This window comes from Triticum urartu, chromosome 2 (genome assembly GCF_003073215.2).
Source record: "Triticum urartu cultivar G1812 chromosome 2, Tu2.1, whole genome shotgun sequence".
NCBI classification, from domain to species: Eukaryota; Viridiplantae; Streptophyta; class Magnoliopsida; order Poales; family Poaceae; genus Triticum; species Triticum urartu.
The window spans coordinates 560,473,001-560,544,109 of NC_053023.1; the positions used below are offsets into that span (position 1 = coordinate 560,473,001).

The 71,109-nt window shown below is 47.5% G+C and overlaps 4 protein-coding genes across 4 annotated transcripts; 1 reads left to right on the forward strand and 3 right to left on the reverse strand.

Moving 5' to 3' along the window:
- Positions 1-6,579: 6,579 nt before the first annotated feature.
- On the forward strand, positions 6,580-8,086 carry LOC125533651. Its single transcript, XM_048697027.1, has 2 exons — positions 6,580-7,299; positions 7,479-8,086. Exons 1-2 carry the CDS (start codon positions 7,271-7,273, stop codon positions 7,897-7,899), a joined length of 450 nt encoding a protein of 149 aa, XP_048552984.1. The 5' UTR covers positions 6,580-7,270; the 3' UTR covers positions 7,900-8,086.
- Positions 8,087-20,414: 12,328 nt separating this feature from the next.
- On the reverse strand, positions 20,415-21,863 carry LOC125538746. Its single transcript, XM_048702023.1, has 3 exons — positions 21,392-21,863; positions 21,120-21,288; positions 20,415-21,009 (listed from the first exon to the last, which is right to left on the reverse strand). Exons 2-3 carry the CDS (start codon positions 21,205-21,207, stop codon positions 20,885-20,887), a joined length of 213 nt encoding a protein of 70 aa, XP_048557980.1. The 5' UTR covers positions 21,208-21,288; positions 21,392-21,863; the 3' UTR covers positions 20,415-20,884.
- A 1,141-nt stretch (positions 21,864-23,004) lies between these two features.
- LOC125538745 (mitochondrial inner membrane protease ATP23-like) lies at positions 23,005-27,600 on the reverse strand. Its single transcript, XM_048702022.1, has 5 exons — positions 27,361-27,600; positions 27,139-27,254; positions 24,015-24,152; positions 23,812-23,895; positions 23,005-23,453 (listed from the first exon to the last, which is right to left on the reverse strand). The coding sequence occupies exons 1-5, from the start codon at positions 27,500-27,502 to the stop codon at positions 23,319-23,321; spliced, it is 615 nt and encodes a 204-aa protein (XP_048557979.1). The 5' UTR covers positions 27,503-27,600; the 3' UTR covers positions 23,005-23,318.
- A 1,785-nt stretch (positions 27,601-29,385) lies between these two features.
- Positions 29,386-46,050, reverse strand: LOC125538747 (mitochondrial inner membrane protease atp23-like). The gene is made up of 5 exons (XM_048702024.1): positions 45,805-46,050; positions 45,603-45,718; positions 30,289-30,426; positions 30,091-30,174; positions 29,386-29,824 (listed from the first exon to the last, which is right to left on the reverse strand). The coding sequence occupies exons 1-5, from the start codon at positions 45,944-45,946 to the stop codon at positions 29,690-29,692; spliced, it is 615 nt and encodes a 204-aa protein (XP_048557981.1). The 5' UTR covers positions 45,947-46,050; the 3' UTR covers positions 29,386-29,689.
- Positions 46,051-71,109: the final 25,059 nt, after the last annotated feature.

Sequence of the window (71,109 nt, forward strand, 5' to 3'; positions counted from 1 at the left end):
TTCTTCAAGGTTGCAACATTTATATTGAAGCAAGTCTTAAGATGTTACTACGCTCCCTTCTTAAGACTTGGGGGCTACAAGTGATATGCATATAAGAGGTAAATTTTCAAGCTAGATGTTAGCAGCAATTATGACCCGGTGCCATCAATATTTTAAAAAAAGTAGCAATGATAAACCGACAAGTTCTACATCTTCAAGCCGGCTAAAAATCAGATGAGTATTTCAAGACCAATATTTTTGTTAAGCAATGGGAGCTGAATCAAATGAATTATTCTTCACAATATTTTTCTGTGAGAAACCAATGTCAACAAAATGATTATGAAGCTGTGCAAGTGCATCTAGTGCCACCCCTAGTTGGTTTTGGAGTATTGACGACAAACCTAGTTGAGGGACTAATGTGTTTGTGAGAATTGCAGGATAACACAGGTAGAAGTCCCTCATTGATTCGGTTTTCCTACCAGAGATGACCCCTAAAAATGTATGAAGACATTGAAGTCAAAGGTGGTATATGAAGATATTCACATTGAAGACTATGACAAGAGAAGACACCGCATGAAGCCTATGGAGCTCGAAGACTTAGATCTTTCGTAGTTCTTTTTCTTCTGTGTTGAGTCATAGGAACCACCATACTATTAAGTGGGGTCCAAGAGAACCAGTCAGAATGACTGAAGTGATGCTTAAACAAAACCTATGTCTTCGAGTGAAGACTTTGAGAGCGAATCTTGTCCAGAGTCGACAAGTCAGCTTTGCTTGTAGCCCAAGTAAAGTTGCCGTGTGAGTTTGAAATCTGACCGTTGGAACACGTGTCAGTTCCTTAGTGACCTAGGGTCATTTCGGACAAATCAGGTTGGGTTGCCAAGTGGCTATAAATAGCCCACCCCCTACAACCATAAACGGTTGGCTGCTCCGATTCAGAGTATGGCTTTTGTCGTTTGAGAGCAACCCACCTCGAAGCCTTTGAGAGAGAATTCCTTGCGAGGATAAAGCCCTAACCACCCAGAGCCAAAGAGAATTAGGCATCACTTAAGTCTTCTTGTCTGTGTGATCTGAAGACTTATTACACTTGAGGACTGTGCATCCTCCAGCCGGTTAGGCGTCGCGTTCTGAGCATCCAAGAGACATTGTGGATTGCCGGTGAACGAAGTCTGTGAAGGTTTGGGAGTCTACCTTGAAGACTTACCAGAGTGATTGGGCGAGGTCTGTGTGACCTTAGCTCAAGGGGAATACGGTGAGGACTGGGTGTCCTGAGCTGCGTGTTCAGGACTGGGTGTCCGGGACTGTGTGTCCTAAGGTTTAAATACCTAGCCGCCCTAACCAGACGTACAGTTGTCACAGCAACTGGAACTGGTCCAACAAATCATTGTCTTCAGCAAGTCACTGGTTTCATCTTCCCTTCCCTTTACTTACTGTTACTCCTTGTGAAGTCATTGTATGTTCGCACTATCTTTTGTCTTCACTGAGTGACTGTGTGTTCTGTGTGGATTCACAATATCTTCCTACCTGATCCTTACTACATTGCTGCTATTAGTCATTGTGCTTTCACTCTATTGAATACTTGACTATGGCTTGCCTAGTGTAGTCTACCTTCCGCTACAGGGTAATAGGTTTATTTCTATCGTTTGTCTTCATAACTTCCACGTTTTGAAGACTTTCATAAAAATCGCCTATTCACCCCCCCCCCTCTAGTCGATATAATGCACTTTCAAGCTGGCCTATTGACCCGGACTTTCCAGGAGAAGGAAATGACAAGGACTTAAGGATGATCAGGTGCCGACTCAGAATTTTTTTTAACCTAGAGCACAACCTGTCAAATTTGTTCTTGTGTTTATTTTGCAGGATCAGTTTAACATGGATAAATCCAAATTAAACCGGGGGTTAATGTCGGGGATATACCCCGCCATATGACCCGGCCGGAAGTATGACCCGGTCGAACTTGGCGATTCACTAGTGACCCGCCCTGAATTGGCGACTCACTAAGTGACCCGCCGAGATCTCTCCACTCACTGATGACCCGGCCGGACCTGGTGACTCATTGGTGACCCGGCCGGACCTGGTGACTCATTGGTGACCCGGCAGGCGGGTTAGAGGAACGACAAGACCCGGTGGCCCAGAAGGCGGCTCGTGGGAAGGCCGCTTATGTTATTGTGGGCCGGCTTAAGAGAAAAGGCATAAGGAATATTCCCTTACAAAGGAAGCAAGACTAGGACTCCACTTGTAATAGAGTAATCCTAATCCTATTAGGACTAGTCATGTAAGCCGCCCCTTCAACTCATATAAGGAAGGGCAGGGCACCCCAAGAGGGACAAGTTTCACAAATTGAGACAGACAAATCAATACCTCTCGAGATAGAGGTAATGAGATAGCACCCTTGTAATCGTGAGCATCACCATGATCAATATCAATGAAGCAGGATGTAGGCTTTTACCTCCACCGTGAGGGGGCAAACCTGGGTAAAACCTCGTGTCTCTCGATTTCGACCAACCCCTTCAAGATACTACATAGATGCGTTGGCCTCACGACTAAGTCCTGACACAAAGGCCATCTGCCGTGCCAAATCCACGACACTGAGCGAGGTGATCGAGAACCCTGGCGTAATTTTTTTCCAACTTTGGTGACTGAGAGTCTTGAGCCAAATCTTTGATGGTGGCGACGAGGTGTGTGACGGGCGGGATATAAATTTCCCTATTATCGGGTTTAAGCCCAACCTGATCCTAGACCAAGGACCGACCGTCAGAGAGTCCCATGGCCCGGATCTGGTCTAGTAGATTATTCAATGATGAGAGGTCTGTCGGGTCCAAACTTTCCGAGTATTCAGGGTCGACCTGCAATATGGCCGTTTTGGGGATGCTCGAAGTCGGGCCCAAACGGTATTCGGCCAGAAACAATTCGGATGAACTGACAAGGTTGGGCTCTAGGGTCGGGCCCCGCATGATGTTAGTCCCTGTTAGGCTGGCCGATCCCGAAGTTAAAGCATCGGGGTCAGCAAGCTTTTCGGCGGGAGCTGAAGATATTATCAGAGTAATATCTCCACGGGAATCATCGACGAACTCTAGGCTCCGGAAACCGATCTCCTAATCGGGGGCGAAGCTTCTAACCTAACCGAGGTGGCCTGTTAAGTCGGCGCAGTATGGCACTTCCAAAGGTGAAATTCCAGTGGAACTCTCAATGAAAGCACCAATGTCGGAGTCAAAACCGGCGGATCTCGGGTAGGGGGTCCCGAGCTGTGGATCTTGGATCAATGGGAACAAGGGGCGAAGGACACGATGTTTACCCAAGTTCGGGCCCTCTCTAAGAGGTAAAACCCTTCATCATGCTTGATTATATTTAAGTGTATAGGATGATTACAGAGTCGATCTACCATGAGATCAGATGAACTAAACCCTAGATGAGTAGGATGATGGTTGTTGTTCTAGGCTCTACCGACTAAACCCTCTGGTTTATATAGACACCAAGGGTACTGGGGGTACACATAGTCGGTTACAAGGAAAGAATAAATACGTTGAATCATCCATCTCAACTTGGAGTACACACTAAGGCACCAAAGATCTCCTGCCCGGATACGAAGCCGCCTCATAGTCCGTCCTTCCAACAGTTGTAGTGCGGCCCACCTGTCCGGCCAATGAGAGATAAGTCAGCAGCTCATGGACCCCCTAATCCAGGTCTCCCTCAATGACCCCTTCCATGAACTGGCGATTCAGCTCAAACTATTCTATCCTTCCTGCCATGTATCTAGGCGGTTGTTGAGCGCTGGCACCACGGCCACGGCCAGCGGGTCTAACCATCCTGCTAGAATGCAACATGGGGTAGTTTGGCATTGAGAAATTGTAGAGGCAAAGAATCATTCATGATGCAACATGAGCAAAGAAAAAGCGCAAACAATACATCATAGTAGTCAATCACGACATACTGATCCATGCGCGGAGTTGGATACAAATGGGCAACATGAGTTCGGAAACTCACACAGCTAGACAACTAGGTGGCACATAGGCACGCAGTGGAGGGATACAACAACGAGACATAGCAAAGGCTACATCAACATCAGAGAAAACCACTGGAACGAGGAATCTGCAGGGGACGATGCAGGGTGTCCTTGATAAAAGGATCATGTGGTCCGTGAACACTGTGAAGCAAATCCTGGCACCCAATTCGAAAAAGGGGTAAGGCAAACCTCCGAGTGGATGTGATCACGAGATCCTAATGTTAGAGTTAGCAAAATCATTTAACCCGAGTAGAAGAGAGATCAGAGTCCCAGAGTAAAGATCGAGCAGTAAAAGATCCTAATACCACCCAATTGTGATGTGGGCCTGTAAGCCACACAACAATGTTAGTAAAAGTTTTCCAAAGACTAGAGTCAACTTCGGCCAAGGAGTTGCAAATGGGGTATCCTACAAGCAGTCGGCTCTGATACCAACTTGTGATACCCCGACTTAATCATGCACTAATCATACACGCAAATGTGCATGATCAAGATCAGAGACTCACGGGAAGATATCACAACACAACTATAGACACAAATTAAAGTCATACACGCTTTGTATTACAAGCCACGTGCCTCGAGGGCTTGAATACATAATCTCGAATACAAACGAGTCAGCGGAAGCAACAATATCTGAGTACAGACATAAAGTAAACAAGTCTGCCTTAAGAAGGCTAGCACAAACGATAGCAACGATCGAAAAGGCAAGGCCTCCTGCCTGGGAGCCTCCTAACTACTCCTGGTCGTCGGCGGCCTCCACGTAGTAGTAGGCACCCTCGGGGTAGTAGTAGTCGTCGGTGGTGGCATCTGGCTCCTAGGACCCGTTATCTAATCGCAGCAATCGGGTATAGGGGAAAAGAAGTAGCAAAGCAAGCATGAGTACTCATCCAAAGTACTTGCAATACTTACATCAAAACTATCCTAAGTATGCATCGATATCAAAGGAATGGGGCTATATCTTTTGGACTGAACTGTAGAATGCCAGAAGAGAAGGGAAAGCCTAGCCTATCGAAGACTAGCATCTTGATGCATCTTGCGGCATTAGAAGAGTGCAGATTAGCATATTATAAAATATTAGTATGTTATAACAACGCCCAGACGTCCTTTCTCGATACCCTGCGATAAAGCAATCCCGGAGCCACATATCTGTTTCATATCTCCAGTCTCCAGTTCTAGTTGTATCGATCGGGATACAACTCTAAGCGTCTGTTACCGTGGATACGGCTATTTAAATATATATACTTCCCTGTAGGGGTGCACAAACTTACCCAACACGCTTGATTAACTCCGGTCGGGCACACCATTAGGTCATATCTGGCCACGGCTGATCGATACACCGTAGTCCTACTGATGAAGACCGAACCTTGTGGCGAGATTCGATCCGTTGTTGCGGCCCGACCTTTCACGACACTCCAACTTCAGCAGCAGTAGCCTCTCACCCGCGCACGTGATGTACACGGAAAAGAGGGTTTGAACCTTGCGGCTCCGCGTGAGAAAACCAATCTCGACGGTGGTACTCACACGCAAAAATAATTTCTACAAAGAAATCGCAACATAGAGATTTTCTAAAAATCCCTCTAAAACTTGATAGGGGTGTCCACCCTTGAAAACACATCGTGTCCAGTTTATAAAATAACCTCTTTTACATGGCGCACGTACATGACCTTATATAGTGGCCGACCCATCTAACTTAACCAGCAAGCTCAACAAGTCTATCTCTAATACAATCTTGACCTTCTACTAATTTAAATTGCATCTACCTTTTATAACTCAACCAGTACCAAATATAACTAAACCGACTCAAAATAAACTTCAGATAAAAAGGTATCTATCTAGACTTGTGTGCCATCTTCAAGAGCTTCCTGTGCTGCGGGTGGGCCCCATCCATGTCCTTTAATGAGAAGAAATCACGTATCAGGCTCCAAGAGTTGCCACGTTGAGAAACTTTCCTTTTACATGGAAGTGGCAAGAATAGAAATAAATCTCTCTCCTTTATATTGTTGGCTGAATTGAATATATCACAGCTCGCATGCTCCCTTTCATCAGCGTACAATCCCATCTCTTTCCAAGTATTAATACACGCTGGTTTTTCCTTGCCAAAACGAGCCTGGTTAATTTTGCATGCATATTTCCTACCTTGATCATCTATGTAATTATTTTTATCTTTATCTTTATCTTTATCTTTATCTTTATCTTTACCTACTAATAAAGCACGGAGTGCTTTCATCGGGTTCACCGTCACAATACACTTCTTTACGTAAATTTACGCTTTTACTTTGAATTTAAAACGTATATGCGAGGTGGTACTAATAAAAACGTCACACGCTAGGCTCGCTCGCCCTATTGATCCTTTTATTACGGGCCTTCTCTTACATTGATCATTTTATTATGCCTTCTCTTATGGGCCGTCCAGTATTGAAAAGAAAAATTCCTGAAAGCGCACGCATACCCGGATATCTCCTCCTCCTTCCTCTCAACACGCACGAACTCCTATTGACCAGCGTTGGCCGCCGCCGATCTGGACTCTCCGGCTCCCGTGCTCCCCTCCCCCCCCCCCCCCCCCCCCCCCCCCCCCCCCCCCCCCCCCCCCCCATCTCGCGCTGCTAAGGAAGGAAGGGCATGGCCCTGCGAGCAGCCACGACGAGGCTCGCGTCCTCCAGCCGCCGCCTCTGCCACGGCCACCTCCCAATGTTCGAGTTGCTGCTCCCGTGTCGTGATTGGAGACCGTGTCCTTCTCCAACTGCAATCAATGGATTTCCCTACCCGGATTTGAGTCGCCTGGTATAAGAAGGAAGGGTCCTCGGCCGGAATCTCCATCAGGTTGCGTCCTTGGACCAGAAGCTCCATCAAATCAATCCCATCGAAATTGCAATTTTCGTCGAAACATCCAATGTCGCCGCCGAGTTCGCTGGAGGAAGAAAACCTCCCTGCGCTCGTCAAGACGCCCTCGCCCTCGCCTACGTCATCTCCACATCGTACTTGCTTTCCCTGGCTCTGCTTGACCTCCTCCTCCTTGCTCACGTTGCCGCCGTGGCGCGCCGCTTCGGCCTTCCATCCATGTCTGCCGCCACGCGCCTTCTACGAGGTATGCTGCGTCGTTGCTAACCGTTGGAGAAGCTGCCCACTCCATGTGTAGTTACGTCAAGGCAACGGCCCTGTTGCACAACGACGTCGGGGAGCACGACCCAAAGCACAAGCTCGACGACCTTAGGGAGCAAAGGAGTGGGTACGCGGCGTCCAGAACGAGCACCCTGTCCACGGCGTCTTGTATGTCGGCCTTGGTCGCCGTTGTCAATGGCGAAGAGCACGGGCTATGCGCAGAGGTAATGCTCGAGCTCCATTTAAAGCCTCATGGCGTTTCGCTGCTTCTCCGTGAGCGGCAAGTACTTGTTCATGCCGAGGGCACAAGGACCCATCATGACCCCTCGAGGGCAGGGCCTGCGATTGCAGCCATGAGCCCATGACAGAGGATGAGTTTACCTCCTACCTGCCACGTGTGCAGACCTGAAGGCATGTGGAGGATAGAGCAGCGGGTAGCGGCGCCGCTCCTGGAGTCCTGGTTGCCGTGCAGTGCAGGAAGAAGAAGATCGAGTCAAGAAGAAGAGCGGCAGCGGGTCGCAATTTCTGTTCTATGCACGACGGATGTTCAATTTCTTCTCTGCCCGAGATGCCATCGGGAATGCCCAGATATGGCCAAGGTGCCGCCGGAGGCCGCGCCCACCTTGCACATATGCCCGGCGTCGCCACCGTTTTGGTCTGTCCTGTCAGCGTCGCCATTTATTTTCTTGGCTGAGATGTTGCTGACGCCGCCCAGTTTTGATCGGGAAGTCGTCGCCGGCGCGTTGGACAGATGCAGCTACCGAGTTAAGGATGATGTTTCTTTCCTTGAAGCTATATCTTCGTTGGTGTTCAGAAACCAGTGAACTACCAAGCGTGAAAAAAATCCCACAGCAACAGCGCTAACAAGATACTACATTGTTCAGAAACCAGTGTACCATTGATCCTACTACAATATGTACTGCCTGTTTAGATCGGTTAAGGGCCAATTTCAATCAAGCATATACTGTAACAGTTAACTGCAGCAGTAAATAATCATCTTCAGTTGGTGTTTAGAAAGTCAGAGTTTTCATTTGTTTTGCAAGATAAAATTAATACATTTTTTTGCACTTTCAGTTTAAAATTAATTAAGACATTCACCTCATAATCATGCCAAAAATATGGGTGTGAAACTAATTCCAAAATGAGTACATGCATCGTTTGGCTAGGAAGACTTCACATAGTGTGCCACCTCCTGAAAGTTGTTTAACAAAAAGGTTCTCGGTGGCCATGAACCGATGGCAATGCCCCTGATGGCCATCGATAAAATCATCTTTTCAACTGTCTCTTGATAGACAGTTAATGGTCAACTAAATAGCCGTGAAATTTTTGAGAGAGGGGAATTTTGAGTGGCATATATGGTTGAAATCTGAGTAGTAATACTCGACAAACAATAACAAACAAAATGTTCATGCTTTAAAAAATGTTTGCAAATAGTATAAAATGTTTATGAATTCAAAAAACATTCTTGATTTTAGAAAATGTCCAAAAAGTTTGTAAATGTGTTCATAAATTTGAAAAATGTTCACGATTTCACATATGTGCATGAGTTCAAAAAATGTTCATGATTTCATTTTTTTCATGATTTCAGGAAAAAATTGAGAGTGATAGTCTATCTCGGTGATGCAGCAAAATATGGTCATGCCATTAGAGATTATGGTTATTTTTTCTCCCGTTGCAACGCACGGGCCCTTTTACTAGTTCTTATTGAATACATATACATCCACGGACTTTTCTTCCTTTAAACAATTGACTTGAAGCTATATTTTGTGAATGTCGAGAACACTAGCTTTAGACATGGTTGTATCACCAGCAACAACCATCGTATCTAAATTACTCATGGTCGTATCATCCTCTTCTCCTTGAAGCAAAACCGTCCTCTGTTTTGGGTGATCTTCTTCAGCAATATTCCCATCTACAAACTGTATGGCGACCACAGAAATTTCAGTAGCTTCGACCATGTTCTTTTTTGCATCTTCCACTTCTCTTATCCTTTTCTGATGGTCTTTCCTCCAAGCAATAAAACACTCCTCACCCATGGGCACGAGGCTGCACAACTTTCCCTACTTGACGGTATATGTATGTGTGGAAAAATCATACACAACATTGTGTTTTTTGTACCATGGCACGCCCAACAACAAGTGACATGAAATTATCGGTGCCGGAATCACATCGCACAAAACCTCACAAAAGTAATTACCCAACAAAAATAGTACCTTGATTTGGTGCATAACAGTGAGCTCGTCATGACCCCAACGAAACAAATATGGTTGTGGATGTGGTGTCATTGGTAGATTCAACTTCTCCACCATCTCGATGCTTGCTGCGTTCATCAAACTCATGTGGTCGATTGTCATGGCGCATGATCTCTCTTGTACCACAACACGGGTATGAAAAATCCCAACCCATCGACCTTCCTCCTTTAATTGAAATCCATAACTTAGCTTCCATGATAATACAATCATCTCTTGCATAGTGCCGTGAACAACCTGGCTCTGATACCACCTGATGAAGACTGAACCTTCTGGCGAGATTCGATCCGTTGTTGTGACCCGACCTTTCACGACACTCCAACTTCAGCAACAGTAGCCTCTCACCCGCGCACGCGATGTACACGGAAAAGAGGGTTTGAACCTTCCGGCTCAGCACGAGAAAACCAATCTCAACGCGCGCAAAAACAATTTCTACAAAGAAATCGCAACACTAAGGTTTTCTAAAGATCCCTTTAAAATTTGATACAGGTGTCTACCCTTGAAAACACATCGTGTCTATTTTGTAAAATAACCACTTTTACATGGCGCACGTACATGACCTTATATAATGGTCGACCCATCTAACTTAGCCGGCAAGCTCAACAAGTCTATCTCTAATACAATCTTAACCTTCTACTAATTTAAATTGCATCTGCCTTTTATAACTCAACCAGTACGAAATATAACTAAACCGACTCAAAATAAACTTCAGATAAAAAGGTATCTATCTGGACTTGTGTGCCATCTTCAAAAGCTTCCTGTGCTGCGGGTGGGCCCCATCCCGTGTCCTTTAATGACAAGAAATCACGTATCAGGCTCCAAGAGTTGCCATGTTGAGAAACTTTCCTTTTACATGGAAGTGGCAAGAATAGAAATAAATCTCTCTCCTTTATATTGTTGGCTGAATTGAATATATCACAGCTCGCATGCTCCCTTTCATCAGCGTACAATCCCATCTCTTTCCAAGTATTAATACACGCTAATTTTTCCTTGCCAAAACGAGCCTGGTTAATTTTGCACGCATATTTCCTGCCTTCATTGTCCATGTAATTATTCTCATTGAATACATATACATCCAGAGACTTTTCTTCCTTTAAACAATTGACTTGCAACTGTATTTTGTGATCGTCGAGAACACTAGCTTTACACATGGCCGTATCACCAGCAGCAACCATCGTATCTAAATTACTCATGGTCGTATCACCTACCTAGGCTGAACAGAGAGGACAACAGCCGTTCTACACCCTAAGCGCGCAGGGGTCTTGGGCCCATCTACCTTTGCACTCCTGCACATTGCGTGGACGGCCCGGATCAGTCCTGGCTACCTCCTTATATAAGGCAGGTGCTTACGTGGAGCACCTGGGTGCGTGCCGCTCAATTGCTGACGTCCGAAGAGCTTTCGGAGAAACGTACGACGCAGAGTGCCCATACTTATTCCTGCAGGGTGGTCAGTGCGAAAAGGTGAGAGGTCTACTCGGGTCACATATCCAAACCATTAGTGTCTTGGGAGCGCACGGTAACGATCAATGATCCACGATATGTGGTCCCGTCGCCCCTTCTCACAGACTTACGGCAAGGGCTAAGAATGTCCGGTCGTGCCGCGTAGAAATTTTGTCGGTACCCTCTAGGTCAACCCAACTCCACATCACTCGCGGGTACACTCACAGTCAACCCAACTTCACATTTCTCTCGCGGGTACCCCTTGGGGCCGACTCGACTTCAGCATGGTTTTGTGGTAAAGTCAAAGTAATCGTGTGTCCAACAGCAAGGGGAAAACCTTAGGAATCACCCTTGATGGATCCCACTCGATGTAACCGTCAAGGTGAACTTGGAGAAATCACCCTCGAAGGGTTCACACTTGAGGTGTTGCACGATAGAGTCGTCACGGGAGTGGTGAAGGAGGAATAATCACCTTCCGTAGACCACGACCGATTAGCTACACTACAGAGATCTCATCAAAAGTGCTATACGAGGTATCACCCTCGGCACTTGATAGTAACTCTGCAGAGTCGTACAACTAAGGGGGTGTGATGTGATGTTTCGGGCTTAGGACATCGATCACGTTGATCAAGTCACCGAAGATAAAGCGGGGAAAATAGGGACAAGGTGAGGGGTCACTGATGGATCACTACCCAACCTATACTAAGCAGTTTAGGGTAAGCGGGTAGGGTAACAACTGCAAGTTACAAAAGCAGGCTATGCATCTGAATAGGAGAAATCAAATACAGTAGAAAAATTTAATGCAAGCATGAGGGAGAAGAGGTTGTGTGATATAGGAAAGATCAAGGGGGGTTTGCTTGCCTGGAAGCTCTGCTGAAAAGGTCTGGTCGTCAGGGGTGTAGTCGACGTCAGGAGCAGTGGCAGTCTCGGTGTCTACAGGAGAGAAGAGAGGGAAGAAATAATAAATATAAAGCAAACAGATGCCTCACTATGCAACACATGGCATTATGCAGTGCTAGGGGTGGCCTAACGTGGTACTACACGATACAGAAGAAGAGGGAAAACATCTGGGAATGTTTCCCGGAGTTTGACACTTTTCGGACAGATGAATCTTGGGAAAGGATCCATGTTCATCATGCTAGACGCATGTGACAGATGAACGGATTGCATATTCAGATTTGTTGCATTTTTCTGAGCAACTTTCATATATAAATTATTTTCATCCGAGTTATAGATTATTTTATATTATTTTTTAAAGTTATAAACATTTTCTTAATTTATTTTAATTACTAAATTCAAATTATCCAAAATAATAAATGCTAAGTGCATCCAGAGTTGTACCCAGTCAGCACACACAGGTGGCTGACTGGTGGGCCCTATTGACTGGGTCAACAGAGGCTGTCTTGTGGGGCCAGAGGATCCGCCCAGTCGGCCTTGACCGCTGACTAGTCAAACATACAGGTGGGGTCCAGATGTCATACACAGGGTAATCAGTGTTAATTTTAACAAGGATTAATTAGAGAGGTTGAACCTACATGTCAGGGATCCATTAGTTTAGTTAAATAGGTTTTAAATAAACCTGAGGTTAATGGGGGGAGGGGGTAGAGGCTAAACTCACGGGGCCCATGGGTCAGTGGCGTGGGGCTAATGTTAACAGTCATGTTTGCTACTAGTAGTACCCCAAAAAGATCATCTTTTCTAAAAATAACTGCTTCAAACCAATGTCAGATCGTGAGTTTGAGGTTATAAGAGCAACTCTAGCAAACCCTACAAAAAGTGTTGATCCGTAAAATAACCGCCAAAATGCAGGTCGGCAGGGAAAATCCCGTTTGAACAGACCCCGCAAAGGCGGCCGACCCGCAAAATTTTTCGAGAAGCGTGGCAAAATCTCGGCCTCAATCCGCGAATACGCAGGTTTCCCCCTTGCCGCTGCGATGCCCTGCATATAAGCAGAAGCGGTTAGTGGGAGGGGGGCATTTCAGCCCGCGCTTTCCCCACCAACCACCTCCCCTCTCCCCCTCGCCCCGCCGCCGGGCCGCCGCCCAAGATTCCGGCAAAAGCAGCCGGCGGGAGCATGCCGAAAGGCCGTCACACGCACGAGGCCTCTCCCCTCTCCCCCCTCCTGCGTCGGCGGGCCGAAAAGTTGCGGATCTGCGGCCCTTCATCGCGGGCCGCCGGTGGCTGCGCCAAGTGATGGAATGGTCGGGGAGCATCTCCCGCGGCCCTGGCAAGGTCGCATCGCCGCATGCAGGTACGGGTTCGTCCTCCCGCCGCCACCGACGATTTGCGGGTATGAATTTGTCCGGCCGTCCACCAGGCTCGGCGCTCGCGCGGCGGCTCTATGGCTCGCCGATGCCGCTCGTACAATGCGACGAATGTACGCGGACAGTGCTGCGGCTAACTTCGGGCACGCCGAAGCACCCCGGATGGGTGTTATTCAAATGCGAAAACGATGGGGTACGTGTTGTTTTCGTTCGGCTCATTTTTGATAGCTCATTCTTGGGTTCAATTGCGGTAGCTCATGTCGAACATCATCATGTGTGTAGGAAGATGGATGTTCATTTTGATTTTGGGAAGGCGAATACATTGATTTATTGATAGGAAGAAACTTAATAGACGTTGACGCACTTCTTAAAAAAATCGAAGGTAATGATACGGCTGCATGTGCAACTAAAGAGCAAGCAACGTCTTCTTTCGAACCAAAGATGAGGAAAGAACAATGTAAAATCAAGAATCCACAGATCAACAACGAATGCATGGAGAAAATATTATTCCAACTAATGAGAGCAGTTATGGAAGTTGAAAATCTTTTAAAATGCATACTTGTGGTTCTTGTTTTCTTTGGTCTTGCTATTCTAGCAAAGATTTGAAGATGTCTTATGTATCCAATGTTGTTGAAAAAGCAAAGAAATACATTATGTTGAATCAAATTAAGTTGCAAATTTAGGTTTTTCGAGTCGAGAGGAGCTGCGCCAGATCAGACCCCGCAAAGCCGACACGTAAAAAGGCATATTCCGCGAATATCTTTTTTATGGATCCGTTATGCGGGGTCTGCATTCGCGGATGTCTGCGCTAGCCCGCAAAGCGGTTTTTCCGCGAACTGCAAACACATTTTACGGACCAACCGGATGCGAATCTGCTAAAAATGCTCTAAGGTGAGAACCCTGTAAAGTCGGGTCCCTAACTACTGACGGCTGTGAGCATGCCCAATATTTCAACTTGGCAATGCCATACATCCAGGCCACGGATAAAAGCCTTTTTTCCTGCTATATTTTTCCAAAAAGGAGGTTATCGTTCGGCTTCTGTATCAGAATGATGCATGTGGTCATTTTATTAAAAAGCAAACAGTTTAACAAACAAAGTCTTAAAAAGTAAAAGAGCTCTCAAAAAGCAAAAAGAAAAAAATAGGATAGTCACGACCGACGGAATAAAGATAGATAGAAAACTAAGTATCTATTTTATTACATGACCGTCATTCGATTGAAGATAACTTATGCTACCATTTCCTAACAAATAGATTCAGTACTCATACGTTCTCTAACATCCGTCAAAGTGAATAGCGACCACATATACTCAGCGTGTACACGGGCCGAAGTGAACAACCGGAGACCGGCAGGCAGCATCAGCATCTATCGGACGTATCCACGGGAGGGGAAGGAGATACGTACCGGCCGGCGTCGGCGAGCGGCAGGCCTCGTGTCCAGGGCGCGAACTGGCTCTCCAACCGAACCACGGCCACACTCACGCCGCCACCTCGGTCTCCACGGCGACAGCGCGCGCGACACCAAACCTACATGCACGCGCGCCTTCCTCGATCCGGCCGGCGAACCATCACGGTCCTGCACGCGTACGTGCGTGCGTCTCCACCGACTCCCGCCGTCCGGTTCTCTCTTTTTTAACCGCGGCACCGCTGTACGGACCTAGGCGAGGCGACACGGCCGCGTGCGCCGTGCCGCGCCGTCCTCGGGTGAAAGAACGGCGGTGGGGGAGGTACGTGTCCCCATGGGCGATCGACATGCATGCCTCCGCCCTCAAACCGCGTCCCGGAGACGAGAAGCTTTAGTCCGAGCGGCGAATCGCCGGGCTAGCTCTAGGTGCAAGGCGCTTGCCAACGGAAAATGTGTGTGCTACGCCGCGCCATGAACCATGGTGGCCTTTTTCACTATGTAGCCCGAACATTGCTATACACACGACTCCATGTGCACGATTTATGGACGACACTGTTAATCAAGCCGTTGGTGCTAGTTTCGAACTTCAGTACATCGGCAGATTTTGCATCGTCCCTGAATCGGCCACGCATCTGTCATTCTCAAAGTAGTTTCGATGTAGCACGGCACCCTTTTTCGGCACTACTACTAATCGCCTAACTGGTACTTACTCCTTCCTAAAAAAACTTGTCCCAAATTTGTCTCTCAAATAAATGTATCTAGCATTATCTAACATCAGAAGTTAGATACATTCATTTGAGGGACAAACTTTTTCGGACGGAGAAAGTACTTGAGAGACTAATAATAACTCCAAGATGAAGAAAATCTATTTTTTCAATTAGATGCACACAATATTAGACTCTTAGTTGCTTCCTCAATCTATGGGTTGTGATGGATTGTGAGTGTTCCTCTCTTCAGATCCGATGACTGTTGTTGGCGGCTCATACTGGCACGATTGCGGGATGTAGCCAAAAGACTCGTGTGAGTTTTAACTGCTCTCACTCTTCCTAGTTCATCTTCAACAGTAAGATGCAATCTATGCACGATGGCTTAAGGCATAGGGTATAGTTGTGCAACGGTGCGGTGGAACTTTTGACCCATCGCATTTAGCTGCTAGGATTGAGTAAAGTGACAGCGACAACATTTGATTGCCTTTGATTTGATGATGCTTCTCGAGTACCCAGTCTGGAGCTCCGCGATGAAAACCCTAGGCATGAACCGAGTTTGTTTTGCCTGGCAATGGGAATGTTTTTGGGTGAAAATCTTGAATCTTCCCTTTGATAGTTGGATCTGGTGATGACAATGCTTGAGCGTTGCTTCATTCATGATGTTATTGTTGTTGAAGAACCTTTTTGAATCATACTTGGTGTCAAAAAATTATTAGTGCGGATATGATCATTGATACACCTTATTGATCGTTGTTTTTGTTGCTTCTCATTTTTGTTCACGCTTAGACATAACTTTGATCTAATATATGATTTTGTGATTTGCCAATGTGTTTATATGTATATGCTTTGATGTTGGTTGCGTGTATTTTAGCTATTTAGAGGCCAGATATACACTCATTGTATTTGTATTCCTTAATTGCTTCACTTTAAGTTAATAAAATTTGCTCCCGCAAAAAGAAAGTTAATAAAATTCATTCAATGTGGAACAAAAAGATGTGAGGGCACTTCGCCTGGAAGGTGTAAGAACATCTTCAGCCGCGTACATCAAATTTAGCCCCTCAAACATCCGCAGACAGCGATCGGTTACCCTTAAAATTTTGTTTCCATAGCCATGTTTCCCACTTTTTCCCCTGTATATCCAGTTTCATGCATGTGATTGATGGAGATGTAGAAAGAAAGACGAGAAAGAATAAACAAAGAGAACAAATGATCCGTGATGGGTCAAATGCTATGTGTGAAGGAAATATGCCCTAGAGGCAATAATAAAGTTATTATTTATTCCTTTATATCATGATAAATGTTTATTATTCATGCTAGAATTCTATTAACCGGAAACATAATACATGTGTGAATACATAGACAAACAGAGTGTCACTAGTATGCCTCTACTTGACTAGCTCGTTGATCAAAGATGGTTATGTTTCCTAGCCATTGACATGGGTTGTCATTTGATTAACGGGATCACATCATTACGATAATGATGTGATTGACTTGACCCATTCCGTTAGCTTAGCACTTGATCGTTTAGTTTGTTGCTATTGCTTTCTTCATAACTTATACATGTTCCTATGACTATGAGATTATGCAACTCCCGTTTACCGGAGGAACACTTTGTGTGCTACCAAACGTCACAACGTAACTAGGTGATTATAAAGGTGCTCTACAGGTGTCTCCAAAGGTACTTTTTGGGTTGGCGTATTTCGAGATTAGGATTTGTCACTCCGATTGTCGGAGAGGTATCTCTGGGCCCTCTCGGTAATGCACATCACTTAAGCCTTGCAAGCATTGCAACTAATGAGTTAGTTGCGGGATGATGTATTACGGAACGAGTAAAGAGACTTGCCGGTAACGAGATTGAACTAGGTATTGAGATACCGACGATCGAATCTCGGGCAAGTAACATACCGATGACAAAGGGAACAACGTATGTTGTTATGCAGTCTGACCGATAAAGATCTTCGTAAAATATGTGGGAGCCAATATGAGCATCTAGGTTCCGCTATTGGTTATTGACCGGAGACGTGTCTCGATCATGTCTACATAGTTCTCAAACCCGTAGGGTCCGCACGCTTAACGTTTCGATGACGGTTATATTATGAGTTTATGAGTTTTGATGTACCGAAAGTTGTTCGGAGTCCCGAATGTGATCACGGACATGACGAGGAGTCTCGAAATGGTCGAGACATGAAGATTGATATATTGGACGACTATATTCGGATATCGGAATGGTTCCGGGGGTTATCGGATATATACCGGAGTACCGGGGGTTACCAGAACCCCCGGGGGTTATTGGGCCTCATGGGCCCAAAGTGGTGGGAGAGGAGAGGCAGCAGGAGGTGGCGCGCGGCCCCCTTGCCCCAATCCGAATTTGGAAAGGGAAGGGGGCGCGGCCCCCCTTCTCCTTCCTTCTCTCCACCTCCTCCTTCCCCCTTCTCCTAGTTGGAATAGGAAAGGGGGCAAAACCTACTTGGAGTAGGATTGCCCCCCCTTGGGCGCGCCTCCTCCTCTTGGCCGGCCTCCTCCTCCTCCCCCCCTTTATATACAGAGGAGGGGGGCACCCCATAGACACAACAATTGATCGTTTGATCTTTTAGCCGTGTGCGGTGCCCCCCTCCACCATAGTCCACCTCGATAATACTGTAGCGGTGCTTAGGCGAAGCCCTGCGTCGGTAGAACATCAACATCGTCACTACGCCGTCATGCTGACGAAACTCTCCCTCAACACTCGGCTGGATCGGAGTTCGAGGGATGTCATCGGACTGAACGTGTGCTAAACTCGGAGGTGCCATACATTCGGTACTTAATCGGTCGGATCGTGAAGACGTACGACTACATTAACCGCGTTGTGCTAACGTTTCCGCTTTCGGTCTACGAGGGTACGTAGATAACACTCTCCCCTCTCGTTGCTATGCATCACCATGATTTTGCATGTGCGTAGGAAAATTTTAAAATTACTACGTTCCCCAACAATGTGGCGGGCATAGGACCACAAACTGGACATGCCCGGACACTCCTCATATTGCCCCATATATGGGCTGAGTACGAGGAGTGCTGGACAACCGAGCATTTAAGGAGGCTTTGCGGGGTCCGGTTGGTTCAGTTTTCTCTTTCTCTCTCTCTCTCTCTCTCTCTCTCTCATATCCGGTTAATTTGGGGGGTCATTCGGGCTCCCAAAACCACCCTATATGCCCGAACGGACGGTTTAGTCGTTGAGTAATAAACTAACCGACCCAGACAAAAATCTCATACCATCCCTATACGTTCGGGGTGACCGGCACCCTCATATCTAGCCCAAATCTAGGACGGATATGGGAAGGACCGGGCACGTCTGTCACTTCGAATCAGGCACACGCTGGCCCACTCCGACCACACATATATTCGTCCTCATCTACTCTCCGGATGAAACCTTAGCTACTCCACTCTGCCCCCAAGCCTCATTTCAATGATCTCCGGTATGGCAGGTAGTGGATCCGAGTCCTCACTCACCCGATCCATGGACTGAGAGCTCTTCCATGTGGGCCCGAGGAGGAGATGACCATCCACATTACGCTCCGCCACTCCTTGGAGGAGTCCGCTTGACAGTGGTCGGACTCGATCCGACAGGAATCCATAGCGCCCGCCCAAATGACGCTTGAATTTGTTGCAAGGAACGTCGCCGTTGCCTCGCTAGAGGCGGCGCGGTCCGTCTGGCGTCCCAACGTCGTGGCGGGGGCGCAACCCCTTCATTGATGCGTCGGGTCGAAGGGAAGGTAAACACTCGCACTTATGGCTCGTCCGATGGGGAGAGGCTAATATGGCGCGGCGTGCCCGTCGTGCGAGGCAGAGGGCGCGGGGGGGCCCTTGCGGCAGACGCCGACAAGGCGGAGTCGCACGCCATGACGCCGCTACGGGTGACCAACAACCCCTAGCGCTGCAATTGCGTCATGCTGGACGTGTCGGGCTCCCACCACGAAAATTTAAAATGTGATCGGTCACTGTCAGTAGACACACCTGTGCGTGTCCGCCGACATGTGAGAGGCCGGATTTGGTGTATCCGGATGCTCTAATACTCGTTGTGTGCACTGTAGGCTGTACCTGATCGCCGGCGTACCTAGCAGCATGCGGTTCTACGTACAAAGAGGGGATCATCCGCACAAAGAAAAGCCAACAACCACCATGTGCCGTACTGCTGCGCGTCTGAAAAGGCAACGTTCCCGAAGCAGCAGCCGGGGCGCGCGTCAAAGGCTCAAAGCTTCCCAGGCAAGGAAAAACCGGTGGTCAAAAGCCTAATCACCCTTCTGATGGCGCTGGACTCTTGTTCCCACGGAGCAGTGCCCCAGGCGATCCATGTGATCCTCGCTTTCGATCCATGAACCCCTTTTGGTTTGCTCTTGGACTCTTGGTAGTACTTACAGCAAGTTGCAAAGCTGGACCAGTGTGAATCGTGCTGCTGCTCGCGCTTCTCCCGGTGGTTTCGCGGTAAATGCAGTAAAAAGTACTAGCAGCAGCGTTCACTGCGTGTTTTCCTCCTCCTCGTGATCGAGTTGCCTAGTGCTGATATGGGAGATCTCTCAGCCTGAAACTCTTGAAAAGTAAAAATGGCATTTATACTTTTCTCTTCTATTCAGCAGATGGGAGGTTTAATAGTGTGTAGAATGGTGGTGCGTTGCACTTCCTTGCTCTGTCGCAAAGGGGCTGGAAGTGAGCGACCAGAAAAACAAGGCTAAAATTAATCATGCAGTGTAACAAACGTTGTTGTTGAGCTGAGCTTCGTAAAGAAAGAGGTGATATACGTAGTCGTATATTGATACTGATAGGGTGTAGAGGAGGGCTATCAAGACCTTTAATTTAAGTGTCTCGTGAGCAGTTGAGCATCTGAACTGTTGTCCCAACTCCCAAATATATGGCCGCTTCTTGTATCTGATAGGCTGTTAGCACAGCACGCGCGCTCATACTGTTCAAACTTTAAGCAGAATGCCATCTGATGCGACATCCCTGATCCCCTCAGAAGATTCAAAATACTATCCGCACGAATGGATATATATGGACCATATTATCATCACCGCAATGCAACAGTCGCTGATAGCAATCTTTAGGATTTGCTTATATGTCATCTTTGGGGCAGAACCAATATTCTGAACGTTCGTCAAACAGTGCATTTGCCTGCATGTCGTCTTCTGAGAGGTGCTAGTTACAAACTGCCGATCCATAGAGCGTTGGCGAATGTGATCCATCGTGAGGAAAGCGCGCACATGAAAACTGCACCAATCGAACGGCCATAGAGACAATCAATCAATATAGCAAACATATGCTGCTCAGTGGGCTCGTCTGGTTCCATTACGATTGAGATGTTACAGTAGTGCATGATCACTCCTCACTTACAGGGGAAATAACCAGGACTTCACCAAACGAATCCACATTACTACAGTACCTTCTTACAAAAGTGTAACTGAAAGACGAACACTGCTAGTGCTACCATAATAACTGCGTAAGTATATATCCTAAATTAATCAAGCTAGCAGTAATAACATTTGGTCAGGGGGCAAAATTTGCGTGCACAGATGGATCTGCACGCCGGACGCATACATACACATACTACTACCGAAGAAGTAAGAAGGTGGATTAGGAGAGCTGAGAGCTTCTTCTCGATCGCTAGCTGACTCCAGAGCTTCCCCTGCTATCACATTTCAGCAGATGGTCGCTGCCGAAGGAGCCAGAGCCCGACCGGAGATGAGAGACTCTCTTGTAGCTAGCTAGCTAGCTGAATCAGTTGTGCTTGGGCGTGCGGCGCTTGACGCGGGTGTAGTCCATGGTCATGTAGGACCTCATCTGCATCCTCTCCTCCGCCCACTGCTCCCCGTGCGTCCTTCTGTCGTGCAGCCTGATAGCACCTTCACCATCCACAAGAACAAAACAAGTTTCAGAGCACACTCATCACCAAGCAAATCGCAAACATCAACACTTCAGAATCCAGCAAAATAAAGTATGACAGATGACTTACCAACTCCCACCGCCTGGTGAACCGACGAACCGACGACCAACATCAACACCAGAGCAACAAGCCTCACAATCCCACCTAGCAACCTCATGCCTTCTCCACACCCGTTGCGCGCTCTGCTCCTCTCAACTGATTCTCACCTCAATCCAGCTAACCTGCTGCACCTGAGTGTCTATGTATGTTCGGTGCATATATATAGCCGGTCAAGGGCATTGGAGCGAAGACAGCTCGCAAGTCAAAGGACAGGAGATTTACACGGCTCTGAATTTTAATACCTGCGTCCGTCCTGTCCCCCTCCCTCCTCCTCCTCATCCTTGCCTTGGTCTTCGCATGGCATCCCACGGGAAGAATCTATAGTTCCTGGAGCTCCCGGCCTTGTTTAACCTCCCCTCCCTGCCTTTCTTTCTGGGGCCGTGAGCTGATGATCAGCTAGTTTAATGGCGCCTCACGTGAGCTCCACTCGGCCGCGCCACATGGGATTTGTTTAACCAGCTCGGTCACGCGAATACCGAAGCCGCGATTAACTAGTGATTAGTACTACTAAGTACTAACTACATGGAGTAGTGGAGTGGTGGGTGTGGTTTTGAATGAAACCATGAAAGGTGTTGCTAAGCATGGGTTTTGTTTAGTTAGCACTATTTGAACTTGATTCTTCAGTAGCTTCATGGCCTCTGGGCCTGGCTAGCTAGGTAGCCTGAATATCATCTGCTCAAGATTCCCATGCTGATTTGCCAAGCCTCACTGGGATTTGAAATTGCATTTGTTGTGCATGCCATTGGTTGATTGCTGTGCTAACGCTAGCTTAGCCTCATGGGATTGGGTGTCCTCAGGGCAGTTTTTAAGCCGAAAAAGAGGCGGTGGCTACTGCCTACTGAATGCTGACGCCGCTTTAAGTACCCTGATAGTTCGTGAAAGTGGCCACCTAGAGCTAGTAGCTAGATTGACAGTGATGGTTAGGAAGGATGGATCATGCCTTGATCGAGGGCAAACATTTTTTGGGGATTTGGTTTCCTTGGCCTTTCTTTACCTTGTCGTCAAGATCGGCATGGCACTCATGAACGCGGGCATCATTGGGTAGCTACTCTCTGTAGCTTCGTGTATTGTAGCTGGATTAGCCGTGCTCGCCTTGTCTTTAGCTGAAACCGGGGTAGAGTTGTTGCTGCCTATGGACACTTTGGTGCCCTCCTACTTTGCAAAAGCGAGTGAAATGGGTTTGTGATGGGGATTGTCTGAGTGGATATGGCATGATACTGTCGCCATTTGCTGTATCAGAATCTCGAGATCATCTACTAGTACTGTGATACGGAGTACTAATTATCATTACCATGCCCATCATGGGTATCCATAGCCCTGTTTACAGAACATCCCCAGATTTCCAGGGTACAACAGTTACTATAGTGAAGTTTTCAAATGAAAAACTTTGCGGTAAAACCATGACATTTAGTGACGGCAGCAGATTTTGAGTTACTGTACCATAACATAATTTTGACTGTTCAATACATGATTATTAATGTTGAGACCTGATTATTAATATTGTGAATATAGCACGACAGTGGCTCGAATGTACTCCCCCGTTTCTAAATACATGTCTTTTTAAAGATTTTAACAGAAATTACATACAGATGTATATAGACATATTTTAGAGCATAGATTCACTCATTTTGCTCTGTATATGGTCCCTTAGGAATCTCCAAAAAGACTTATATTTAGGATCGGAGGGAGTACATTAGTGAGTTGGTTGGAGGTTGAAATGCAGAACAATGCTATTGGTAGAATAACTGTGACTGGGTTCTGTGTATTAGTTCTAAATGCATTTCCAGAAGGTTCAAATTTCAAAAAAGGCTGAAAGAAGGGAATGCGTTAAGCAATATATTTACCTGGCAAAGAATTAATCAGTTACGCCCAATCTTATTTTGAGCTCAGTGAACTCTGTCACAATGTGCCATGCAAAAGAATTCAATTGCATGGAATAATCTGTTGCTACATTGTTTGGACTAATATACATTCAAAGTTTTGGTTCAGCGCCAAATTTCCAGATTTTGTTGCAACGCTCTGCAGAAGTACAATCTGAAGCGAACCTAAACTGTCCCGACAGGCTTGTACTTCATGGAGCCCATCTCAAGGGAAACTAACCTGTCCCACAGGCTTGAACTTCGTAGAGCTCATCTGAAAGGACACAAAAATCTCTCAACAGCTTGCACTTCATGGAGCCCTATCAAACGGGCGTGTGTCGTTGTAGCATATATTCCACACAGCCTCAATTGCATCTTTTGCAGCTGTCTCTGAACAGTAAGGGTTGTTCTTGACAGATTCCAGCGAACGTCTTTTAACACATTCCTTCAGAAATGCAGATAAGGTCACAGCAGACATAAACATTCAATTGGAAAATTTAAAATAAAAATAGGAAAAGTACGCTCATTAGCTAACAAGTCGAGAACCACATGGAAACTGTAGAAAATACCAATAATGGTTATCTATATTTAATTATTCAAAGTCTGTAACTTGCTAATAGAAGTTCGATTGAACTGAATAGGCTGTACACAAAGATGATGGATGTATGGAACTTGGAAGCTGCAGAGACACTAGAGAACGCAGGATTCGCATAGCAAAGAGAGAATCAATGTCATTATGTGGTATGAGCTCAATAACAAAAAGACAGCAAAAGGCAGTTTTGCTTTCTGTAAAAAAAACTTACTGGCTCATGCCCCCTTATCTTCAGGAAGCCTTTCATCAGTTCACGTTTGTAATGGCAATTGCCACTAAGATGATTAGCTCGAATCTAAGAATGAACAATACAGTGTAAGCCAATTAATTACCAATAGCTCACAACAAAACATAAGTTTATGTGGCACAGTAACATGCCAATAAATTCCATTTATATGACAAGTACTTCGATACCTCAGAGCAAGCATGGTGAGCGCAGTTCGTCCAGTCCATGTTCTTGCCAACACAGTCATCATAAGCATGTATTAACTCATGAGTTATGGTCTGAGTTATCTGATCGGGATATTCCATGTGATTACAGCAAACTTCTATCTGGACATAAATAACTGGAAATTATTATAGCAGTTCTCTCGTCAGTAGTTCACTTGAAAAAGAATCCACAAGGAAAGATGTAAGGCCAATCGAAGAATTTTGAGGAAAATAATATACTCCCTCCGATCCATATTAATTGTTGCTGATTTAGTACGACAACTAATACAAAGAAAAAAAATACCATTGAGGGAAAACAACAAGACTGCTATAATGGTTAGCCGACAACTTGGTCCATACAATCTTAGTTAAGGGATAACCATACAATACATAATGGGAAAATATACCACACGAACATTTGTTGTGGCTTATAGCGTGGTGCACGGCGGAGAAGGAATGGTGAAGTAGGACGAAGAAGCGAGGGGGGAGGGGCTGCCCAGCGTTAACCTCAACGGCAACGAGGTGGCTGATATCGGGGCATGGTGGCTCCCTCGACTTGCACCGCTGGAGGTGGCAGGGACAGACGGTGGACAGCAGTGCCGGCTGGCATTAGAAAAATGGAGGAGAGAGAAGTGGGAGAGGGCAAGGGTGAAGGGAAGAGTAGCACATGTTAAGCTTCATGCACTAGTGATGGAAAGGGCTAGGCAATCCACATAAACATTTCAACAGCACTGTCCTGCATGAGGCCAGAAACGGACCAAGTAGGCATGAGGCATGAAGACTAAGGGAGACATGTTTAAGGTGATAGCATGAACGCTGCCAATATAACTGAAGTTTCATTGATCCAATACACTACAACATACACATAAAGCATGCAATTTTAAGTAGGCAAAGAACTTATAGCAAATAAATCTAGAAACATAGCATCCGGTCAACCTGTACTGATAACATCAATACGGGAACCAGCTCGGTCTACCTTTGTCGAAATATTGCTGGCAGAGATGCAAACGTAAACTTTAAATAAAATTTTAAGACAAAACTCCAACAAACTACATAAAGCAGATCAACCTATCTTTTACCTATAGTACTAAGAGCATCTCCAACAGTTAGTGTATAATAGGGCGCTCAAAAGCCTCTGAGTGTCCTGAGCATTGGGTGCTCTCAAATACTCTAGACGAACACTTCAACCACTGCCTTTGCAAATTTCATGACACACAAGATTGAAGTGCTCTCTCCTATTACCAAGTGATCATCAATGAAATCTGCCGGAACACCATATGTCATCATGCATAATGATATAGTCACCTTGTGGATAGTGCTATGTCCAAGATCTCCGCCGCAATTACTCTACAACAACAACAACAACAACAACAACAAAGCCTTGAGTCCCAAACAAGTTGGGGTAGGCTAGAGGTGAAACCCATAAGATCTCGCAACCAACTCATGGCTCTGGCACATGGATAGCAAGCTTCCACGCACCCCTGTCCATAGTTAGCTCTTTGGTGATACTCCAATCCTTCAGGTCTCTCTTAACGGACTCCTCCCATGTCAAATTCGGTCTACCCCGCCCTCTCTTGACATTCTCCGCACGCTTTAGCCGTCCGCTATGCACTGGAGCTTCTGGAGGCCTGCGCTGAATATGCCCAAACCATCTCAGACGATGTTGGACAAGCTTCTCCTCAATTGGTGCTACCCCAACTCTATCTCGTATATCATCATTCCGGACTCGATCCTTCCTCGTGTGGCCACACATCCATCTCAACATATGCATCTCCGCCACACCTAACTGTTGAACATGTCGCCTTTTAGTCGGCCAACACTCCGCGCCATACTCTCAAAAAAAAAAAAGATCTCCGCCGCAATTCCTCCTCGAATCACCATGCTTCGGCCTCTTGTTCTTATGCATGTACATCATCCTGATCAAAGCAATGTCCTCGTCTTCATTCATATCATATTCTACGGAGGAGAAACATCCCAAGGAGAGGACTCGAACGAACTCATTTACAACACAATACTTCCCATTACAGTCTACTCCTGTATCACGACAAAAAAACAATTTTTTTTACCTTTGAGGCTTTTGGTCTAACACCTAGTGCGCAAGGAGGAGAAATCCAGCCGGCTGCTTGTTAGGGCCGAGGTTGTCGCCGCGCCGGCTAGGAATGGCCAAGGGTTGGTCTTCTCGAGCCTCTGTCGCTGCCGCACCATCCGAAAGCCAAAAGGTCCAAGCGGTCAAGTGGCGGTCGAGGCAGCCGCTAATCAATCTCAACGGTGAGCAGTGGTGCTGCAGTGACCATTAAGGGCAGCGAAGGGGTGGCAAATGGCCAGAATCAGCGCAATCCGAGGCGGCGGCGGATCCCGAATCGACAACAGTGGCAGGGCTGTTGCGGCCATCCGGAACGGTGGGATTGGGCGGCGGAGTTACGGCTGAGCCCAGCGAGGACGGCGGGCTCGCAGCTGTGCGGCTGTGGCGTGGAATGGCGAGATCCCGCCGGCGGCGGTTGTGTGGGAGAGGTGGGTGCGGCGGCGGGAACTTTAAGCGTGACAGTTGGCCTGCACGCAGCTGCTGACGTACTTTGCGGCAGCCGGATGGAGTGCTGCAAATATGCAGCACTTGGTGCCAAAATATGGAGCTGCCCAAAAAAATTGCAGCACCATTTGCAGATACATCATCTGCTGCAGCACTGTTTTTGGGTCCAAATGGCCTAAAAAGCAGTTTTTTGGGCACTTGCCCTATTGTGCATCATCTGTTGGAGATACTAACACCTGAGAAAAATTCACAATTTTGGTTGTTCTTCCAAGTGAATGCTCTCAAGATTCAGTCAGGACAATTATCTCTTCAACCAAACCTTGACAACCAAACAATATCCTAGTTAATCCTTTGCTAAAACATGTATCCAAACAACAAAAGCGCTGTAATTTACAAAATCAGAGACCATAGTACGCCAGTTTGCACGAATTGTTATGACTTGTCAACAACCGCAGACATTTTCTATCTCCAGACATAGCGGCAATGCAAATTATTAGATTGCCGACATGAACCCTTGTAAGAGTGAGTGCCAACCATAAAGCAACGATAGTAAGGGGAGGAGGGAATGAAAGAACAGCGTACCCCCTCGCGGCTTGCGTAGCCCCCGGCAGAGGCGCAGGTGGCCGCCCGGATCAGCATCGGCCACACGGTGCACCCGGCTTTCTCCATCCGCTCCCTCAGGAACCGCACCGTCGGATCTACCCACCAAAATCGACAAGGCGAGTCAGGGGATGGAGTTCACAGACACGTCGAGAGGAAGGAAGAAGCGGCGGTGGGTGAGTAGGGGCGTAAGCAAGCGCGTACCTTTGAGAGCCGAGCGGACGCCGGCGACGCACTCCTCGTGCGGCATGATATGCCGGGGTACGGGCGGGTCAGAGGCGGAAGGTGCCTCCCCTCTGGTAGTTTTCTGCGGGACGCTGCCGCCGTCACCCGCGGCGGCCGCCATTGTTTTCTACCTCTGCCGGCGGCTGCGTCGTGGGCTCCCGAGGCCGAGAAGACAGAGGGGGTTTAGGTCTTCAGAAAGTTCGGATCTCTAGCGATTTTTTTTTTGAGGGAAACGATCTCTAGCGACTGATCCCTTCGGGAAGTGCAAAACTGGATGGGCCGGAAGGTAATTGGGCTAAGCAAGAAAGCTAATGCTGGGCTGCGCGATGTAGGGAGGCGTTGGCCCTCCTTGCTAGCGATTTATCTCTCCATCACTAAAAAAATGAGACTGTCTCAAAAAAAACTAAAAAAAGAGCCGCTATTTGTAGGTCGCCTGATTTTTCTAGGTGCAAGTCAATTTTTTTTGGCCGTGGACTGCTAGCATACTTTGCTTTGAGCTCGTCTGGCATATAGGTTGTGTTCGTTTAGTTTCACATTCACAGAACCTATTTTATCGGTATATTGACCTAAATTTGAAAGTTAAGCTTAAATGTTATAATTTTCTAATCACCTTCCTCATTTTCGTCGACCTCTCGATCCTTTCGGATACTCTGCGTCATTGTGGCAGTTCGAGACAAAGCTCATGAGGCATGCCGACATCTACACATGTATCCAAAGGGTCTTGTTGCAATTTTCTGTTTTGTTTGTGGCATATGTTGTAAAGTGAACTGTACTCTGTTGAGCCTTCTTTTTCGAATGTTAGCTGGAGACCTGCCAGATCCATTGATTAGAAAAGGAGTATTACAAGTAACAACCTGGTACGAGGAACGCACTGCATAATGCAAGTGCCAAAAAAGAAGAAGAAAAAGGTTGATCGGTTTATTCAGGAATACTGAGTGAAAACTTAAACATCACCTAGCTTGACTAGGCCAAAAACAGCACAATAATATGACACGCCAAAAGGCAAACAGCCCACTACACACCCATGTCGGGCACTTAAGCACCTTCAATGCTGCCAGAGTGCACACCGAAAATGTTGTATCAATCCAGGCTGGACAAGCATATCCATGAAACCCAATGACATCCAAGAAGAAAGCTATGTCCGATGGAGCAAATATACGACAATCTGATCCCACGAGGTGGCCACGTAACCCACCTGGCGCTGCTTGCATGTGGAGGGTACTCCTGATGCCTCCACGGAAGATGTCACGCTAGCCACAACCGACCACCTCCGCGAGCCCCAAATCCAACTACAAGACGATGCCCAGAAACACAACGCCTCGCAAAGCCAATAGCGACATCATCATCCGACCTAGGAGACCAGATCTAGGGATTCTCCATAGCATACTACTCCCTCCGTTCCGAATTATTTGTCGCAGGTATGGATATATCTAGATGTATTTTAGTTCTAGATACATCAATTTCTACGACGAGCAATTTGAAACGGAGGAAGTAGAAAAGTTAAAGAAAGAACTGCAACATCAATGCCTCCAGCAAGGAAACAGTGCCTGTATCATCGTCGACTATTTTGGTCGCCAACAGCCTCACCTGCCCAAACCCATGACCCAGCGAGCCCATCCTACCTTCCACCTTCACAACGCGGAAGCAGCACATCACTCTCGCCCTTGCGCAGCCCAAAGATGGCATGCAACAAGGACCCCGACAACGCACCATTGCACGCAGTAGCTCAGGCCCGATCGCTGACGCACTAAACCGACACGTCCTCTTCTCACCAGGTCTGAGCAACCCAAGGCGTTGCCCAGGCATCTAGGCACCAATTCCAGGCTGCCTGAACACCCAACGAGCCAACACAACGCCTCCCTGCACATCCATGCCGCACCACCACACGCCCTCGCATGCCCACACAGGGCACACAAGCCAACCGACGCCACATTGTCAGCATCCCTGTAGTTCTAAATGCATTTCCAAAGGGCTGAAATTTCAAAAGGGAAGAAAAAAAGGGAATATCTTAAGTAATATTTAGCTGGTATAAAGAATTAATCATTCACAGCCACTCTTATTTATAGCTCAGTCAGCTGTCACTATATGCCATGTAAAACAATTGCATTACATGGAATAATCTGTTAGATTGTCTGGACTAATGTCATGGCATTCAAAGTTTTGCTCCAGCACCAAATTTCCAGATTTTGTTGCAACGCTTTGCTAAGTACTTCATGGAGCCCGTCTGAAGAGAGACTAGACTGTCCCACAGGATACACTTGATAGAACCCGGCTGGAAGTTAACAAAACTGCCCTGGCAGCTTTCACTTCATAGAGCCTTATCAAACGGGCGTGGGTCGTTGTAGCACATATCCCACACCTTCTCAACTGCAGCTTCTGCAGCCTTTTCTGAACAGTGCGGGTTGTTCTTGACAGAAAGCAGCGCACGTCTTTTGACACATTCCTTCAGAAATGCAGAAAACGTCACAGCAGGCATAAACATTCGATTGGCAAAATAAAAATGAAAATAGGAAAATCACGCTCATTAGCTAACAAGTCAAGAACCACAGGGAAGCTGTAAACAATTTCAATAGTCACCAATAGTGATTCACTATATTTAACTATTCAAAGTTTGTAGCTTGCTAACAGAGAACCAATGCCATATGTGGTGTGAGCTCAATAACAGGACTACAAAAAGGCTGTTTTGCTTTTGCTAAAAAAAATACTTACTGGCTCATGCCCCTTTATCTTCAGGAAGCCTTTCATCAGTTCACGTTTGTAATGGCAATTGCCACTAAGATGATTAGCTCGAATCTAAGAATAAATAACACAATGTAAGCCAATTACAATAGCTCACAACAGAACATAAGTTTCAGTGGCACAGTAACATGCCAATAACTTCCATTTATATGACAAGTATTTCACTACCTCAGAGCAAGCCTGGTGAGCGCAGTTTTTCCAGTCGATGTTCTTGACAACACAGTCATCATAAGCATGTACTAACTCATGAATTATGACCTGATTTATCTCATCTTGCCTTCGCATGTGATTACAGCAAACTTGTACCTGAACATAAATAACTGGAAAATATTAGAGCAGCTCTCTCATTGATAGTTCACTTGAAATAGAATCCACAAGGAAAAAGGCCAATCAAAGAATTTTGAGAAACTAATGTAAGGTCAGGCAATTGCACTGAGAGCATCTCCAACAGCAGCCCTATAATAGAGCAGAAAAAAAGTGGTTGGAATAAAATTTGGGGCACCAAAAAGTTGTTTTTAGAGCACCAGAAAATGTTCATCTCCAACAGCTGCCCTCAAATTGGTGCCCTAAGATACATCAGGTCGGTCTTTTTGTGGGTGTCCTATTTTAGGGCAGCTGTTGGAGCAGCTTTTTTGGCACACAGTGATGTAAAACAGCTGCTTTTTTATCGTCCTGCATGGCCCCCCACTGCCCTAAAATTTTGTGGCAGCCACGGCTGCTGTATATTTGCAGCACTTGGTGTTGTATTTTAGGGCTGCCCAAAATTTTTTGGAGAAAATTTTACAAATAGGGCAGCAGCAAATCCTGTCAACATGTACCGATAACAAGAAAACAGGAACCAGCTCGGCCTACCGTTGCCGTAAATGTTGCTGACTGAGGTGCAAACGTGAATTTTACATACATTTCAAAGAAAAATTCCATTCATGTACATAAAACAGATGAACCTATCTTTTGAACACTTCAGTTCAAATATTTAACACCCAGGTAGAATTCACAACTTTGGTTGTCCTACCAAGTGAATGCTTTCAAGATTCATACAAGACAATTATCTCCTCACCCATATCTTGACAACCCAATATTATCCTAGTTAATCTTTTGCTAAAACATGTCCCCAAACAACAAAAGCACTATAATTTAGAAAAGTATACAGTAGTACACTCTGGTTTGCATGGAATTGTTATGAATTGTGACAACCGCAGACACTTCATGACTCCAAACATAGCGGCGACGCAAATTATTAGATTGCGATTGTAAGAAACTGGTAACCAAAAGAAAGAAGAGTAGACTACCACTTGCCCATAATTGCTCTCTCAACACCTGTTGCCTCCTCACCACCTACCCCTATCCACCCCGCCTAGCTCACCGTGCTTCTCCCCACTCCAATGAAATCCACCATACGTCCTCTCAGGCGTTCTCTCGCCTACCTTGACATACCCTCTCGCCTCGCTGAGTCGGTCTCGGGGTTGCGCTTGGTGTGTCTCCTGCGAGATATGGTGATTTGAACCTGGGCTCGCCAAGTGATCCCCAGGGAGTATTTGTGGATCCGCATGGAAGGGGGAGGCAACTGAAGGGTCAGGAGCTCTTAGCACTGATGGACGCGGTAGCTTGCGCAGATCGAGCGGCGGAGAAGATCAGGCTCAAGCTGGCTTCACGGATTCTGGACAGGACTACAGTGGAGTCTGGAGTGAAGTCGCTTGTTCCAACAGGGCAAAGCACTGGCACCGGAGCAGCTTCTGACGTGGGCTACGGCAGAGGCCATGTTGACATTCAGAGTTCAGCAAGCACGAGGGAGGTTGTTCAGGTTAGATTATGCGTCTTGGATTTGCCACCATGTTCTCTCCTCTACCTCGGCATACCCTAACACCTCGTTCAAGATTGGGCCTCGGGGTTGTGCTTGGCGTGTCTCCTGATTTAAATCCTGGGCTCCCTAAGTGGTCCCGAGGGAGAATCTATGGATCCGCATGGGAGGGGTGGCAACTGACGGGTCAGGAGCTCTTAGCGCTGATGGATGCGGTAGCTCGCGCAGATCGAGCATTGGAGAAGATCAGGCTCAAGCTGGCTCTGTGGATTCTGGACAGGATTACAGTGGAGCGAGGTCGCTTGTTCCAACAAGGCAAAGCATTGACAGCGGAGCAGATTCTAGCGCGGGCTGCAGAATAGGCCACCTCAACATTCAAAGTTCAGCAAGCACGATGGAGGTTGTTCAGATTAGATTAGGCGTCGTGGATTTGCCGTCGGGGACGATGGAGGGTGCATTTGGGTTCTAAGTCAATTCCTACAGAGGATAGTGCTGCAATCTCCAGGTGCTCGACATATTGCTGGTCATGTTGGGATCATGTTTGCGGATTCGCCATTGTTGGTCCTTGATGACTCAGTCGGTTTCCAATTCAAGGGTTGCTGGCGCGGACGAGGAGAACGCTACCGTGAGGGTTTCTAGGGTTGGGGTGCGTTGGATCCGGCTGTCAGCGTCTGCGGTGGGGTTAGACCATTTTGGACAGTTGTGGGAGCCTTTTTCCCCAATCACTCCTTCACCCCTGCCAAAACCGAGAGAAGTCACAGGTGGCGGTGTGGATCCAGCAAGATTTGTTTGTTGCATTGTGATCGAGGATTGCTTTCCTTTTGGGATCTGGGACAAGGAATTCGGTGAGAATGCGAGTTCAGCTGCTCGTGATCATCTGGGACAAGGAATTCGGTGATAAGGTGAGTTTCAGCTGCTTGCGAACATCTTGGGTTGGGAGCGCCTTGATTTCCAGCTTCTGCTGCTTAGGGTTAGGATAGCTAAGGGGAACAGAGGTAGAGGAGGAAGGGAGAGGGGGGCACGCGTGTACAGCAGCCGCCTCCTCCTTCGCAGTTTGATTACCTGATGGTTCTTATCCTCAGTACCCACCTCCTGTGTCTCCGCAAGGCAATCAGTGGGTACCTCTTGGTCAGCCTCAACATCAGCAACAGCAGAGCTAGGAAGGGCAGCCCAAGGATGCTCATAAGGAGAACCCCGAAAAACCACCCCAGATGGCTGCAGGAAACCCCAATGGTGCTGGTACTGGCAGAGAGGTTGGAGAGGAGTTTACTGAGTATGCTCAGGTGATGTGTTTCAATTGTGATAACCCAAAACATCACAAAACCCATGTGTAAGAGACCTAAAATCTGTTTCATATGCAAATCAAGTGCACACCAGGTGGATAGCTAAGCTAGGTTTTAGCACATAGAAGTGCAGGAGATGGGTAACCTTGCAATTGGGTCTTTCAAGAATTGTGGAGTTGCATATACTGAGTCTGGTGAGATTTCTAAGGATGAACTTGCCAAAGAGTTCTCTGTAATATATAAAACCAATTGGCCTTGGCAGATTAGAGAGCTTGATCAGTGGTCCTTCTTAGTTAAGTTCACTCCTCATATTCAAGTTGAACAGGTGGCTGGCTATCCCTGTTTGGGGCTGTCAAAGGAAGACATGACTGTCAGAGTTGCAGTTTGGAAGGAAGAATTAGAAAATTTTGAGGAATTAACTGAAACTTGGATCCAGCTTAGAGGTTTATTATTGCCTAAAGAGAGAAGTGCATATTTCAACCCCGAACTCTTGCCCTAGTCTAATTTACAACCCCGAACTTCAATACCATCTAAATTACAACCCCCAACTCTCAAAACCGGTCAGAATTCAAACCTTCTCTCCCCGTTGACCGGTTTTGACCTAGTTGACCGGGTTTTGACCCCTTGACTAGCCAACAGTAAATTTAAAAAAATAAAAATATACAAATCACAAATAATTTATTTTTTTCACAAGGTGAACAGTAAATTTTAAAAAGTAAAAAAATTCAAAAAATAATTTTGATTTTTTCACCGTCTGAACAGTAAATTCAAAAAACAAAAAAGTTAAAAAAAGAATATTTTTTTCATGGAAGATGTATCAATGTGTGAGGTCCGTGCCAATTTTCATCGTGTTCGGACATCTGAGTAGCTCTCAGCCAAAAAAACAAAATCAGCCCGAACAGTGCACGACAGTTAACTGTTTCACAGACTCCACATTTGTCTTTTTTCTGAGAACTACTCAAATGTCCAAACAAGCTAAAAAATTGTAACTTAAAAAAATACTATTCACCATGTGAAAAGAAATAAGAAATAGATTTTTTTTTTAATTTACTGTTCACCTAGTCAATGGGTCAAAACCGGTCAACTTGGTCAAAACCGGTCAAGAGGTAGTGAAGGGTTGAATCCTGACCGGTTTTGAGAGTTGGGGGTTGTAATTTAGACGGTATTGAAGTTCGGGGTTGTAAATTAGACTAGGGCAAGAGTTCGGGGTTGAAATATGTACTTCTCTCTTGCCTAAATGGTGTGAATGGTCCATCCTTGATCAAGTAGTGTCTGCTTTTGGTCTGCTGTTGAATGTAGATAGGCAGAAAATGTTCCATAGTTTATTTGAAGTGGTCATGGTGAAAATTAAATGCAGGGATACTAGTAAGATACCATATGAAAGATTGTTCGAGTTAGAAGGGAAGATGTCTCAGACCAGAATTACTGTGGAATTACCATTAATGGGACAAGTTGAGAAGGTTACCAGTGAAAGTGGATCTGATGATGGTAATGATGGCAACCAACAGTCCAAAGAAGGTGATATGGAAACTGACAAAGGAAATGCTGGGTCTGATAGAATGTCAAATGAGAGTAATGCTAATTCTAGGAGTAGCAACAAGAGTGGAGGTAGCTTCACTGGTGGTGGTTCTCAGAGAGGTGGAGGTGCGAAGGATAACATCCAAGGAAGTTGCTGAGGATGACACACCAATTTACAAGAGGGGTGACTTGCTTTCGAACAAGGTTGCTCTGGGGACAACAAGTCGGTTAGCGTTGTGGCATCTGATGATGGGGTCGCTATGCCTGCTGAACATCCTGTTAAGGAGATTAGTAGGTTCCTTCTTACTGAAATGGAGCAAGCCAGTGATGAGGAAGAACAAAATATTCAGTTTACGGTATCCAATGGTGCAGCACAAGAGGAAGGTGGCACAGGATCTAATGCAGATGAGGGTGTTCAAGCAGAGCAACAATATAGCTTGAACATTGACTTACCTGATGATATTATGCCTGTTTTTGAGAGCCTGGAGGTTGGTGACAGGGACCAGACACTGGAAGACAAGCAAGAAGATCAGGATGGGAAGAAACAAAAGAAATAGAAGCTCTGGGGGCCTATTCAACCTGCCAGGAAAAGTGTTGAGTAACTGGCAGCCAGCATGTGATGGAAAAGGCCAAGCTGCTCAAAATGCAACAGAATCTGGCAATTCCAAACAAAAAAATCAAAGGTATAATTAGCTCAAATCCTTTAATAGTTTTACCAGTTGATGATATCCTTGAAAGATTTAGTAACATTTGTATACAGATCAAAGGAAACTTAGGAACTGCGGTAGATGATCATGTAGTTTGCGATAATGGATTTGTTGTCTTACAGGCCAGCTGTTGGCTGGTTCTGCTAGTGTTGATTCAGAGTACGTGGAGAATGGACTCATGTTGGGAGACATGGGCAGGGCAAGCACCCTCAGAAAATAGTTTTAAAATGAATTTATCTTTTGGAGTGCTAGAGGGGTGTCTGCAACTGGTAGAAAGAAACGCATAGATGATACAACAATCCCGCATAATCCTGCATGTGTGGGATTCCAGGAGACTAAAAAGGAAAGTTTCTCTAAGTCCTTAAAAACCTTTTAGGTAATAGGACCATTGATGCTGGTGGCATCCTGGTGGGAATAGATTTAGATGTTTTAAATATTGTTAGCTGGAAAATTTCACAATTTCTTGTTAGTGTAGTCCTTCGTGATAAGAGCACTAATATTATTTCTAGAATAACTACTGTGTATGGCTCTGCCTATGAGGAAGGCAAGCAAGAGTTCATCTCTGAGTTGCGTAAGCTCTTTTTAAATTGGGATGGCCCTGCTATTGTTCAATTTCATTAGGAAACAGGAAGACAAAAGGAATAGTATAGTTGATTTTAAACGGGTAGATAAATTTAACAGTTGGTAGATTTTCGGTCCTGATAGAAATTGGTATGTCTAGTAGAAATTATACTTGGGTTAATAATCAAGAGGATTTGATCATGTCAAAAGCAGATAGGGTTTTCTGCTCTACTGAGTTTGATAACCTCTGTCCTTTAGCTAGTGCTACTGTCTTACCTAGAGTTGGAAGTGACCACACTCCGATTGTGTTGTGTGGGATTCTGGAACTGGGCAAAACCTTAGAAAATCTAGCTTTAAATTTGAAAAATGGTGGCAGACTAGACCTGACTTTAAGGATTTAGTTACCAATAGCTCTAATGTAGTGAATGTTTGGCAGCATAAACTCAGATATTTCAGGAAGTTGGCTATGGTTGGAGTGCTAACATAGAGGCTTTCCTTAGGAAGCACAAAAAACAGTTGATGGAGCAATATGATAAGCTGGATATTGGTGCTGAGAATCATTCAGTCTCGGATGGAGAGAGGAATAGTTGTAGATTATTATAAAGATCTTTTTAGAGCAGAACCTAGACCTGAGATTTCTCTCGGAAATGATTTTTTAATGTAGACGAACAAGTCTCTAGTACAGAGAATGTCTTGTTAGAAGCTATTTCTAATGAGGAAGAAATTACATAGGCAGTTTTTGGTTCATATGTTGATGGTGCACCTGCCCTGATGGCCTTCCTTGTGTTTTCGTTCAATCCTTTTGGGATATAGTTAAGCAGGATTTGATTAATATGTTTAAGGCTTACTATGATCACTTTATTCCCCAGAGAAAGCAATGCTAGAACTATGAAGAAATTTAGACCGTTTGTTTACTTAATTGTTGTTTCAAGATCTTTACTGAGGTCTTTGTTAGAGTTGTATATATTTCCCACGTAATATCCCCATTGTATAAAGGGTTCCCAACATATTTACCAAACATGTACATGTAAATATATTGACCCATGGCCACCTGGAAATACAAGTTGCATATGTCCCAACATGGTATTGGAGCCCTTGGTTATTTCTTTCACACACACAACTGTCCCCGATTCAATCTCGTGCTGTCATCATCCTCTCTGGCCGGCTCTTACTCTTGATCCAATTCACGTCGCCTTTGTTGACTTCTCAAGGACACCTGTCTTCAGATCGCGTCTGGGAGATCCTCACGATCGTTGCTGCCATCTCCCTCCTCAAGCTAGTGCGCCTCCTCCAAATCAAAGCCCGATGCACCTCCAGATCGACAACCGCGGCCCTCCTCCTAGCCCGCCGCCACCACGCCCTCCTGCCCTGCCACCACCAATAGCGAACATCCGGTTGCCGACCGTCCGGTGACCTCCCGCCAGTCAACTTCTCAATCGCGCGCTCGGACTCTGTTTCCTTTTGATTCAAGGTTGTCTATTCGGTTGACTTGACCGATTACCAAAAAAAACAGGTGCAATGTCTTCGTCGTCGGGCTATGTCGCCATCCCTCGCTCGGTGATTTTTCATGGTACTAACTACACACAGTTTGTTGCCTTTATGGGCATTCATGTGTGGCATTTGTCTCGAGGGCGTTCTTTCCGGCGAGGTCGCATGTCCGCCGCGCCAGGTTTCTCCTATGGCTCCTACCCCGTTGACGCCACCAGATCTTGTTGCGGATGCTTCTTAGGCTAATAAGGATGCAGCTAAGGTTGTTGATGATGTTGTCGTTCATGCTTATGAGGAGGCTCTTCCCACTTACCGTGATGCCATGTCTGCTTACACTTAGTGATTTGATGACAATGCTCATGCCGCAGCTATTCTCGCTTCTACTGTTCTACCTCAGTTTGTCTCTGAGTTTATGGGCCTCATTATCATCTTCGAGATGTGGACCCATCTTCACTAGTGCATGTCTACGGTCCGCCAAGAGCAGGCTCTTCAACAGGGTGACTCCACGGTTGATGATTTCTATGCAAAGAGTTCTGCTACCTAGCCCCAGCTAGACTCTTCGCATTGCTGGTTGTGGTACTTGCCAGCGTTGCCAAGTTGTGCGGTCAGACTTAAGAGTTTCAGCACGTATACGAGTTCTTGTCTCGGCTCCCTAATGAGTTTGAGCCGCGGTGTGCATCCCTATTTGCTTGTGGTCGTGTTTCCGTTTTGGAGGCGCTTTATGAGAATTGTGTTAAGGAGACTTGTCTGCATGTCGCTGATTCACTTGAGGTTCCCTTTGTGCTCTCCTGCAACGCCGCCTGCTGCACCCGCTCTAGTGCTCCGCCGCTCATGTTCACTACTTGTGGTGAGGGTCGCTCGTACTCATTGTAGTTACTGCAACAAGGATGGTCACCCCGAGTCTGATTGCTTCAAGAAGAAGCAACACATGCGCAATAAGGAGCACACATCTTCTAGGACTCATGCTTCTACTTTGACACCCTTAGTTGTCTCCTTGACTGAGTAAGATATTGTGAGATTTAAGCATCTGCTTGCTGCTTCAGGTTCTTTTTTGACGAGTGCTGCATGTTCTGCGACTGATGCTTCTAGCACTAAGCGACCACCGTCTACATAGTCAAGTACATCCCCGTGGGTTCTGGATTCTAGAGCTTCCTTTCATATGTCTTCTGATTCTTCAACCTTGTCCTCTCTTAGATCTCACAATTTTCCTATTCATGTTCTCACAGCTAATGGTACACCTCTTTCTGTTGCTAGTCGAGGTACTCTTACCGCTTCTTTTTCTCTTCCTGGTGTTGCTCATGTTCCTCTTACCATGAACCTTTTTCTGCTGGTCAGCTTACTAGTTATCATGTAATTCTTGACATTGATTCTTGTTCGGTTCAGGACCGTCGCACACTTTTGGTTGGGGCTAGCCCTCGCCTTCATTACTCTCAGGGTCTTTGGAAGTTAGACTGGCTTCATGTTCCTTCTGCTGCCACAACTACCACCAGTCCCTTTGCTTCTGTCGCTTCAGCTATTGGCTCCTTCCAACAGTGGCATCATCGACTTGGTCCTCTTTGTGGCTCTTGTCTGTTATCTTTAATTCATTGAGGTCTTCTGGGATCTGTCTCAAGATATGTCTCTTTGGAGTGTCATGGTTGTAGGCTTGGCAAACAGATTCAGTAACCTTATCATACTAGTGAGTCAGTGTCTCAATGTCCTTCTGATTTAGTTCATTCCGATGTATGGGGTTCAACTCCCTTTGCTTTACAAGGGGCATCAAGATATGTTATATCAATAGATGATTTCTATATTTTATGTCTTCTCGCGGTGAGGTTATGTCTATATATAAGCATTTTGCTGCAGTTCTCTACGCCTATCCATGCGTTTTGTGCTAACCCTTGCTGGAGAGTGTATCTTCAAGACAGTGTGCGTTGTCTTGTTGAGCAGGGTACTCTTGCTCAGTTTTCTTGTCCTGGTGCTCATGCTCGAAATGGTGTGGCTGAGGCTAAGCATCACCATCTTCTTGAGACGACTCATGCGTTGATGATCTTGCCTCTTCCGCCTCACGTTTGGGTTGAGGTTGTTTCCAGTTCTACCTATCTCATTAATATCCAGCCATCCGCTGCTCTGCAAGGTGGCATTCCTTTCGAGTGTCTTCTTTATCGTTCTCCTGATTATTCGGTACTTCGTTTGTTTGGTTGTGTTTGCTATATTCCTCTTGCCCCCCGAGAATGCACCAAACTGACCGTTCAGTCTATTGAATGCGTCTTCTTGGGATACAATGATGAGCATAAGGGCTATCGTTGTTGGGACCCTATCAGTCGTTGAATGCATATTTCTCGGGATGTGACTTTTGAGGAGTCCCGTCCCTTCTACTCACGTCCATCTTCCCCCACCTTTTCAATGGTGGACACCTCTTTCCTCACTTTTCCCGACACACCTATCACTCTTGTTGAGCCCTTGTGTACGCATCCCACTACTCCTGCTTCTCACACTATTGCAGATCCGACGACACCATCTCCTATGGTTTCCTCACCTCACTTATCACATATTCACAGGATTATGGACCGCCATCCTTGGTGGCATCCCCGTCTCCATCACTTGAATCTATCACGATGGTTCCTCCTCGTATTTGTCCCTCTTTTTGTCACTATTATACTCATCGTACACGTGTTGTTGATGAGTTGAGTTTATTGATGAGCCATCTACTTCTCATGTTCCATCTTCCTCGTCTTAGCCTACCTATGGCTTACATCATCGCCCGCTTTCACCTGTCGATTGCTATGGTTTTTAAGTGCTAGCGCTGCTGTTCTTGAGCCGACTTCTTATCGTGATGTTGTTCATCACAAATGGCAGCTTATCATGCAGAGATTGCTACTCTTGAGCGCACATGCACGTGGGATCTTGTTTCTCTTCCTCCCCGGGTTCATCCCATCACTTGTAAGTGGGTCTACCAGGTTAAGTGATGAGGAACAATAGATGAGAGAAAAAGAAGAAAAACACATGCCAGATCTGTTTGGCTACTTCTAGAGTTCTAGATGCTTCCACTCCAGTGTAGTATTTCTTTTTTGTTCTTTTCTACCCTACCCACTGTCTTCTAGAGTCTTCTAGTTGTGAGTAGCTGTGAGTAGAATGGTGGAACTTAAATAATGTTTTCTAGAGTATTCTAGCTATAAGTAGAAGTATGTGAAGGCTTCCCAAAGCCCTATAAATAGAGGTCCTCACCTCTACGTTGTACCCAGACTATGCACCCACTACCTATAATAGAACTGGTTGTTCTTATCTAAGATCTTGGAGTAGATCTTGTGCCCTAGGAGTTCTGGATTGAACTCTTGCTGCCCTATCGGCCTACATTCGCCTCTAGAGCGATATCTAACACAGCACGTTGAAGTTGTTCCTTCAACACTTGTGTTGTACACATTATAGCAGCAAGGTGGAGTTGCTCCTCCACAACCTTTGTGCTGCTTCATTAAGACTTGCTTCGCTGATTCTCTTGAGCACTACAAAGTTCGTCTTGTGGCTCGTGGCTTTCAGCAGGGGCATGGTCTTAATTACGATAAGACTTTTGCTCTAGTGACCTATATGACCACTACTCGCACACTTCTTGTTGTGGCTTATGTTCATCATTGGTCTATATCTCAGCTTGATGTTAAGAATACCTTTCTTAATAGTGAGTTGTGAGAGGAGGTTTACATGCAGTCACAACCTGAGTATTCTGTCCCTGATGGCATGCTCTGTTGTCTTCATCGCTCTCTATATGGCCCTAAGCAAGCCCCTCATGCCCGGTTTGACCGTTTCACCTCTGTGGTGATTGTTGTTGGGTTTTTTGGCGAGTGCTCATGATCTTGCAATGTTTGCCCACCTTTCTGCTCATGGCCTGACTCTTCTTTTATATGTTGATGACATGATCAACACTGGTGACTACCCTGTTTACATTGCCTTTGTGAAGGCACATCTTAGTGAGCAGTTTCTTATGTCTGGTCTTGGCCCTCTTCATTGTTTTCTTGGGATTGAGGTTTCTTCTACCTCTGATAGCTTCTTTGTTTCCCAAGATAAGTATATCTAGGATCTTCTTGCCCGTGTTGCTCTTACTGATATGTGCAATGTTAAGACTACCATGGAGCTCAATGTTCACCTATGTGCTTTTGATTGTGACCCCTTGTTTGGTCCGGCGTGTTATCGTCTTGTTGAGAGTCTTGTCTATCTAGTTGTCACTCGTCCAGATATCTCCTATCATGTCCATATTTTGAGTCAGTTTGTTTCTGCTTCCACTTCAGTTCATTATAGTCACCTTCTTCGTGTTCTATGATATCTTCATGGCACGACTTCTCCCCGTCCTTTCTTTCCCCGCTCCAGTTCATTACAGCTTCAGGCCTATTCAAATGCTACGTGGGCTAGTGGTCCCTTTTGTTCACTTTCTACTTACTGTGTTTGGTGGTTCTCTCATTGCCTGGAAAACGAAGAAACATACTACAGTTTCCTATTCGAGTACAGAGGCTGAGTTGCAAGCTATGACTGTTTTGACGGCATAGGTGACTTGGTTACGATGGTTACTTAAGGAGTTTGGTGTTTCTGTTACTACACCTACTCCCCTCTTGTTAAAGGGTACATGTGCTATAAGTATTTTGTGTAACCCTATGAAGCATAAGCTCATCAAACATATTGGTGTTTATGCTCCTTTTGTGAGCGTTGGTGTGCATGATCAAATCATTGCTCTTATTAGCTACAATGCATGGACACGGCAAAAGTTGCCGAATCCCCATGCTGACACGGCGGGACACGAGGACACGCGGGGATACGCGTATCCCGCCGTATTTCCCGAATTATTAAGAATTAAAAGAAAGAAAGAAAAGGGAGGACACGGCTGGGACACGGAAAGGATACGAGGCAACGCTGGATCTGGAGCACCCTCCCGCTGCCGCGCTGCTGCGCCCTCGCCGCCGTGCTGCTACTGTGCCCTCGCCGCTGCGCCCGCGACGCCGCCGCCGCCGCTGCATCCCCCACTGCAGCGCTGGCCGCTGCTGCTGCGGCGGCAAGAGGAGCACGCTAGGAGGAGAGCGGTGGCGAGAGCTGCTGGCCTGCTGCGGGGTAGATGAGAGATCCATCGCTGGGAGGAGAGTGGCGGCTTGGTCAAAGCGTTAGGGCAGAGAGAGATAGGGTTTGAGTTTTTGACGGTGCAAATTAATCTGTAGCATCCGCTTGCTCTTGAAATGGCCCAACTACTAATGGATCATCTTCTTTGTGGCCCAGTTACTGCTGAATGGGGCAATCTCTTTCTCGTTATTTTTTTTGTCTTTAACTCTATATTACATGGCATATTTTTATTTATTTTTATATATACTTGCCGTGTCCCCGATGGGCTGTTTATGGAAAATGTCATATCCCGTGTCCCCGTATGCGTGTCGCCGTGTCCGTGTCCCCATATCCGTGCTTTTTAGCTTATTAGAGTTACAGTTGGCAGATTTCTTTATGAAGGCCCAGACTAGAGCATAGCACAACTTCTATCTCTCCAAACTTAGTGTTGTTGATCCACCCTAAGTTTGAGGGGGGTGTTAGAGTTGTATATATTTGTCATGTAATATCCCCATTGTATAAGGGGTTTCCTGCATATTTACCACACCCGTACATGTATATATATTAGCCCATGGCCACCTGGAAATACAGATTGCATATTTCCTAACAGCTCTGATTATTAGTAGGATGATCTCAGAACACTAGTCTGCTCCCATTAGAGGTAGATACATCTTAAAGAGTGTAGTGACTGCACATGAAATTGTTCATGTGTGTCCAATCTTCTAGTGATAAAGGGCTAGTGTTTATAAGGGTCTGTTTGGATAGTGTCCACACTGAATCGTGCTTGGCTTGGAGCCTCCCTGAACTGTGCCTGGACAGTGTTTGTTGCTGTCCTGCAAAAGTTGTTGCTAGCCTGGCCTGGTTACCTGACATTTTGCTTAGCCTGGAATTTGACCCAGGCAGTCCGCTTAGCCTGGACCAGGCACTCAAAAAAGGATGCCTGGGTAGCTGCCTGGGCACTGTTTCCCTGCCTCGTTGAGCTTATGGGCGTTCAATCTCCATCAATCATGCTAGTAAATTATTTAAATATTTCACCAGGCCAGGCCACCAACAAAACACATGATGTCCAGGCAGCCACACCATGCATAAAAGCAAGGGAGTACCAGGCGGATGGCAGGCAGCCTCTTTTACCAGGCATGAAGCCCAGGCCAACAACCAAACATGCCCTAAAATTGACTATGAGAACGCCTATGACAAGGTTAACTTGGACTTTCGAGGTTTTGGTAGTAAGTGGATTAACTGGATTGACATGATTGCTCAAAATGGTACCATAGGAGGCAAGATTAATGGGGAGAGTGTTCTTTACCACTAGTAGAGGGCTTAGGCAAGGGCACCCTCTTTCTCCCTTGTTTAATCTCGTTCTGGATATTTTTGACGAAATGCTAGTTAAAGGTGGAAAGTAGGGCTCATTAGAGGTCTTTGTCCAAACTTTATTCCTGGGGGTGCTTGTTTAGAATATGCTGATGATACTTTCCTATGAAATATTTAGGATTACCTTTACACTTTGAGCAGTTGAGGAGAGAGGATCTTCAACCTTTAGTGGATTTTATGTTAGCTAGAATAGCTGATGGAAAGGCAAGTTACGTTCTATGTTGGGCAAAGTGACTTCAATTAGGTCTTGTTTATTCAGTATTCCAAATTACATGCTTTCCTTCTTAAAATTCCCTAAGTGGGCTATAGCTTTAGTGAATTCTCAAATGGCCAAATGCATGTGGAGTAATAGTGAAGGAAATAAAAAAATCATCTTGCAAACTGGCCATCTCTCTGCATAAGGAGTACGGGGGTTATGGGAGTGCCAAATATCCAAGGCCTTAACATGATCATGAGGAAGGAATATGGGGGTACGGGAGTGCCAAATATCCAAAAGGTATATTGCAAGGGAAGGAACATTGTGGAGAAAAGTTATAGATGCTAAGTATAATACTAGAAATCCTAATGTGCTCTGCTGCCATGACTCTCACCCCTCTCAGTTCTGTTAAATCTGGATACAAGTGGCATGTAGGTAATGGTAGATCAGTTCGTTTTGGGGAAGACATTTGGTTTGGCAACTCTCCTCTGGCCACACAATTTTGGGATATCTATTGTGTGGTCAATGAGACAAATAAGACTGTTTGAGCTCTGGGATGGGATTCAGTTGAAGTGCACCTTTAGGAGGACCTTCACTGAAGATCTCATGGCCATGTGGATAGACTTAGAATCTGTTGTATTTGTAGAGCAGGAGGAAAGCTTAGTTTGGTAGTATCTAGTATGAGTCTAAAGGGGTATGTTCCTATAAATCCCTATATGCAATTGTGAACTTGAGAGGGGTCCAACCTGTCCTGTTACCGGCTGTCTAGCAACTTAAAGTCCCCCCTACGATTCAGGGGTTCTTGTGGCTCTTATCACCTGTGATAGCCTGAGGAGGAACGGCATGACAAAACCTCTGGAATGTAGACATTGTAGTGAAATTGAGTCAGTGTACCATCTGTACATTGAATGTTTGAATGTATTGTTGCCAAATCCATTTAGAATGATGCTGAGCTTATCTTTGGTGTTAGCATTGTAGATTTTAGATCTTTAGCTGTTCACTGGCTTTAAAATAAGAAAAACTAAATTATGTTTCTTATGCTGTCCTGTGGGGACTTTGGAACTGCAGAAATGGCTTAGTTTTTTTACCAAATGCACCTGGATCTCTGTGAAAAAACAGGTGTGGCATCTGACAGTAGGGTTCCTGGGATACTATCTTTAACAAATGCACCTGGATCCCTATGAAACAGGTGTGGCATCTGATAGTAGGGTTTCTGGGGGACTGGGCAAAATCCCTCAAAGAACCATTTGGGGAAAAGGCCATCTTTTTTCAGGGAATTGATGCTCAGGAAACTGTGCGTCAATCCTGGGCTGAAGCTGCTGTTAGTGTTGAGCATGGAGGGCGTGCTTCTCTGAGCCCCTGTAAGTGGAGTGCCAACATGAACCGGGGGCGAGGCTCCTTTTGATCGATTTTTTTTTATTAGATTGCCAACGTGAACCCCTGTAAGTGGAGCGCCAGCCATAAAGCACCGATAATGAGGGGAGAGGGAATGAAGAACAGCATACCCCCACGCCGCTTGCGTAGTTCCCGCTGGACGTGCAGATGGCCGCCCGGAAAAGCGTCGGCCATACGGTGCACCCGGCTTTCTCGATCTGCTCCCTCAGGAACACCACCTTCGGATCTATCACCAATTGACAACGCGAGTCAGGAGATGGGAGGAAGAAAAGAAAGGGCGATGGGTGAGTAGAGGCGTAAGCAAGCGCGTACCTTTGAGAGCCAATTGAACGCCGGCGACGCATTTCTGCCACGGCATGGCATTGCGGGTCACGTGCGGCCGAGAAGCGGGAGGCGCCTCCGCTATTGGGGTCTTCGGCGGGACGCTGCCGCCGTCGCCTGCGGCGGCCGCCATTGTTCTGTACCTCTGGCGGCAGCTGCGTCGTGGGTTCCAGAGGCCGAAAAGTCGAAGCGAGATTGGTCTTCAGGGTCGCTAGGGTAAAGTTGGGATCTCTGGGCCGGAAGGTGATTGGGCTCAGTTATCAGAAGACCACCACGGGCTGTGTTGGCCCTCCATCATTGAAAAAGCAAATGAAATCGGATGCCTAAAAAAAAGTGAAATCGGATTGCCTAAAAAAAGAAAATGAAATCGAAAAAAAAAAAACACCACGGGACTCTAAAAGCACAGAATCGGAAAAAGCCTAGTGAAAAATGAAAAAGACACCAAAGACCCAAAAAGAAAAGGCGAAAGAGGGTTGGTTTTCCTTTTTTTGCGAAATCTTCTCATCTATTTATCTTCAACTATGACAGTACAACGAACACCAAAAATAATAAAATACCCCATCCGTCTGTCCGAAAAAGAGGTCGATGTGGCAATGTTTTGAAAACCCCCTCCACAAATTGCCGACACAACCTGCACTCCCCGCTCTTCTCCCCTGCGTCGGAGCTTCCCTGCTCGACTCACACGTGCAGCTTCCCCGGGCTTCGTCGGAGCTCCCTCGCCCCACGCCTCCGTTGCGTTGGTTCACCCTCGTTTGCCGCATTGTTTCCCCGGGTGAGGAGAAGGCTCGTTTTTTTCGATCTGCTCTCCAACGGATGCATCCTTCCACCATGGTGGCGAGCCGGAGCTGGCCCTGGCCATCGTCAATCTCGTCTACCTCGCTGCTAACCTCGTCCATCTTGCCATCAACCTCGTCCATGAAGTCGGTCCACGCAGATCGACCGATGGGAGGCAGGAGGCTCATGGAGTTGTACAAGCCGGATCCCAGCCAGCGCCTCACGTACCACAATGGCAGCATGCTCAGCGATGATATCCCGTGTGCATTACCACATCAAGACTGAATTTTACTCCATCTGTCCCCAAACATATGTCCCTAAACTGTCAAAAATGAATTTTGCTCACTGAAAATTTGATAGTGAAGTACTGTTAAAACTGTACTACTCATTGAAAACGGTGGAGTGTACATTTCTAAATTTCATTGCAGTCAAATTTTATGAAGTTGGGAGCTTGATAGATATACTCTGATGCTTTATGATACTCAAATTTTTGTGTCCTGGTGCTTTATAAAAGTAGAGGAGAAGCTCAATTTTTTGTATCCTGATGCTTATAGTTTTGTAACCTGTAGATGCCATGCTCAATTTTTTGGTAAAGCTCCTGGAGTTGCCAGCAAATTCCACTTTCATTCTTATTCTTACTGTCAAAATTAAGAGGAAATTCAAGTGTGTTTGTACTGCTTGTGGCTATAGCTAAGCAGAGGTCTTCGAGCAAAGCAGCAAAGATCTCGGGAACAGTCGAGTACGAGCAGACCGTTTTATAACTGTTGCGCGGCGTCGTGCGTGCACGGACAGCACGGTGCGGTGCCATGCACGGTTGCCGCAGGTGGTTCCAGATCGACAGGAATAGGAATCCAAGCCTTCCCGTCGCTCAAGAATCCAAGGGAGGCCGTGCGGCGTGTAAAAATAATGGCCGCTCACACCTCACTAGTTCCTGTTTGGTCGACTGACTCGACGTGACAGGTCGAGCTCCTTCCAAGAATCACTTGCAGTTGATGTGCACTATTAGTTTCGTGTATATGTATGCTTAGCAAAATGCTTTGCCTCATCGATTCGATTAATTAAGAAGAAAAAAATTGTTCGGTTAATTTATGGAAAACCGGACGAAAAACAGTACAAGCGGAGTATGGGCTAACTCTTCACGCGGCAAGAAACCTCACAACTGTACAGGCGGCCTCAACCAGACTCTCCGAATACACAACACCTACAAACAGGGCCGGGCCGACAAAAGCCGGGGCCCTGTGCGAAACTAAAAAATGGGGCCCTATCTCACAAAAAAATAAACTAACGAGCAATTATAGTATATATATCTTGCAGAAAAAAATTCTAATGTATATAAAATAATGTCTTACACAAGATAAAGAACATAAATAAAATAAAATTAAAGTTATACAGTAGCATATATCAATTGGAGTTGGAGATCATGCATAAATGTTTAACAATTAGACGAACTGTGACTCATCTAATTTTGGGTCCTGTGATCTTTAACCGAGGAGGTAAGAAGTAAGAATCAATCTCTAACGAAGTAACGATCCATGCCAATAGACAATAGTTAATTACAAAATTAGGAATTAGGAGTAGGAACTGAAGTTAATCGAAAAGGACTCGCTAAGCAGTAAGCACCTGGCAGGAGGCTAGAATCAGTCACCGATCAATCCAAATTTGAGAGAGGACAAAGGAGGCTTAGGAAGGCAACGGCGGCAGCGGCCGGTCGCCCTGTGATCTGATCGATCTAATGACCAGGCAACGAGACATTCCTTTCCTTCCTGTAGCCACGACCCCACGGCCGTCGCCCCACGATCGAGAGCTTTCACGATCCCGAATTCCCGATGTAGCGATCTAGAGAGGAGGGGTCTAAGAGATCAGGAGAACCATCCCCGATCGGCTGATCCCGTTTCAGCGCTGGTCGCTCGTAGCTAGATGGCTCGATGCCCTCGTCGCTTCGACTCTAGCCCAGAGCCCACTCCAGCGGCCAGCGCCCCGCAGCCCAGTAGCCTATAAATTCTTTTTTTAATACTAGGTCTATGTAAAAAAATTGGGACCCTCCAGAATTTTGGGCCCTGTGTGGACCGCACCTTTTGCACCACTATGGGCCCGGCCCTGCCTACAAACCCCGACATTGCTACTACGTCAAAAAAAAACCCGACAAAAACACCTCAACACAAGACATCATGCACCTCCCAACCCTCAAAGACAACACAATCAAACCGGACCGGCCGAGAGATCAAAGGTCATCCATCAAGCAGCGAGATACGTCTTGCTCATGGCGCCACTCTCTCCTTTGGCCACCCAAAATACATGCTTTGACCACTTTGCATTCACATTTTTTCATGGTTCTTTTTTCCCCTTCCTCCCGGTTCGCACGCGCGTGCGGCTCCGGAGGGCCTCCAAACCCTAGAAAAAAGAGGGCCCCAATCTCCTTCCCTTGGTTGCTGCCGCCGCCGGCGCTGGCGCTGGCGGCCGAGCCCGGCCGACGAAGGCGGCGGGTGCTGGCGGCGCGCCCCGACGGCCCTCCTTCACGCAGAGGCGGGACGTCACAGGGGCTGCGGTGATGTGGCCGGAGGCGCGAGATCTCGGTGGAGCTCGGCGGCGCACGACGGGAGCGCGGAGGAGCGGCGGTGCCCGGCGGGGTAGGCATCAGAGAGGAGGAGCAGGGTGGTCTATCAGCACGAACTAGTGGCGGCGGCATGTGCTCACGGCAATGGAGGCGGCGGCGCTGAGGAGGCCCAGCCAGAAAGGAGATCCTGGCGGGCAGCTGTTGGGGAACGTAGTAATTTCAAAAAAAAAATCCTACGCACACGCAAGATCATGGTGATGCATAGCAACGAGGGGGAGAGTATGATCTATGTACCCTTGTAGATCGCAACGAAAGCGTTGACACAACGTAGAGGAAGTAGTCGTACGTCTTCTTCCCGATCCGACCGATCCAAGCACCGTTACTCCGGCACCTCCGAGTTCTTAGCACACGTACAACTCGATGACGATCCCCGGGCTCCGATCCAGCAAAGCTTCGAGGAGGAGTTTCGTCAGCACGACGGCGTGGTGACGATCTTGATGTTCTACCGACGCAGGGCTTCGCCTAAGCACTACAACGATATGATCGAGGTGGAATATGGTGGCAGGGGGCACCGCACACGGCTAAGGAACGATCTCAATGATCAACTTGTGTGTCTAGAGGTGCCCCCTGCCTCCATATATAAAGGAGCCAAGGGGGAGGGGTGCGGCCAGCCCTATGGAGGCGCAGGAGGAGTCCTACTCCTACCGGGAGTAGGACCCCCCCCCCCAATCCTATTCCAAATAGGATTCCCAAGGGGGAAAGAGAGAGAGAGGTGGCCGGCCACCTCTCCTAGTCCTAATAGGACTAGGGGAGGGGGGAGGCGCGCAGCCCACCATGGACAGCCCCTTTCACCTTTCCACTAAAGCCCAATAAGGCCCATATGGCTCCCGGGGGGTTCCGGTAACCTCCCGGTAATCCGGTAAAATCCCGATTTCACCCGGAACACTTCCGATATCCAAACATAGGCTTCCAATATATCAATATTTATGTCTCGACTATTTCGAGACTCCTCGTCATGTCCGTGATCACATCCGAGACTCCGAACAACCTTCGATACATCAAAATGCATAAACTCATAATAACTGTCATCGTAATGTTAAGCGTGCGGACCCTACGGTTCGAGAACAATGTAGACATGACCGAGAATAACCAACAGCGGGACCTGGATGCCCATAGTGGCTCCTACATATTCTACGAAGATCTTTATCGGTCAGACCGCATAACAACATACGTTGTTCCCTTTGTCATCGGTATGTTACTTGCCCGAGATTCGATCGTCGGTATCCAATACCTAGTTCAATCTCGTTACTGGCAAGTCTCTTTACTCGTTTCGTAATACATCATCTTGCAACTAACTCATTAGTTGTAATGCTTGCAAGGCTTATGTGATGTGCATTACCGAGAGGGCCCTAGAGATACCTCTCCGACAATCGGAGTGACAAATCCTAATCTCGAAATACGCCAACCCAGCATCTACCTTTGGAGACACCTGTAGTACTCCTTTATAATCACCCAGTTACGTTGTGACGTTTGGTAGCACCCAAAGTGTTCCTCCGGCAAACGGGAGTTGCATAATCTCATAGTCATAGGAACATGTATAAGTCATGAAGAAAGCAATAGCAACATACTAAACGATCGGGTGCTGAGCTAATGGAATGGGTCATGTCAATCAGATCATTCAACTAATGATGTGATCCCGTTAATCAAATAACAACTCTTTGTTCATGGTTAGGAAACATAACCATCTTTGATTAACGAGCTAGTCAAGTAGAGGCATACTAGTGACACTCTGTTTGTCTATGTATTCACACATGTATTATGTTTCCGGTTAATACAATTCTAGCATGAATAATAAACATTTATCATGATATAAGGAAATAAATAATAACTTTATTATTGCCTCTAGGGCATATTTCCTTCAGCAGCTGGCCGCCTTGATACGTCTTCGTCGTATCTATAATTTTTGATTTTTTGATGCCAATATTATACAACTTTCACATTTTTTTGGCAACTTTTTATATGATTTATTGGACTAACCTATTGATCCAGTGCCCAGTGCAAGTTCCTGTTTTCTGCATGTTTTTTGTATGGCAGAGTATTCATATCAAATGATGTCCAAATGCAATAAAATTGTACGGAGAACTATTTTGGAATATATGTGATTTTTGGGAGTTGGAATCACCGCAAACGGAGGCCCACACAACCCACAAGACACCAGGGCGCGCCAAAGGCCCCTGGCGCGTGGTGGTGGGTTGTGCCCTCCTCGAATGTCGGTTGGAGCTCTACTTCGGGCGCAAGGAAGCTTATATCCGGAAAAAAATCGTGTTAAAATCTCAGCGCAGTCGGAGTTACGGATCTCCCGGAATATAAGAAACGGTTTTTGGCCAGATTAGGGAAACACAAAACAGAAGAGAACAGAGAGGGAGATCCAATCTCGGAGGGGCTCCCTGATGAAGCTATGTACCTAAGGTAGGGGCATGGACCTGTCCTAAGAGCCCTACCCAAGGACATCCTTGGAAGAAGTCACCTTTCAATCGACTTGAAGGTATCCCACTCGACGGATTCAAGGCACTCGGCTAGGAAGCCATCACTCGACCACGAAGCCAACCACTCGACTGCCAGGAGATCTAAAGTCACTCCGCAGGCAAACGGTCAGTCATTAAATAGTCTTTATGGTCATCATAACACTTTATTAGGGGCGTTACCAGTAACGCCCAACCTTAATGTACCTTAAACCCTATATTACTGAGGGCAGGAGAGGGCTGGCGAACTCTATATAAGCCACCCCCTCCTCAGTATGAAGGGTTCGCACCCCTGTTATTCACACGCCTATAATCCAATCGACCGCCTCCGGGCACCGAGACGTAGGGCTATTACTTCCTCCGCGAAGGGCCTGAACTCGTACATCTTGGTGTGTTTACAACCTCTCCATAGCTGAGATCTAGCCTCTCCATACACACCCCCCTACATCACTGTCAGAGTTAGAACCACGACAGTTGGCGCCCACCGTGGGGCAGGAATCTTAGCGCCTAGTTGGAGAAGTTGCGATTTTTTCGATCCCTTTGATCATGGTTTCGTGCGGAGTTTTGGTGGAGGGCCGCGAGATCCGTCTCGGCGCGCTCACGTTCATCACCGACGACTCCGCTTGGCTTCAGGAGGCTCCACTCGACATCGACGCGCTCCCCGTCCGCGGAGCGACGCACTTCCGCGCATGCGTTCGTGGCGTCCTCCTGCGGCAGCCGTCGACCCAGTATCGGTCGGCCCCCATGTCGTCTTCCCGCCCTGTCTCCCACCAGCGCAAGCGCTCCGGTCGGTCGAGACTTCAGAGGTGGGTGAGGCATGCCGTGGCTCGCCAGTCGGCCGCCCAACAAGTCGCGGCAATCGAGCCCGACGAATCCCTCTACGGCCTGTTCGACCTGTCGACTGGCTCCGCGGAGACCGCATCCGAGTGCGACAGCAGCGACCCAGCGGTTGAGGTTCTGGCGGTCGATGGAACACACAGTCGTCCCGGTTTCCCTCACGCTGATGGAGGCGCGGGTGGGGGCGACCCGTCGCATCCCCACGATGAGTATCTCCCCGAACCTCTCACGTCATTACAGCGAGAGGAGCTTCGCCACCGGAACATGGACGCACTCCACACTCCTATCGTCGGAGAAACCCCCGAGGCCCGGGCCTTGGAGGACGCGCGCTTGGCTAACTTGGCCGAGCGCACTCAACTGGAGAATCTCCAACGAATACTCGACGAGCAAGCGCGTCAGCGAGCTCCCGAGTCCAGTCGACGTCAGCTCTTCCCGCCGACACAGGTATATCGAACCCCAGTTCAGAATTTGGCCGCCGCGGCCCGTATAGCAGAATCTATTCAGCCCTCCCAGTCAGAGGCTGGCAGAGGCTTGTTGCAGATCAGAGCGTTGCTCCGGGCGGCGGGAAACTAGAATTCCGCTGTTTCTCAGTCACGGAATAGGATCCACAGTCGATCCGTTGCAACGGATACAGTCCTGTCGGCTCACAGCCCGAGATCGCCCCCGAGGCATGAGGGACGTGGAGACCGGCACGATCAGTACAGAAGAAATGAGCAGTATGATCACCGATTCGATCGTGATGATCGACGTCGAGTGCCAACCCCTCCCCCGAGGAGTGGGTCGTATGCGCCTCGACAGCAAGATGACAGATGCCCTCATAGTGTTGGGCGAAGGATTCCAGTCGACCCCAGAGACCCAAGCTTTGATGCGAGATCCATCCTCGTTCAAGGTTTGGTTGACAGGAACATAGCTCATCGAGAAGGCCACGACAGAGATGCACCTGCCAGCAGCAGAGTACATGCTTCGGGGCCAGAGTGTTTCAGTCGAGCCATCAGAGCCGCGGTGATTCCTCCCAACTTCAGGTTGGCGACGGGAGTCAGCAAGTTCACCGGTGAGTCTAAACCTGACACTTGGCTTGAAGATTACAGAGTGGCTGTACAGATTGGCGGTGGCAATGATGAGGTGGCTATGAAGCATTTGCCTCTCATGTTAGAGGGCTCAGCCAGAGCGTGGCTAAATCAGTTGGCACCCAGCAGCATCTACACTTGGGAGGACCTCTCCCGAGTGTTTGTCACAACCTTTGAGGGAACATGCAAGCGACATGCAGGCCTTACAGAATTGCGGTCTTGCGTGCAGAAATCGAATGAAACTCTGAGGGATTACATTCAGAGGTGGATCACATTGCATCACACAGTTGAGAATGTACCAGATCATCAAGCAGTTTGTGCCTTTAAAGAAGGCGTTAAGTACAGAGAATTGAATCTGAAGTTCGGTCGAACTGGAGAGATGTCTCTGAATCGGATGATGGAGATTGCCACCAAATACGCTAATGGTGAAGACGAAGATCGACTCTGGAGTGGCAAGCACAAGGCAGTCGCCCAAGAAACCGGAGGAAACTCTAGTCGGAAATAGAAGCGGAAGGCCGAGCCAGCCGCCCCTGGGGAGGCCCTGGCCGTAACCCAGGGAAAATTCAAGGGAAAACCCAAGGGGCCCTGGAAGCCCAAGAAAGTCAAGGATCAAGATGGAAATGATGTTTTGGACCTGCCATGTCACATCCACACCAAGAAAGATGAAGAGGGTAATTTTATTTACCCAAAGCATACCACTCGATAGTGCCGGCTCCTGATCCAGCAGTTTCAGGGCAAGCAGTCCAAAGATAAGGAAAAAGAGTCGGGCAGAGTTGAGGACAAGGAAGATAGTGACGATGGATACCCCCAAGTCAATTCCACCCTGATGATTTTTGCTGATGTCGAAAGCAAAAGTCGACTGAAAGTCATTAACCGTGAGGTGAATATGGTTGCCCCGGCAACACCCAGTTATCTGAAGTGGTCTCAGACTGCCATCACATTCGACCAGTCTGATCACCCTACGCACATTGCCACCCCTGGGAGGCAAGCTTTGGTGGTCGACCTAGTTGTCGAAGGCACTCGATTGACCAAAGTCCTGATGGATGGTGGCAGTGGCCTGAACATACTATACACAGAAACATTGAAAGGGATGGGCATTCCGATGTCCAGGCTCAGTACCAGCAACATGAGCTTCCACGGAGTCATCCCTGGGAAGAAAGCCGTATCACTCGGCCAGATTTCTCTTGATGTGGTTTTCGGTGATTCGAAGAATTACCGCAAGGAAAAGTTGACATTCGAGGTCGTGGACTTCCAAAGCGCTTATCATGCCATTTTGGGCAGGCCAGCTTATGCACGCTTCATGGCTCGATCGTGTTACGTGTACCTCAAACTGAAGATGCTTGGCCCCAGAGGTGTGATCACTGTTACAGGCAATCGAAAGAAGGCAGAAGAGTGTTTTCAAAAAGGCTCAAAGATCGCTGATGCTCAGATGGCAGTGGTCGAGCTACAAGAGTACCAGAAGACCGCCGATCCGAGTGAATTGTTACGAGCCAAGAAGCCTGCTTCAGAATCAGCTTTTCAGTCGTCCGGCGAAACAAAGCCAGCCCACATTCACCCGACCGATCCCAATGCTGCCCCGACTCACATCTCAACGACGCTCGACTCCAAATAGGAAGAAGCGCTCGTCCAGCTCCTCCGTGAGAACTGGGACATCTTCGCATGGAAACCCTCTGACATGCCTGGAGTTCCCAGAGAGCTGGCTGAGCACCGTCTACGAGTCGACCCAAAATTCAAGCCTGTGAAAGAACATCTTCGATGGTCCGCCGTCCAGAAGAAGAAAGCTATTGGTGAGGAGGTGGCTCGGCTCTTAGCAGCGGAGTTCATCCGAGAGATTTACCACTCCGAGTGGCTCGCCAATGTCGTCATGGTCCCCAAGAAGGACAAGTCACTTGGCATGTGCATTGATTTTAAACATATCAATCGGGCCTGCCCGAAAGATCATTTTCCTCTCCCTCGCATCGACCAAATAGTCGACTCGACCGTGGGGTGCGAGAGATTGTCTTTTCTAGACACCTATTCCGGGTACCATCAGATCCGTCTGTATGGACCCGACGAGGTCAAAACGGCTTTCATCACTCCATTCGGATGCTTCTGTTACGTCACCATGCCGTTCAGCCTCAAGAACGCCGGAGCCACGTTCATGAGGATGATTCAGAAGTGTTTACTCACTCAAATCAGTCGGAATGTGGAGGCATACATGGATGATATTGTGGTCAAGTCACGGAAAGGTTCCGACCTGTGGACTGACCTTGCTGAAACCTTTGCCAACCTCAGGAGGTATGATATCAAACTCAATCCATCAAAGTGCACATTCGGAGTTCCAGGTGGAAAGTTACTCGGTTTTCTCGTTTCCGAACGGGGGATCGACGCCAATCCTGAAAAAGTTGGTACCATACTCTGGATGAAGCGTCCTATGCGTGTGCACGATGTCCAAAAGCTTACAGGCTGCTTGGCCGCTCTAAGTCGATTCATTTCTCGTCTCAGTGAAAAGGCGTTGCCTCTTTACCGACTGATGAAGAAGTCTGACAAGTTCGAGTGGACTCCAGAAGCTGATGCAGCATTTGCAGAGCTCAAAGCTCTACTCTCCACCCAGCCGGTGCTTGCTGCCCCAATCAGCAAAGAGCCTCTGCTGCTTTACATTGCAGCCACAGGACAAGTTGTCAGTACATTACTTACGGTCGAGCGGGAAGAAGAAGGAAGGGCCTTCAGAGTTCAGCGCCCAGTTTATTATGTGTCTGAAGTTTTGACCCCTTCAAAACAAAGATATCCTCATTACCAGAAGCTTGTATATGGGATTTATATGACCACGAAGAAGGTTGCACATTACTTCTCTGACCACTCCATTACAGTCGTCAGCGACGCCCCACTGTCAGGGATTCTGCACAACAGAGATGCAATTGGTCGAGTGGCTAAGTGGGCGATTGAACTCCTTCCCTTAGATATCAAGTTTGAAGCAAAGAAGGCTATCAAGTCCCAAGCAATCGCAGATTTCGTCGCCGAGTGGATTGAACAGCAACTTTCGACTCAAGTTCACTCGGAGCACTGGACCATGTTCTTCGATGGATCTAAGATGCTGAATGGTTCCGGTGCTGGGGTAGTATTAGTCTCCCCCCGAGGAGATAAGCTCAGATACGTTCTCCAGATGCACTTCGATTCCTCCAATAATGAAGCAGAATATGAAGCACTTTTGTATGGGTTGCGCATGGCCATTTCACTCGGCGTCCGTCGCCTCATGGTCTATGGCGACTCAGATTTGGTGGTTAATCAAGTGATGAAGGAGTGGGACGTCAGAAGTCCGGCAATGACTGGTTATTGCAATGCAGTGAGAAAGTTAGAAAAGAAATTCGAGGGGTTAGAGCTTCATCACATCCCCCGACTAAAAAATCAGGCGGCTGACGATTTGGCAAAGATAGGCTCCAAGAGAGAAGCCATTCCCAGCAACGTGTTCCTGGAGCACATCCACTCGCCGTCGGTCCAAGAAGATCATTTTACAGAAGAAGCCCCGCAGCCGAAAGGTGCATAGATCCGACTGAAGTCGAAGTCCCTGCTGTGGTCGACCTAATCATGGAAGTCTTGGCAATCACTCCCGACTGGACGATACCGTACATCGCGTATATCCTAAGGAAAGAACTCCCGGAGGACGAGGAAGAGGCTCGACAGATTGTCTGCCGATCCAAGGCCTTCACAGTCATAAAGGGACAGTTGTATAGAGAAAGCGCGACTGGAATCTATCAGAAGTGCATAACACCAGAAGAAGGTCAGATAATCCTCGATGATATCCACTCGGGGACCTGTGGTCACCATGCGTCTTCTCGGACCATTGTGGCTAAAGCATACCGAGCGGGATTTTACTGGCCAAAGGCAAACGAAATGGCAAAGGAGATAGTCGACAAGTGTGGAGGGTGCCAGTTCTACTCCAACATGTCAGACAAGCCTGCGTCAGCCCTGAAGACCATCCCACTCATCTGGCCCTTTGCTGTTTGGGGACTGGACATGGTTGGTCCACTGAGAACAGGCAGGAGCAGTTTCACACATGTGCTTGTGGCAGTCGACAAGTTTACCAAATGGATTGAAGCTAAGCATATCAAGAATCTTGATGCTTGCACTGCTATCAGTTTCGTCAGGGGGCTAACATTCAGATATGGAGTCCCGCATAGCATCATCACTGACAATGGGTCAAACTTTGATTCAGACAAGTTCAGAGCTTTTTGCGCCTCTCAAGGCACACGAGTCAACTACGCATCGGTCGCCCATCCCCAGTCGAACGGACAAGCTGAGAGGGCGAATGGTCTGATTCTCAAAGGGCTAAAGCCCCGGATGATGCGTGATCTCAAGCACGCAGCGGGCGCATGGGTCGACGAGCTTCCGTCAGTTCTGTGGGGATTGAGGACCACCCCAAATCGGTCGACCGGAAGAACTCCGTTCTTTCTGGTTTATGGAGCCAAAGCAGTTCTGCCGAGTGATCTTCTTCACAACGCGCCCCGAGTCAAACTTTATACCAAAGATGAAGCAGAACAAGCCCGGCAAGACGCAGTCGACCTCCTAGAAGAAGAGAGGGAAATGGCCATGATCAGATCGACCATTTATCAGCAAGACTTGCGTCGATTCCACGCCAGAAATGTGAAGAGTCGAGCCTTCCAAGAAGGAGATTTGGTCCTCCGAGTGGATCAACAGAAACCACACAAGCTCGCTCCTACTTGGGAAGGCCCCTTCATCGTCACCAGAGTCCTCCACGATGGAGCTTATCACCTCTACAACGTTGATCGCCAGATCGATGAGCCGCGAGCTTGGAATGCGGAACTGCTCCGCCCCTTTTACACTTGAGTTCTCCCTTGGACGAGATGTAATAAGAAAAACTTCTGCAGTTCATTTTTATCAAAGACAAGAGTGTTCCAATAATTGCTGTCACTTTTGTTTGCATACGAAATCCCCCAGTGGGTGACTTAGCTGCGAATCCGTTTCGCCTAAGTCTGAAAAATCCTACCGAGTGGCGAGCCGGACTCCCACTCGGGGGCTTAGCTGCAGCCCAGTGCTCGCCTAAGTGTTTAAAAATCCTACCGAGTGGCGAGCAAACCTCCCACTCGGGGGCTTAGCTGCAGCCCAGTGCTCGCCTAAGTGTTTAAAAATCCTACCGAGTGAGAGCAAACCTCCCACTCGGGGGCTTAGCTGCAGCCCAGTGCTCGCCTAAGTGTTTAAAAATCCTACCGAGTGGAGAGCAAACCTCCCACCCGGGGGCTTAGCTGCAGCACCGTGCTCGCCTAAGTGTTTAAAAATCCTACCGAGTGGCGAGCCAAACTCCCACTCGGGGGCTTAGCTGCAGCCCAGTGCTCGCCTAAGTATTCAAAAATCCTACCGAGTGGGGAGCAAACCTCCCACTCGGGGGCTTAGCTGCAGCCCAGTGCTCGCCTAAGTGTTTAAAAATCCTACCGAGTGGCGAGCAAACCTCCCACTCGGGGGCTTAGCTGCAGCCCAGTGCTCGCCTAAGTGTTTAAAAATCCTACCGAGTGGGAGAGACTCCCACTCGGGGCTTAGCTGCAGCCCAGCGCTCGCCTAAGTGATTAAAAATCCTACCGAGTGAGAGCAAACCTCCACTCGGGGGCTTAGCTGCAGCCCAGTGCTCGCCTAAGTACCGAGGAAGCCACAACCCAATACGCAAGGACGACGAGGCGCAAGTCGACTGCTACCTTCTCCTTCGGAGTTACGCCACAAATACAAGGTTATTCCGAGTGAAGATCAAGTTCCACTCGACGGATCAAACCATGAAGATATTCAACGAGAAATCAAGTTCAGATAAGGCCTAAAGGTCCCAGACCTCAGATCAAAGTACTCGAGCCCTCGGCTCGGCAGAGTTTAACGGTTACAAATCCACTCGGCATTCCGAGGCAAATTTAAAGTGAAGCATAAAAGTTTTTCATTCCTCAAGCGGAGGGCTGGAAGGGGCGACGAACTCGTCCAAGTCGATCCCGTCTGCAATACGAGTAGCAGCAGCGATGAAAGTCTCCATGAAGTCTTGAAAGCTGTGCTTCCTGGTATTGGCAACTTGAATGGCGGCCAGCTTTTCTTCTCGCGCCTCCTTGCAATGGACGCGGACCAGAGACAGAGCGACATCAGCACCACATCTAGCACAAGATTTCTTCCATTCCGCCACTCGACCTGGGACTTCATTAAGTCGAGCCATCAGGGACTCGAGGTCGTTCTGAAGCGTCGTCCCAGGCCAGAGTGACGTGTCGATCCGCGACATCGCAACCTTCAGCCGGGCAAGATAGTCAACAACGCTGGTAACACGAGACTCCAGTCGGAGCACGTTCATAGCAGCCTCGTCCTTCACAGAGAATTGACGGGATCCAAGCCTGGCTCCACTCGACTGGTTTCCTCTTCGAAGCTCTGGCAGAATTCTGCGAACACGATTCAAGAATAAGACAGTGACCCTACACGGGCTTGGTAACTGGAAGACAGTCGGGTCGGAGTAACTACCTTCGAGCATGACGAACAGCTTCTTGGCGAGTCCACCAAGATAAGCCTCCAGATCGTTCACCTTCCCCGCCAGCTCACCCGCCTTGTCGTGCAGAACCATCTTGTCGTTCTTCAGTCGGCTGGCCTCTTGATTAGCTATCTCGAGAGCAGCTTTCAGTCTGGAGTTCTCCTGCTCAAGAGTTCCGACCGAAGCCAGTTTCTCTTCTGCAAGCTTCGTTTTGCTCGAGGCCTCCTTCTGCGCTTCGGCAAGATCTCGATCCTTCTTCTTCAGAGCTTCCTCCAGTTTATCTACAGAACGTCGAGTGAGCTCAACATCAAGAATGGGCAAGAAAGAAAAGTCACTTGTCAAGAATGAGAAACCTCATCAGCCATACCTTTTGCTTCTTCTTGCGCCTTCTACAGGTTCTGTTGAGCAAGCTTCAAGTCAAGGTTGAGTTGGATCTGTTTGTTCTCCAACTTCAGTATAGAGAGCCACAAGTCCACAGGATTTCTGCAAAAATCAGTCGACAGAGGTCCAAAATAAGTTACTTCCGAGTAACCAAGAGACAATGATGGCGCTTCTAAGACTACAGCTGAATCAAAAACATTCAACAGTAGTCTCGGGGACTACACCCAGTGGGTGCACTCAGCGTGCCCCCACTGGTTTTGCAAAAAACAAATTGACTGCCCGCAGTCGACCGGATACAGTTTCACTCGACATGGCCTGACCAGACCGAGTGAAGAAATACAACTACTGCAACACAATATAAAGACTACAGTCGACTGCCAGCAGTCCACCGTAGTCTCGGGGACTACACCCAGTGGGTGCACTAAGCGTGCCCCCACTCGTCCAAGACTTAACAGACACACCCACTGGGTGTACAGATTTAAAGATCTTCAGAAAAGAGATTCTTCAGACAACATACCCTAACAGAACAAGCAGTGAATCGACTGACCTGGACATTACTCTAAGAGCTGAATCGCGTCATAAGCTGCTTGGCTGGCTTCTCGAACCACCTTGACCTGCTCCATCATGATCCCTGCCTGGCGTACAGCTTCCTTAGCTGCATCCACTTGGTCCTCAGGGACGTGGTGTGTGGCGAAGAGCGAAGGCGGATCCGCAGTCGACGTCGAGGGCCGCACACTCGTCAGAGGAATGGCGAAAGTCACAGAAGCCCGAGTGGTTCACCACCGTCTCGAGCTACGGCCTCAGGCACCGGAGTGGATCGTGGGGTCTCGCCAGCCGCGCTCTCCTGTTCCGCCTCACTCTTGGTTGCACTTCGTCGTCGTCGTCAGGGAGGTTAATGACATGAGAAGGAGCTACGAGAAAAATTTAGTCGACCGGAGTTATGAGAAATCATCAGTCGATTCAAGGCAGAACATCAGTAATCATACCGGGGTTGGAAGTAACAGCATCCTCCATCTCTTGATCATCGTCCTTGGCGGAGATCTCAGAAGTAGCAGTACTTCAAATTTTGAAAGACAGTCAGTTGGCTCAATGAATCGACCAAGGATCTGTCCACGGTCGACAAAGGAAAACAAGTTTTATTATTACCCAGAAATGGTGGGGACGGTCATCTTCATCTTGGGCAGAGCCTTGGGCGGCTTGGACGGCATTGCGCGTGGATGCTTGGGAGCCTTTTCGGTCGGCGTAGGAGAAGAGGTCCGAGGGCGTTTCGATGACTGCCCACCAACAGGAAGCAGTCGCCTTACCACGTTCCCGCGCTGGATCGTGTATGAGCTTGGATCGCCCCTCCGGGCTAGGGGGGTTCAACCTCCTCCTCCTCCTCTTCACTGGAGTCGACGTCATCGTCTCCCTCTCCTTCGCCATCGGATTCCCACTCGCCTTGTTCGTCTCCACTCTCACCTCCGCTCTCTTCCCCTTCCTCAGTTGGCTCCTGTGCCCCGTTGGGTGTCGAGTACATCTCAGTAGTTGCCTGGAAAACAACAGACAAGACAAAAGTCAATCGACCAATTCAAAGAAGACCAATGAAGAAAACAAGATCTCAGTCGGGAGCATAAAGTCGGACCTGGTCCACTTCGTATGTGTTGTTGAGTGGAGGAACCCTCCTGGCTCCTCGGGGGTTGTCTTTGTTTCCTGTGATGCTTGACAGCCACCCCTCCAACATCTCATCAGTGACCTCCTCCGGGTGGATCCGAGTGGTGTCTTCGAGACCCGAGTACAGCCACATTGGGTGGTCACGAGCCTGGAGCGGTTGGATGCGCCTCTGAAGGAAGACCTCCAGCAAGTCCATGCCAGTCACGCCATCGCGGACAAGCTGAACCACTCGACCAACCAGCACTTTGACTTGGGCCTTTTCTTCCAGCGCCACTTTTAGAGAAGCAGGTTTTTGAGCTCGGTCAAGAGAGAAAGGGGGAAGCCCAGTCGACTGTCCTGGGGTCGCCTGGTCTTTACAGTAAAACCAGGTCGCCTGCCAACCATGGACCGACTCTGGGAAAGTGATAAATGGAAAACAACTCTTTCCCCTCGTCTGGATCGTCAGGCCCCCGCACAGCTGGATCACCTGCGTCCTTTCGTCACTCGACTTGGCCTTCTTGACCGATTGGGAACGACAAGTGAAGATGTGCTTAAAGAGTCCCCAATGGGGGCGGCAACCCAAGAAAACCTCACACAAGGAAATGAAAGCGGCGAGATACATGATAGAATTGGGAGTGAAATGGTGGAGCTGCGCTTCGAAGAAGTTCAGAAAGCTCCGGAAAAAAGGATGAGGAGGTAGAGAAAACCCGTGATCGATATGGGTGGCAAGGAGGACACACTCACCATCACGAGGTTGGGGCTCGACTTCTCTCGCCGGGAGATGCGCAGCTTCGTAAGGAATGACTCCTCGCTCAACCATATCATCAAGATCTTCCTGCCGAATCACCGTCGGCATCCAGTCGCCCTGGATCCAGCCTCTGGGCAGAGCAGTCCTTGAGGAAGATCCGCCCCGAGCGGACTTCTTCCCTTTCCCCTGCGCCGCCGCCTTCATCGCGCGCTCCAGAGCGGACGTCTTGTCCTTCACCATCGTCACCGGCAAATCTCGAACAGGCCTGCGGCGCTAGGGTGAGAGCGGAGGTGGCGGAAGACCTTTGCGAAGGGAGAAAGAAAGGAGAGAGCACACTGTTTGGAAACCCCGAGCCGGCGGCTTATAAGAGGCCGCTTCCGAGTGGCTGACTGGTAGGCCCAGGCTATCCCGTCAAATCCCGCAGCAGACGCGCGCGCAGTACGTGGCAAAAAAGGTGGCGCGAAAATCGAGGAGCTTCCGCCTTATCACATCCGATTACTGCGGCCGCGCTCGTCCCGCTCGCTTCCCGATGTTCAAATCCTGCGAAATCCGCGGGCTGCGGAACAACTCATCAAACAGAAGATCCCGCTCGCGCCAGCACTCGGTATTTCACAAGTAAGGAAATTCACTCGACGAGAGACCAAGAATGGATCAAGGTGACCGAAAGAAGTTGACAACGTCGTCCGTGGCGATTGATCCAGTGCAAGACATTCATATGGCGCTAAGAACCAGTCGGAAGGACCCCCAACTCCTTCCCCACTCGAACCTCGATCCATTCGGGGGCTAATGATGAAACTATGTACCTAAGGTAGGGGCATGGACCTGTCCTAAGAGCCCTACCCAAGGCCATCCCTGGAAGAAGTCACCTTTCAATCGACTTGAAGGTATCCCACTCGACGGATTCAAGGCACTCGGCCAGGAAGCCATCACTCGACCACGAAGCCAACCACTCGACTGCCAGGAGATCTAAAGTCACTCCGCAGGCAAACGGTCGGTCATTAAATAGTATTTATGGTCATCATAGCACTTTATTAGGGGCGTTACCAGTAACGCCCAACCTTAATGTACCTTAAACCCTGTATTATTGAGGGCAGGAGAGGGCTGGCGAACTCTATATAAGCCACCCCCTCCTCAGTATGAAGGGTTCGCACCCCTGTTATTCACACGCCTATAATCCAATCGACCGCCTCCGGGCACCAAGACGTAGGGCTGTTACTTCCTCCGCGAAGGGCCTGAACTCGTACATCTTGGTGTGTTTACAACCTCTCCATAGCTGAGATCTAGCCTCTCCATACACACCCCCCTACATCACTGTCAGAGTTAGAACCACGACACTCCCACCCCTCCGCCGCCATAGGAGACCATGGACCAGAGGGGGAATTCTCCTCCCCATATAGGGGGAGGCCAATGAAGAAGAAGAAGTAAGGGGGCTCTCTCCCCCTCGCTTCCGGTGGCGCCGGAGTGCCGCCGGGGCAACGATCGGGACGGCGATCTACATCAACAATCTTGCTACCGTCAACACCAACTCTCTCCCCCTCTATGCAGCGGTGTAACACCTCTTCTCCCTGCTGTAATCTCTACTTAAACACGGTGCTCAACTCCATATATTATTTCCCAATGATCTATGGTTATCCTATGATGTTTGAGTAAATCTGTTTTATCCTTTGGGTTAATCGTGATCTTGCTTGGTATGATTGTATATTTTATTTATGGTGATGTCCTACGGTGCCCTCCGTTCTCGCGCAAACGTGAGGGGCCCCTGCTGTAGGGTGTTGCAATATGTTCATGGTTCGTTTATGGTGGGTTGCGAGAGTGACATAAGCTTAAACCCGAGTAGGTGGGCTATGGCGTATGGGATAAAGAGGACTTGATACTTAATGCTATGGTTGGGTTTCACAACCTTAATGATCTTTAGTAGTTGCGGATGCTTGCTAGAGTTCCAATCATAAGTGCATATGATCCTAGTAGAGAAAGTATGTTAGCTCATGCCTCTCCCTCATATAGAATTGCAAGAATGATTACCGGTACTTGTTATCAATTGCCTAGGGACAAATAACTTTCTTTTTGACACAAACCTTTTTTATAAACACCTAACTTTTATTATCTTGCAAAGTACTTCTAGTTTTATTCTTGCAAAGTAGTTCTAGCATCACACCTACAAAATAGTTTCATACCTTTTTCCGATAAAGCAAACGTCAAGTGTGCGTAGAGTTGTATCGGTGGTTGATAGAACTTGTGAGAATATTTGTTCTGCGTTTAGCTCCTCGTTGGGTTTAACACTCTTATTTATCGAAAAAGGCTACAAACGATCCCCTATACTTGTGGGTTATCAAGACCTTTTTCTGGCACCGTTGCCGGGGAGTTATAGCGTGGGGTGAATATTCTTGTGTGTGCTTGTTTGCTTTATCACCAAGTAGTTTTTATTTCTTGTTCTAAGTTTGTCTCTATCTTTAGTTATGGATATGGAACATGAAACGCCAAAAACATTAGTTGTACCTGCTACTCATGGAGATGGGGAACCTCCTAAAACCCTCGATGATCGTTATGTGAAAGATATTATGCACTACTTTGATAATCTTGAGAAAACCCCATTTAACTATATAATGGGAGTAACATTGGATCAATGTGAATACTTTAGGGTTACGCTTGACTCACAAAGGGAAATTGTTATGGGATCAAATTCATATATTGGAGTGGTATGCTTGGAACCTATGCTCTAGATATGATTATACTTGTTGCTCTAGGATGAATGCTCCACATCTTCCCTTTTCATGCAAATTTAATGATAATGAAACCTTAGCTTCTTATGCTAATGGTATATATGATTACTATGATGTGGAACGAATAGAAGAATTTGTTGCTTTTAAGGGTGCATATGAAATTGAATCTTTGTTTGAAAAGTTTGAAGATTTTGATGATTCAGTTTATAGACCTAAAAATCTTGCCATCCTTAAATATTGTTGTGATAATTATAAATACAATTATGATATTGATGTATTTATTGAGAATATCTCCGTTGTCCAAGAAGAGACTAACATTTTGCAGGAGTCTATGGAAGAAGAAAATGATGAAACTGTGAGCTCATTGGATGAAAAGAATGAGGAAGAGAGTGAAGAACAAACGAAGGAAGAGCGGATTAGCTACCCGTGCCCACCTTCTAATGAGATTACCTCTTCAAATCATACATTATTTAATGCTCCTTCGTTCTTACCGAAGGATGAATGCTATGATAATTGTTATGATCCCATTGATTCATTTGAAATATCCCTTTTTGATGCACTTGATGCTTGTGGCCAAGATGCCAATATGAATTATGCTTATGGAGATGAACTTGCTATAGTTCCTTATGTTAAGAATGACATTGTTGCTATTGCACCCACATATGATAGTCCTATTATCTTTTTGAATTCTCCCGACTACACTATATCGGAGAAGTTTGCTCTTGTTAAGGATTATATTGATGTGTTGCCTTTTTCTGTTACACATGATGATTTTGATGAATATAATATGCATATGCTTGCTGCTCCTACTTGCAATTATTAGCAGAGAGGAACTACATCTCCGCCTCTTTATGTTTCCGACACGATAAAATTGCAAGAAACTGCTTATGCTATGTATTCACTACAAAATAAAGACACATCTGTGACATTTTGGGCCGAACGAAAAAAAATTCGGTCATACTTATGACACTTCTATGACGATAATTGTGACAAAATCCGGTATCATCATAGATGTGGTGGAGTTCTACTTCTATGACAGAAAAAGGGGCTTTTTGTCCTGGGCGGGCCGGAGACGCAGCTGCATGACATTCTTTGGGCCGTCCATGACAGAAAAAACCGTGGTAGAAGCGAGGACGCGGAAAATATCGGGGAGTTCCCGGTTACGGTGGGTGGTCGGGGGCCGAGCGATGCACGTTTCTCTCGTACACGTACACGCGTGGTCCGAGGCGTTGGACTCTAATTGAACCCGAGCGAGGCGTTGGGCTCTAACTGAACCCGAGCGATTGCACTGTAGGCTATGCGTTACTGAACCCGAGCGATCGATCGATCCCTTGCTGTTAACTGAACCCGAGTGATTTTTTCGCTACTGCTGCTAACTGAAGCCGATCGATGCTGCCTCTGGATGATCAATGAGCGTTGTTGGGGGGTTTGGATGAACAGTTCCTGGTGGGGGTTGGATGAACAGGAACCCGTGGTAGTAGAGGTCGTTGCCGCTGGATGAACAGTACCACGATCGATCGAGCCGGTGGATGAACAGGACCCCGTGGAGGGCTGGTTGAACAGTAGCCGGTGGAGGGCTGGATGAACAGTAGCCCGTGGAGAGGGTTGGTTGAACAGTAGCCGGTGGAGGAGCGCGCGATGGAGGCTGGATGAACAGGAGCCCGTGGATGAACAGTCGCAGGTGGAGGCTGGAGGACGTCGACAGTGGATGAACAGTAGCCCATGGAGGCTAGAGGAGGTCGACGGTGGAGATGAACAGTATCCCGTGGAGTCCTGTTTTGCGGTACGCACACCCCTCCCGATCAACAGGACCCTGTTTCCACCGTAGGAGGTTCGTTTCCTCCGTTTTGCGGTATGCCAGACCCCTCCCGATGAACAGGATCCCGTTTCCACCGTGGCCGGTCGAACACAAGGCTATTTCCTCCATTCTGCGGTACACCAGGCCTCGTTTCCATCAGCTGTTCCGTCCAAGCCGGTTGGCTCCCGATGAACAACATGTGTTCCGTTGCCTCCCGATGAAAATGATGCATTCCGTTGCCTCCCCATGAACACGACGACGATGCAGTTTCTCTGTTCCGACCCAGCCACAGCCATGTACACGAGCCCTGGCCGTATGTATGCGTGAGTAGGCATTCGTGACCCCGCCCGTATGTACATACGTGGTCGTATTTACTTTATTGCACCCTGGCTGTTGTACGTACGTGTACATGCTACGTGCGCGCCTCTACTACCACACATGCGCGCCTCTACTACCACACGTGTGCGCCTCTACATCGACCAGTATGTACGTATACGTTCACGACCAGAATGACAACGTTACGTACGCTTCGATCAGGTGGGTCCCGACTGTTAGGCACTTCCTTGCACGCGAAGATGTAGCTGGTGGGTCCCAGCAGTCAGGGGGGCTAATCATTTTTTTGCCCGTAATATGGACGCACTTCCTTGCGTGCGAAGATGTAGCTGGTGGGTCCCAGCAGTCAGGGGGAGAAACCATTATTTTTCAGGGTAAAAAGGATGCAGTGGCATACATGCATCCATGGGCGTGGTGCGTCCCCATTGTCAGCCTCTCACGTACAGTCATCTTCCGATGACTCTCGGTTGTTGACGACGTTGACCACACCGTGCCGAGCGCACCAAGACCGGTGGACGAGGCGAGGCCCTAGACTGGAACGACCTGGAGATGGGGAAGACGCGGCATTGGAGTCGCAGATGGAGAGGAGTGGGAAACTTGTCTGGTTCGGGTGCGCGGGAGCACTGCCGCCCACAGGAGACATGAGCAAGAATAGAGGTTGAAGAAGGAGCACGGTTGTTGGATTAACATCCAACGGTCCAGCTGCCAGAATCATTTGTTGATTAAGTTGACAAAGCCCTGCGTACACATCTGCTTAGTAGGCCCACAAGTCAGCCACCAAATCTGCCGAGTCCCAGCTGTCATCGGGAGGAATGGTTTTTTTTGCATAACAAGGTGGCACTGCCTTCCGTGCGAAGATACATCCGGTGGGTCCCAGCTGTCAGGGGGAGGAAACAACTTAATAAGGAGGAACTTTCCTTGCGTGCGACCATGGACCTCGTGGGTCTCAGCCGTCAGGCTCTCCAAGTACAATCCTCTTCTGATGACTCTTGTTTGTTGACCACGCCGCGCCGAGCGCAGCGAGGCGATGGACGAGGGCGAGGCCCCAGACTGGAATGACCCGGAGATGGGGAAGACGTGACAGTGGAGTCACGGATGGAGAGGAGTGGGAAACTTGACTGGTTTGGGTGCGGGGTGGGCCTACACTCGACAGAGAATAACAGGAGGTGCGGAGTGGAGGGATGGCCTGGCCGTCGGCGGGGTAGCATTTCGCTGAGGCGCGCAAAACAACGCCGCTGGACGCCGGAGGTTGGAGCAGGCGGTCCCGGCAGTGCTGGGGGAAGAAGACGAGAGATTGAAGAAGAATGCCGGCCATTGGATGTAAATCTAACGCCTTGTTAGGCTTCGACCTACTGGCCCACATGTCAGCCAGTCCATTTGTTTTATAGTCCATTTGGTGGGCTGGGTGAAACAATGATGTAGCATCTATGCAGCCCATTTATATATATGGTAGAATTTAAAGCCTATTTGTATTTTCCTCGAAATCCGCGGACTTGCTGGGCTGGGTGAAAATATCATGTTGGGCTGGACGGAGAAATGTTATAAAAACATAAACACATGATTGCACATCTATTACTGCATTGGTCAGTAAAAACTTTGCAAGCTTATGTACGCAATCACTAGGAGTTAACTTGCCAAGTTATATACAAACAATTATTATTATTATTATTTTGTAAGAACTTTCAACTTACGAAATAAAATATCATTTTAATTTGATGAGTTAGTAGGACGTGGGGTATTATTATTTTTTAGGCTAGACGTGGGACGGTTGAGTTGGTTCTAGGGAAAAGTAATGGGAGAAAACTCAGTTTACATCGAAAAATAAAGTGGCAGAAAATTCAGATAAAGGATTAATGAAAACCAAAAATAAAGGAAGTGGGAAGGTCTATAAAATGGTTGGACGAATGACAGGTTTAACGAAACCTTATGCTGTTTCTATTATATATATATATGTAATAAAATAAGATATAAATATAGGTTTAGTTTTGCATTCTTATAGAAAACATAGGTTCAGTTTTACATTCTTATAGAAAAATAGAACTGGGCTGTACGTTGTCTTGAAAAAACAAACATAACTTGGGCTGCTGATGTTATGGACAAGCTAGGTTGGGAGGCTTAGAGGCCGCTTGATACCTGCTGGATCCAAAAAATGTTGAAACATGTCGTGGGTTGCCCATGTTAAACAACAAATCCTAGGCCATGGACCTGGTGGGCCCGGGACTGTCAGCCTCTTGACAAACAGTTGTCTCCCGATTCTTCTTGTTTTGCTGACCATGTTGGGAATGACAGACGGCGGCGCCGCGGCGAGAGCACCAAGGGAGAGGACGACGTCGAGACCTCGGACCGAACGAACCAGAGCGGGGGAAGACGCAGGCGGAGGGGAGTACGAGGGTTGACTTGTTCGGGTGCACGGTGGGCCGGTGGAGCTGCCGCCGCCGGATAATGTGTGGGAGTAGAGGGATGGCCAGACACTGTATAGGAAGAGGACGAAAGATTGAACAAAATAAAGAACTACAAATGGATAGGTGGTTGGTCCTATATGTCTGTGTACGAGACCTGCTGGGTCCACGTAAGAAGGGGAATATGTTGGCAGGAAGGAGATTCAAAGCACGACAGCCAAGTGAACTAGTTTTTTTAAATAGACAAGTGAACTAGTTACATACATTAGCAAATAGCCACTAAAAAGCAAACAAGTTAATGTGTTCTTAAAAGAAATATTTTGGACAAAACAGATAATTACGACACATAAGCTAATGCATGAAACACTCAGATGATAAAGGTGCTTATAAATAGATAAAGTACAACATCTAGACCTTCCTGGCATGCTTGATCATGACGATGCGGCTGTCCGTGTACTCGTCGGTTACGGGAAGCAGACACGCCCTCATGTCCAAGATCCGCCTGTACATGTCGTAGCATGCGTATGCGTCCTTGGCCGCATAAGTTATGTAGGCTAGATTCAGAGGTACCTCCCACGTGTTCAGGTCCTTGGTATCGTTGTCTTCTTTCATGTTGACGTATCAGGGGTCGATGATGATCTCGGCGAGGTCAACCACGGAGTCCTTCTCCTGCCCATTGTCGATGATCTTGTATTGCTTCTGGATGTCAACAAGCTTGTTGCACCAGATGGCCGAATCGTCGCGTTCTTCCTTCTCTCTACCGTAGCGAAGATGCAGTCGACGCTGCCGATGAAACGGGCGAATGCTCCAGAACCTCTGATGGCCCTACAGCAGTGGTAGACGAGAACCTCGCCCGCACACATACCTGGGCGATGGCGATCCCCTGGTCCCTATCAGGAGACAAATGGATGGGCACAAGGTCTAAGTCCTGCGACCTTATGCTTTCTCGTCCTGTAGGTACTGCTTGAACTCGGCGAGGCAGAGCTTCACTGAGTCCGGATCATTGCTGTACATCACATTCAACTTGGTGCAGCCATAGGAATGAATGGAGAA

Coding starts and splice junctions, on each gene's coding strand:
- LOC125538747 (XM_048702024.1), bottom strand. CDS start 45,946: ATGGCGGCCGCCGCAGGCGACGGCGGCAGCGTCCCGCCGAAGACCCCA. Junction 30,427..45,602: donor ACTACGCAAGCGGCGTGGGG/GTATGCTGTTCT, acceptor ATTTATGTTCAG/GTACAAGTTTGCTGTAATCA. Junction 29,825..30,090: donor AGATAAAGGGGCATGAGCCA/GTAAGTATTTTT, acceptor GCATTTCTGAAG/GAATGTGTCAAAAGACGTGC.
- LOC125538745 (XM_048702022.1), bottom strand. CDS start 27,502: ATGGCGGCCGCCGCGGGTGACGGCGGCAGCGTCCCGCAGAAAACTACC. Junction 24,153..27,138: donor GCTACGCAAGCCGCGAGGGG/GTACGCTGTTCT, acceptor ATTTATGTCCAG/ATAGAAGTTTGCTGTAATCA. Junction 23,454..23,811: donor AGATAAGGGGGCATGAGCCA/GTAAGTTTTTTT, acceptor GCATTTCTGAAG/GAATGTGTTAAAAGACGTTC.
- LOC125533651 (XM_048697027.1), top strand. CDS start 7,271: ATGGCGAAGAGCACGGGCTATGCGCAGAG. Junction 7,300..7,478: donor AGCACGGGCTATGCGCAGAG/GTAATGCTCGAG, acceptor CCACGTGTGCAG/ACCTGAAGGCATGTGGAGGA.
- LOC125538746 (XM_048702023.1), bottom strand. CDS start 21,207: ATGAGGTTGCTAGGTGGGATTGTGAGGCTTGTTGCTCTGGTGTTGATG. Junction 21,010..21,119: donor TCACCAGGCGGTGGGAGTTG/GTAAGTCATCTG, acceptor TGGATGGTGAAG/GTGCTATCAGGCTGCACGAC.